This window comes from Juglans regia, chromosome 8 (genome assembly GCF_001411555.2).
Source record: "Juglans regia cultivar Chandler chromosome 8, Walnut 2.0, whole genome shotgun sequence".
Taxonomy (NCBI): domain Eukaryota; kingdom Viridiplantae; phylum Streptophyta; class Magnoliopsida; order Fagales; family Juglandaceae; genus Juglans; species Juglans regia.
The window spans coordinates 3,919,436-3,990,045 of record NC_049908.1 but is presented as its reverse complement, the minus strand read 5'-3'; the positions used below and the strand labels follow the sequence as shown (position 1 = coordinate 3,990,045).

Genomic DNA, 70,610 nt, shown 5'->3' with positions numbered 1-70,610 from the left:
GAAAAGGCCTCCGAAGCTATTCAGACCGAGACTATGGCTATTTGAAGAGATTGAGGGACATGAATCTCCAGTACTAGTACTACCACTTCCACTACTTGAAAAGTACTTCTGCTCAATTGCTCCGAATTTGTCTCTGTCTTGAGTCACATTCAGAATTGCCCTTGAAACGTGTGGGACTAAAGAAGATCCTTGTGGGAAGACCTGAAGAAACACATGAGCAATCGTATAGCATTTTAGAGCGAGAAAACACAAGCTAAGATAAATGAAATTGAAGAAAATCAGTAGCTCGAGATACCAAATTGTTGGTTTTTGTAGTTTGAGGTGGAGTTTATACAAAATAAGTAATAGTTTGGGATTGGAAAATGAAATTATCCGAAAATATATGAATATGATCGTAAGGGTGATTATTTAAGTTAAAAACAAAAATAAAGAAGGGGAAGAGAGAGAGAGAGAGTCACAAAGCCAAATCCATCGGTTTTGTAGGTCGGTCCAACCATTAGGTCTGTGCATAACAGGCTTTGGCCCGCACCGTCCAAAACACCTGATCCGTCCAACCGGTATAAAGACGGGGTTCATCGGGTCAAAGTTGAATATCGGGTTTAGAATTATGAACCCGTCGAAACTGTGAAAGTGAAACCGAAAATTCTCTCTGAATCTCTTCTTCCCACTGCAAAACCCTACCCTCTGTCGCCCTTTTCAGCTTCTCTCCACTTTGTTTCACGCCGAGCACCACCAAGTTCCAACGCCTTGCCACCGGTAATCTCTCTCTCTCTAAGATCTAACTTGTGTCCATGTTTCATTCTGGTAAGTACTTTGGATTTCAACCTACACCATACCTTCCTAAGCATCAACTGCCATAGTTGATAAATTTTATAGAACATTGATAAAATTTACAGAACATTAATAAATTTCAACCTACACCGCACCTCTCATGAAGAAGACTTGAAATCTTGCTTACTTTGCAATGATCCCTTCAATACCAACCTGATGAAATTCCTGTTGTTTTTTATTTTTTATATATGTATGTTTCCTAGCTATGCATGTAAGTAACTCTATTATTGTTCAGAAACTAGAAGAAGATCAGAACCACAAAATCTGACTTCCCAAAATCCTTCCATTCCATAAATGTATATATCCGCAAGAATGAATCACAACAGTACTGACCTTACACTCTCACCGCACAAAAAACATAGAATAGAAATATATGGTAAGCAACGACAGATTTCATGACATATTAGGCCAACCTAAAGAGCTCCCTATTTGGTAGACACGTAACCATCGAGACAAATTAATGGCTGAAACTCTAGACACATGCCGCTTTCTCCAAAAGAAATATGCATGCAAACCCTCCATTTCTGAAAGAAATAGGAATTGGGTGTCTGTCTTGACTCAATGGTAACTTGTCTCTTGATGCAGTTTGTGTCGGGGATATGAAGCTAAACGTTGGATACCATCCTTCTACTTTTAAATTAATCCCACCCATATGAGCAACCCCTTGTTTGTCAAAAAAATACGGCATCCCCATCTTAATTTAATCAGTGGGTAGCCTAAATGCAACATTGTTTATGGGTATATTTTAATTTTAATTATTTTGTTAGATGAATTCAATGCAAGTGACATCCTCCCCTGTTGCTTTTTTCAGTGTTATGCTTGAATGAATATACCTCTAAGATGTACTCAAAGAATTCTTGTGGTTTATGTTCACAAATTAAACTTAAAAAGATATTATCCCTGAAATTTAGCAAGACTAAGTAAAAGTCAATGTCAACATTTGAACACCCGGGTCCAATGGAAATGCAATCATCACCTGCATTAAATTAATCTGCATTATTACATCTAATGCATAATACATGAAGGTCTTGGTGTATATTCCAACAGTCTTGGTGTTCTCAATGTGGATCCCATCAGTTTTGGTGTTCTTATTCGATCAACACATGAGCATTTGACTTAAACACCAAGTAGCTTGAAACATGGTCAGAGAAACTTCATCCAACAACTCATTTTTATTTATTTGAGATCACTAGTTTCTATATATTATAGGAAAATGTTAATTCTTTTGATGGACTCATGAGAAGAATATCTTAATTAGAGAAATTATTTTAGCATCACTAATATATTGATTTTTGTATGTTATATTATATGGCAGATATAGAGAAAGAGATGGGAAGCTGCTATAATTTTTTCGTTGGATGCTCCTTAGTCTTTTATCAGTTGATGTTCATATATTCTAATTTAGATAGTTTTTGTAATAGATGACTTTTGTACTTTTTTTATTTATTAGTTTTTGTACAAATTTAACCTATATGTTAGCCAAACAGTTCTAAAAGGACCTAAGGTGATTAGTGGTATCATGGGCAGTATGGATAACCTCTTTATTCTTGATGAAAGTTTAATTTGTAGTAAGTATTGTTGAAGTGAGGTTGGCATGAATTTAGTCTACAAAAATATGATGTGTTTCAATCGTTGGTGATACACAATAACCACTGTGACATATGGCAGGATGAAAAAAAAAAAAACCACCGACGACCCAACCCGTACGAGTTGGCACACAAACAGTGCCGGGTCAAGTTGGACCGGGTCTAGACCTGGTTAAATGTCATCGGGTTGCAACCCTACCAACCATATTGTACTTGGAGCTGTACTTTGCAAGGAAGAGCTTGATGTAGGGAATTTCATCAAAAATAGCTGCAACCCCACCATTGTTGATTCCTTTAAACAGTGCTTCGTGATACTCCTCAGGGGTGCTGTAGGGAAATTCAAGGCCGAAAATACCTTGTCTCCACGAGACGAAGGGATCCTCAAGGAATTGAACATCCCGTCGACATCTGGAAAAATCAAGCAGATGAAGCTAGTTCGATGGTGTCAACCTCCGGTTGGTCACCATAAACTTAATTCGAATGGTAGCAGTAGAGGTAATCCGGGTGCTGCGGGGGCAGGGGGAGTAATACGTGACTCTTCTGGGAATTTGGGGAGAGCTTTTTCGATTTTTCTAGGACATGGAAATAACTCCTTTGCTAAATTTATGACGGTGTTTCATGGTCTTAAAATAGCAAAAAGAATGGAATTGACTCTTATAGACGTAGAACTTGATTCCAGTATTGTGGTTAACTGGCTGATCAAGAAATCAGAGCTTGGTCTCTGGTACCTCGAAGACTATTAGGATGAGCTAAAGGAGATTATGGAGGGAATGAATTATTAGCATTTTTCATGTGTTTAGACAGGGGAATGCACCAGTTGATAGTTTGACAAGGATGGCTTCAGAAGGCTATACAAATTTCTGGAACTCTTTTGAAGATCTGCCTCTGAGCCTATGTGGACTGCTGAGAATAGACAAGTATGTGTTTGGTTTCAACATGTATGTGGCCAAGATATCACTTTCTTGGTCAAGATGTCAACAGCAGAATGGTCAGTCAATTCGGGAGCGCTACCATCAATAATGGTGAGTTGGACTAGGTTGATCGTGTTACAAATGAAATCCATTCTAAATTTCTAACAACGGTATGATCAAGTTCATTTTCCTTCTTCAAACTTATTTGTTTACCAAGATTGAAAATTTTAGCATCTTGGTGAGTCATCCTATATATATAATTATGGGTCAGAAAAAAAGAAGCGAAATTCAATATTGATCTCCATTTTCTTCGACTTTAAAGAAATTAGATAGAAATAAAATACAAATTATGAGTCAGATTCAAGTAAGTAGTAGTTTTATCACCACAGAAATCAAACCAAAGCCGCAGAGTACTACTTGAGTTGAGTTTTTTGTGTTTGTTTGAGTTTGAAAAGACTTAAGTCTCGTTTGGATGTTGAACTGATTTAAGATGAATTGAGTTCTTTATGAATAGTAGTGAGTTGAGATGGTGGAGTGAGTTTTGTGGGGCCCACCTAAGATGAATTGATATGTGTTTGAATGTTAAGATGAGTTTATATGTATTTATAGGAAGTTGAAAAAGTTGTGGGTCTTGCATGTAAAGAGGTGTTGAGTTAAAAAAGGTTGTGAGTCTCACGTGTAAAGATATTTTGAGTTTAGATGATTTTAGTGATTTGAGATTTGAATGTTTGGATGTTAGACTTAGCTTAAAACTAGACCGAACTGAGTTAATCTCAATTCGTCTAAGTTCCAAACGGGGCCCTAAGTATCTTAATGAATAATTGAATTTGAGCGGTAATCAAATTACAACAACAATGAAGTAAAATATCAAGCACTTGGTTATAATATTATTTAATTATTATATATGTTATATAACCAACATAGTTTATTAATTAAGAAAAGCTTGCATGGGCCCATCTATGGGGGAGGCATCAGAGTTTATTAGCTACAAACTGATACTGTTAGCAGTACGCTTAGAATTATTCCTACGTGTGAATTGATGCAGATAAGGCAAAAACATGAGCTCATGATGCAAATCAAGACAAAAACCTGATCAAAATCAGTTTCTGATTTCTGATTTTGAACTAAAGCAGATGATATTCAGAAACCTGTGTATCGATAGGAGAAGCAAATATCTATTGGTGGCAATATGGCTACTAAAAATTCGTGATCTTCTTGTGGGTGGCTCTCGTCCACCACAGACAATGCTCCTGGTGGTCGAAGCACATCTTCATTACGGTGGTGGGCATAGAGGAAGGGGACAAGGTGCACGTGGCCGTCATTCGCACTTGTGGCCCCTACGTATGATAGAACATCATAAACTAGTTTGTCAAATTTATTTTTTAAACACTACTGCTACGTACAGTCGACAATTGCAAACGGCTTATAGTCGGCTTGTAAAATAATATTTTTTAATTACTACGAGTATTAATTAAAAATAAATGAAGAATAGAAATGCGGGAAGAAAGCTTCCTCTTCAAGCCACTTTTGTCCGAATGTTTTGAGATTGGCCGTGCGGAGAAAGAAACTTGATTTGCTTGTTGAAAGAAAGTGGGAAAAATACTGGGAATCGTTGGTTTGAATATTTTCTTTAGAAATATTCTTCTTCCGATAATCACAGTGTGGGTCTTCGGCATCGTCGTCTCACGGTCCAGGGTCTTCAGCTTCCCCCTGGCGACTGCAGTAAGCGTTTCTCATTCACAATATACGCCTCTGACCTCAACCGTGTTGCTCTAACCTCGAAGAGAGTCCTCGCGAAACTAAAGAGCTCAGAGAGAAACCGGGAGGAAGTCTTTACTGTGTGTGTGGGTGTGACATTAACATGTGCCCTACGAATCAAAAACATAGAATCTCCGGAGAACAATGCTCCCTATCCGGCGAGTCCATAACCACCGCCACTCCCACGGAATGGATATTGGAGTCCATCAGCGGGGGATCATTGCGCAACGTCGACCTCCACACAGGAACCAACGGCTGGGCCTCACCTCCGGGCGACCTTTTCTCCCTCCGCTCCAAGAACTACTTCACAAAACGTACCAAAACCCCCTCCGGCGAGTACCTGCTCTCCCCAGCCGGAATGGATTGGCTGAAGTCGACTACCAAACTCGACAACGTACTCGCCCGTTCAGTACCTGCTCTGTGTCCCACGCTCTCGGCAAGGCCCACGCCCTGGGCAAATCCCTAAAGAGCTTCATTTTCGCCGTCAACCTGCAAGTCCCCGAGAAGGACCACCACAGCGCCGTTTTCTACTTCGCCACAGAGGATCCTATCCCCTCCGGTTCTCTTCTGTACTGGTTCGTTAATGGTGACGACTCGTTCTGGAACCAGTGGTTCAAGATCGTGAACTGGATCGTGAAGGGCCCGTGGATCGTGAAGAAGGCGGTGGAGAATTACGGTGTGTGTCTGTTAGGCAAGGCTCTGACTTGTAATTATCACAGAGGATCTAACTACTTGGAAATCGACGTGGACGAAGCTGTTAGAGTTTTCGAGACGAAGGGGAAGGGGTTCTGCGCATAAGATGAAGGGGCTCTTAGGCTTTGGGTGGAGGGCAAACGACTTCGAGGGAGCAGAGAGGGAGGGAAGTCGGGAGAAGCGAAGAACTTCGCAGAGAGGGAAAGTTATTTTTTCTGAAACACAAGGATGAGGAAACAGTGGCAATTAATTAAACGGGGCGTTTCGGTTTAATTGCCACATCAGCTGCCGCTTGCGCGGCGCTTCCCCCTGGCGACTGCATTAAGCGTTTCTCTTTTTTAAAACAGGTGATCTTACTAATGTTTTTAATACTGTTTCGGTCAAGGTACTGTATATATATATATATATACACATGCAAAATATATTTCAAAATAAAAATAAAATAAGTCATAAACTCAAATAATACTTCTCAAATTTTAAATAAATTTTTTGTAAAAATCTAAACTATAAAATAAAAGTGAGTTTTTATATTTTTACTACTTAAAATTTACTTGTATATTTCTCATGTCTCGTAGTTTGAGGGAGAGTACTGGTCATATTGGGTGTGGGCATCATCACACGAGAAGCATAACGCGTGCCTCACGGGTATGGCATATATGGGACCCATGTGTTGCATATCTCAGATCTAGATTTTGTCAGATAGACCACAACCTGGCTAGAAGCATAACTCTAACTACATTGGCTAGAAGGATAACTCTAACTACACTTTTATGAAAATGTCCTACAGTCTTACTTCAATTATAAAAATGCCATAAGTTATTCAGCTCCTATAAACATACCGGCAAAATGTATATTTTGGCCGAAATTCATAATATTGGTCGGTACTAGCCGAAACAACCTGATACAACTAGTATTTGATCTAAAATGAAACACAATCCTCTCTTGTACCAGCTATTATTTTGGTACAGTATATTTCTACCATACCGGCCGGTACAATATAAAATTCAAAATTTTGGATCTAATTGCCTATCTCTTGTTACCACCGTTGAGACCATGCCTACGGACCACCAATTCAATAGAACAAAACAATCCTATGTTTAGAGAATTGAAGAAGAGAATAAAAGCTTGTCGTGTCTTCCATTGCGTTGTAATTGGCTAGATTGTTAGCAAGCACATTACTTTTTCTTTAGACATGATTGCTTTTAAAAGGAACTTGGATCTTGAAATGTACAATATCTTCACAAATATATTTAGAGTAATTCCAATGGGAGAACAATTTTTATTAATCCATTAATTAACATTATAAGAGAATCGATCACAATAATTAAATCAGAAATAATCAATTTATAGCATAAAGTTAAATCAATTTTTGGAGCAAACAATTCAACAAAAGTGTTAGCACTATCGGTACCCAAATGAAAAAAATATATATATAAACCTATAATAATATAACAATTATGAGAACGTAAAATACCACCACAATCATCATTTTTAAAGTTACACATTTGGAAGCATTGTCAATGTCCAACTTGGTGTTTCCTAGAAGTATGAAAAACAGTTCTTTTTCTTTTTTATTACATAAAAAATAGAGGTAGAAAATGGATTAGAAGCTAAAGAGAATGTCGAAGTGACACACGAATTTGAAAAATAAAGAAAACAGTGGCCCCAAATCTAAAATATTGAACCCCATTTTTTATTCAGGGTTAAGGTTCAAACCTGATTCTTTCATTTGGAGACTAGGCTTTATGCCATCTAGTCCAAAGGACCTTGGCGAACAATCAACAAATCGAGACTTATATTGAATTTTGGAGATAATTAGTTATGATGTAGCACATTTTAAGTAATTTTATATATCTTAAATGTATTATGTAACAAGCGTGACTGAGTTAACAAATCAAAAATAAATAAAAGAATACATTTTTTAAATTAGAAGTATGTCAAAAAAGTTTTTGGGAGAACAAAGGAGTGGTAGCTAATAAACCACAAAACAATCTTAGGGGAAAAACTTCGTCTCTTTACATTTTTCTTTTCATATATTTACATTAAAAGCAAAAAAACCAAGACCTATTTTTAAGGAAAAAAGCTTGATGTAGTCAACTTCGCGGACGCCCTTGCGCACGAAGCATACCTGGCGGGATGATGTGGAAATTGAAACGGAGCGTTTCAAGTGGGTCCTCGTCCATTCTCCTCCTCACTCGCCCCCATCTCCCTTTCCCCCCATCTCCCTTGTCAATCTCGTCCTCCCTCATCCATCTGAGATGGGTTTCTGAACCCTAACCTAGCGTTTCTAAGATGGGTTTCTAAGATGAGTTCTGAGATGGGTTTCGACAATCCCTCCCTCGACCTGCGAAGGCCACCCAGATTTCTGATGTAGTGTAATGTGCCTTATTTTTTAGTGTGAGTTATCAAGAATAAGAGAGAGAAGATCCAAGAATTAGAGAGAGAGAGAATTACAGAAGGGAATGGAGAGAGAAGGAGAATAGAGAGAAAACATGAGGAAAATTCTGTTGAATCATTTCATGCCCTTTTACTTCTTTGTTTTTGCTTTTATAGCTGACAATTAATAGAATTGCACCGTTTCGTGCCTTCTATACTAACACCATAATAGAATACACTAACACAACGACATCGTTCCATTACACTTCATTAATCCCAAAACGACAAACAAGAATACTCATTCACTATGACCTGTCGTATTGCCCAACCTTTAACTAACAAAACTAACTTTCCATCCTTATTTATGTTGCTGCATGTGACTCTTCCACGATCCTTCAACACTGTTAACTACTGCTGCACACAATCCCATCGATGTTGCTCAATCTCTGGACCCTTACATGTAGTTATCTCTACTTCTATCCTCTTTTTGGTGCATATATATTCTCGGTGCTCCTAAGAATCTGGTAGTTTCACCGATTTATTTTATTTTATATTTCAAATTATTAAGCAATATTTTTCATGTTGTAGAATACGATATTATAGGATCTGGTTTTGCTTTTCCATTCATTCATTCATGTAATATGAAGCCATAGTTGGGCTTTGCCAAGATTGCTGTCAATGAAGATTTTATTTATATAATAAAAAAATGTAATATGAAGCCGTAGCTTTATCAAACCTGATAGCCCATCGAGAATCTTTTCTCTTCTGGCTTTAGTCTTGTGATAGTTATACTTTCGTTATGATTCTTCATTTAAATTCATCAACAGAATGTCAGAAATTCACATGGACTGTTTCAAGAGTTTAAAAGATATTAGTCCTTGTTCCCCTGTATTTTGTGGAGGCCTTATCAACATAAATTCTAGAACTTTTTGTTGTCAAATGGATTTTGAATTCATATGATTAGTGGCTCTATTAAGTTCATACAGAAACATGATACAGGTCTAGAAAGTTATGAAACCCTTACTGAATACGATAGTGATTAAGATTGGCTTGTGTCAGTTGGATCCCCTGGAATGCATTGGTGAAACGATAATTCTTGCTGTGATTTGTTGTGAGCTTTGTGGACCTGTATCATGCCGTGATTGGCTTGTGTCAGTTGGATCCTCTGTGATTTGTTGCATTCTTACTGTGATAGTGATTAATGTTTGTGGCATTACAAATTTTCAGAGAACATAAGGCACCCTCTGGAATGCATTGCCGAAACATTCTTTTTTGAAAGTTGTCCTTTTTTATACACGTTAGAGCTTTTGGATGTACTTCAACTCCTATTACTCCTTGTTTTCTGTTATCAAGCATCTGCACAAGCACACACTTTCCCTTTCTTATGGTAGAACATATTCTCATTACTCTGACGTGATGTTTCATGGGTTTGCACAATATCTTAACATACTCCTTCGTGCATAATCAGAAATTACCATACTGCAACTATTTCAAATGGGCATATAGTTGTGAAAACAAAGAAAAATAATTGATAAAGATAGAAGCTAACTTGTATTGGAAGGAGGAAGGGCTTCTAAAAAGAGAGGAAGAAATTGTGAAGAGGGAGTTGGTAGTCCACAACAAAGAAGTTGAAACTAAAAGGCAACAAGCAAACATCCGGCGTAAACGCATTGTGCTTCGTGTCTATTGGGTCATTACCATATTAATAACCATGTACTTGATACAATCAAAATGAAGACCCGCTTAATGAGAATTTTGTACATTGTGTGTTAGGGACTATTTGGAATGTTGTTGTGTATTATGGAACTAATTGAAATGTTATTGAGTATTATGAGAATGTGCCACTGGATGTAGGTTGATTTAAATGCAACATCTTTATTGTATGTTGTCCTCCATTCTCAAACACTTTAGAGAGTCTGTCTTAATGTAAAGCTACACACAATATAAATAATGATTGGAAGGCACATAAAGAAACTGAAAAAGTTCCCATTAGTAGAATCACAAAAAAGAAACTGAAAAATCTTATATAACAAAATATTTATCATCTTGTTTACAATCACTTACTCACAAATGGCAATCACTTACTCACATATTGTTTACAATCACAATTCGTAGAAACTTGTTCTTTCAACAAATGTGAAAAATCCAAAATACACTTGATACATCTCAAAATCATAAACCAAAATCCCCAAGATCCGGCTGTGTTCCATCCCCATTATCCGATTGCATTCCATCCACCCCAAGATGCATCCATGAAGATAATATAACATAATTTAATAGTTATCCACTAGATTTAAGTTCATGCCAATACCAAAATATCAAATAGAGTTGAAACAAAAAGGAATCATTAAGTATACTTTCTTAAGTGAGTCGCAATCACTGGTTTGCCAAACTGGGTTCCACTAGACTAAAAAACTTCGGGGATGTTTACACGCAGCTAATACAAAAAAAATAGATGAAAGTAACCCGATTACACAGAATATTTTTATCAATTCCAAATAATAATGAATATTTTTAGCCATCCCATGAAGCCCCTGTATTTTTTCACTGCTCAAGCTTGAGCTTCACAACCCTTCCATCTGCCTCCAAAATCTTTAGCACTCAATACAAAATCAATTAAACAAGGATCAAGCATCAAATCAATTAAATATTAAGAGCTCATTTATACATTGCAGTAATTAGAATAAGGAACTCAAAATTCTTATTCTGCATCCACAAAACACTGTTATTCTTATGAGTTACTTCATTTTATTTTTTGTTTTTTTCCAATAGCTTCTTGTTTTCTTGTTTCTCCACAATATGATTGTGTCTCAAATATCATTCTCATTGAAGAAGCTGCAGGAGGGTACGATATTATAGAAGTTACAAAGTGAGAGGCATACATAAAGGGATTTCATCATCATTGCCTTGCTTTCCGGAACTGTAATAGGTAATGAGTATATGTTTTGAGTGTCTTCCTAAGGACAAGCAAATCAACTAATACTTGGGTTCTAACAAGTCACAAAAATCTATAGATCCAAAATAATTTTAGAAAGCAAGTCCACAAGAGTCTGGAAGGGAAAAAAATCTAAAGAATTGTTGTACGAATATGTAGTTTTTGGAACTGATTACACTTTCCCTATGACTGATGGCGTATCTATTTTCACAATTTCACAATCTTATCAATTTTACAACATAAATGCTTGGAATCACTATTTGTCGGCAACTATCATTCTGGAGACTGAGTCAAACACAGAAAAAATGATCAAAACATAACAATAAGGAATTGTAAAATAATAGCCAGTGTGGAACTATATGCAGTTTTGAACTCACTACCACCTTGGTCTTTTGGGGGCAGATGGAAGGGCTGTGAAGCTCAAGCTTCAGTCGTGAAAAAATATAGATGAAAGGGGTAAATTTTGTAATCTAAAAATTTGAAGTGAATGTTTCTTCTAACACATGGGCTTTCATGAAAATGGAGGAAATGTAACCACTTATCACAGAGGACGCTGACGATTGGGTGGAACACAACCGGATGTAACACAGGGCGGAGGAGTGCAGCGCAGCCGAGGAAAAATGGTTGAGAGAGAGACGTCGGTCGCAGAGGAGCAATGGCCTGTGAAATGAGGTGCTAAAATGGCAGAGACGACGTTCAAGCTGGAGACCCAAATCTGGGAATGGGAATGGAGACGACGTGCTTGGGGGGGGGGGAGACGATGGTCAAGGCTTTATTCACGCAAAATGGTGAAAGAAATGGCTCTTCCTCCTTTTTTTTTTTTTTTTAATAATAATATAAAAATCCATGCCAGCAGGCGTGCGCAAAGGAGTTCACGAAATTATCTGTACATAGAAGAACTGGATTTTTAATTCGGTACGCCCTCATCCAAACATGTAATATCACTATGCCGAGATGGAAAACTCGTAGAAGGAGGACTCTCATCCATGTAGCTTACAACGTCGAAATTCCTGGAGTGGTTCAATTCTGTTACGTCAGGACTTGATACAGCATGTACCCTAGATGTATGTCTCTCAATATTGGGATGTGAAGAGGGATCTTCTTTCTGGTCAAAATACTTGGCCATTTCAATCAACTTGGACGAAAAGGAGCTTTCAGGATGTGTGGTACTCAAAGCAGGCCAATGTGTGCGAAGGAACTTCAACACATAAACCGATAGTGAGAACAAGGATACAACTCCAGTGATGATGAAGAGGCCTCCAAAGCTGTACAGACCGAGACTAGGGCTATTTGAAGAGATTGAGGCACTTGAATCTTCACAAGAACTAGTACTTCCACTACTTGAAATGTACTTCTGCTCAAGTGCTCCGAATTTGTCTCTGTCTTGAGTCACATTAAGGATTGCCCTCGAAATGTGTGGGACTAAAGAAGATCCTTGTGGGAAGGCCTGAAGAAACACATGAGCAATCCTACAACATTTTAGAATGAGGAAAAAAAAAACAAGCCAAGATAAATTGAAGAAAATCAGTAATTTGAGATACCAAATTGTTGGTTTTTGTAGTTTGAGGTTGAATTTATACAAAATAAGTTATAGTTTTGAAATCTATGCTGTAAGTTAAAATATAAATAAAAGGGGGAGAGGCAGAGAAAGAGAAAGAGACTCACAAAACCAAATCCATCAGTTTTGTAGGTCGGTCCAACCATAGTGTACTTGGAGCAGTACTTTGCAAGGAAGAGCTTGATGTAGGGAATTTCATCAAAAATAGCTGCAACCCCACCATTGTTGATTCCTTTAAACAGTGCTTCGTGATACTCCTCAGGGGTGCTGTAAGGCTTCAACTGGGACTCACTGAAATTCAATTGTTTTATTAGAAGTCCTTTCACAAAGGAATTATTTTGATATCCAACAAAATAATCGTTCCTTTTTATCTCTTTTATATCAACAAACGTAGGCTGCAATCTCTGTACTGTCAACATCGAGGCCAAACTTGCAGTATAACTTTGTGTGAGGATGAGCACCACGAAAAACCAAATGATCATCACGAGTCTTGACCAATTGCTTACCATTCTCTCCCCTGGATCCATTATAATGACGTCAATAACCCAATCAGATATGTTAGACTTTTTTTTTTTTTTTTTTTTGGGGGGGGGAAGAGGAAATGAAATCTTTTTATGGGGTTGGAGGATATTTACTGTGAGCAAAGACCAGTGTTGAGAAGGAGAACCAGAAAATCATGCCAATTTGTTGATCTGGCGGGCCCCTGAACTCACTGTTTATTCGGTGTTCAAGAACCCAAATCACCAAACCTGTAAAGACAAATGCTGCACCTGTTGCTAACCACAGATCCAAGCTTAGTGGCTTTAAGAAAATCCAAAAGTTGTTCTTTTCTTCATCTTTCACCAGAACCACCATTGACACGCCCGATTCTGAGTAAGGCAAAGTGAAATCAACATATAAGGAGCGATCAGCAACAATTGTTGTATCTCCCACCACAGCATCATACTTCTGCATTTAGAGAAAAATATGCATGGTTGCTAATCCATGAGATTGAAAATAAAAGCAACAAAAACTTTGTTGAAGTGCTTTACCGAGTTCTTAATCATAACCTTGGGAGAAATATTCTCCCTCTCACATGACGATGATATCCCCACCATTCATGCGGGGAAAGTGAGTATATTGCTTTCAATGTATTGAAAAAAAATAAGTTTTTATAAGTTAACACAAATACTTAGGCCCAAAAGTCACCTGAAGTTTGATTTGGTAAATAAGGTCATCGTATGTTCCAGCACTCTGCCTATCTTTATTCATGAAGGGAATAAACGCATAAGGAAGGGGGAATGGTAATGCCTTGAGTACAGCAATAAACACATCATGGGAGAACCCTGATATGATAGGCTTATCAGTACGAGGATCCCATTCCACTTTCAGAAATTCTTCAAAACCTGTTCTCACTGGAACCCCAATCCTCAACTTTGCAGGCTCGTTTGTTGTGTCTCCTGGCCAGATTGGTTGCTTGAGTCCGACCTTTGAAATTGAGTATTCTACTTCACCAATGCCATTCAATTCTTGTGAAAGTCCTGTCTGTTCTGTCCAGTATCCAATAATTCTCTCTGTTTTTCCAATCACATTGAGTATTTCAAAGGCTGAATGTTGCAACTGTCCTTTAATCAATTGAAATTTCCCGCTCAGGCCTTGAAACTCAGTAGTTAGAAGCGTATGAAGTAGTGTTTGACCCGTTTCAGAAATGCCTAGAGCTGCAAGATCCACGTTACTTTTGCTAGCATTTTTCTTTAAGAATCCAGAATGCATTATGCCAGCCTTCTCTACTGCCATAGCCAAAGCCCAAGCTGTGTCATATGCCCATAATCCAAAGAGGTTTAATCCAGTAATCTTAACGTTTGGTTTGCTTGAGGTTGAATTTCTTTTCCATCTTCTTCTGAAGTCTTCCAACTGTTTTGATCTGGGTATGTATGGTCGCAATCCCAGCACACCTTGCATCGACTCCTTCACCTTTGGGCCCAAAGGATCAACCAAAGCTGATAGGCCAGCTGTGATAATCCATGCATACCCTTCCCTCATCATTCCTGCATTATTTGCAAGTACAAAGAGCTTCGAGCCAAGTGAAGCAGTCGTGTGCACAAGGAATATCCTAGCATTAGTTTCATTCAACTTTTTAATCTCCTTAGCGATTTCATCATTACTGGAAGATGGAGGGATTACACTTTTGTTAGGCACTCGAGTTCCAAACTCTTCAAAAGCATCCATCAAGTATGGAATTAAACCATTTCCATAATCTGTGTCTTCACAAATAAGGACAATTTCCCTCCAACCGTAGGCCTTAACAATGGCTGCTATGGCTTTCACCTCAGCGAAATCATCTAGCGCCGTGCGTATGAAAAAGGGGTTTTGAGCAGGGGAAAGAGAGGGGCTTGTGACTGAGAAGGAAATGATGGGAACCTGAGCTTTTCGTCCAAGTTCAATAACGAACTTAGCTTGTGCTGACGTTTGAGGTCCTATGATGGCGTGCACTTCTTCATTCTTCATTAAATCCAGTGCTGGATTTCAGTAAATAGTGAATGATTAATTAGAAGATAGAAAATTTCACTGAAGATGTTCAATAAGTACAACAGCAATGAGGATATATATTAATCTTTATCATGTTGACCATGCATTAAGAATTGATGGTACAGATGGCACAAAACTAAGACCAATTCTGAAATTGAACTAAACCAGATGGTATTGTGGAAGTTTGTGTGTTAGTTCGGTGAGGAGTAAATTCTAATGGGGGCGTCCATGAAGTTTGGTGGAATAAAGAAATCAAAGAGACAAAGGAGGTGTAGAATGATGCAAGCCGTGAATGTCATGGAAAAAGAGCATGCCTCCCTAGATAATATCCTGTTTTAGAGAGCTTTTTATTGATTGAAGTTGAACGCGCTTTAGGCGTAACTACATAAGATTACATTTTCCTTGCTTTTGGGAAAAGTTCCTTTCGTCATCTAGAAAGAGACATTCACAACCTTGTCATGATTTTTTCCACGATATTAATTGTTGAACTTTAATTTAACATACCTGCAGATGCTGCGGCAATGACATCATTCCCAGAATCCAGAGTCAAAAGAGCGAGCCTGGTGTTATAATCATCATTGACAGCGTAAAAATCGGAGAGTGCCATGGACATGCAACGCTCTGCAACTCCTCCCACCGGGGAGTTCAAATCAAGAACCACGCCCACTGGTACGACCTCCTTTGCCATCGAGTGCTCGCCATGGAGGTTAACGAGCAAGAGAAAGGCGACGAAAGAGAGGGGGAGTTTCTGGTACGCCATTGTCGACCGAGCTAAAGGCTTTCTACTGATTGCATAAATAAATGGTTTGATGCGCGCCGTAGTTATGGACAGATGAAAATGCTGTGGCTAGAAGTCCTCTTTTGCAAGCAATCATGCGACTATGCGAGCCACAGCCTAGCTGAGCGTTGACTGGCAAAACGACTTCCCCCGCTAGAATGCAAACTGAACGTCGGTTGGATTCGCTACACGTATTGATTGTTTTTGTTTTTTTTTTTTTATTATTGAAGGAATTGAATTTCAACCAGAACTAGACCAAACCTCCCCCGTATAATACCAATATTGATTTTAATGGCACTAGATCCTTGGGATCAGAGCCACGTGGAACAATTAATATCCGAATAATACTACCTTTATCAATGAGTTTTATCAATAATTTTTATCGCTATACTTTTTTTATTTTTTTTTTATTTTTTTTATTTAATGATTAAGTAAATATTTTTTAATAATATTATGAATTTTTTTATTTTCTAAAAAATATTTAAATGTATTAAAAAAATACATAAAAAAATACAAAAAAAATAAAAATCACAAAATCTAGTGCCGCTCTTAATATCCTTTGTATTGTTATTATTGGGATCAGACCCACGTGGGAACAATTAATATCCTTTGCGATGTTATTATTTGTAATGTTTAAAAGTGGTCCAAAATAACTTTGTCCAACGGAAACATCAGGCCGCATGACCAAAGACTTCTTTATTCATAGATCTTTACGGGAAGTTTTTCAGTGCAATCTTGAATTCGGTTTGAGAACGCTATAGCTATAGCCAGGTTTCCAGCCCTTTCTCTCCAAATCTCCGATTAAAACAACTCCAGACTCAGATTTAGCGTAAGGGGGTGGGAGCTTCGGCTCCTCCTCATCTCTTCTCCTTCTGTTCCTTTTTCCTCCTGTCGTTTGTTGTTTTTTTGGTTAGTTTTTGTGTTTTTCAGGCCAAATAAAGGAGGTTTGTCGTTCGGGTCTCTCCGTCCGTCTCCTGTCAACACGCCCCCCTCCGGGACGATGCCCAGCCGCCGATTTTCAAGACCACCGATTCCGGCATCCATCGGAGTGGAGCGTAGCCTGCACGCGCGGGAGTAAGTTGACGGATCGCGTCTGCGCGTGTTCATCACGCCCCACCGGAGAGCCTTTTTCCGACGCCACGCTCGGCTCCTCTGGACTCCTCGACTCCGGGACTTCCAAGATTGACTGCTGACTTTCCTCCCAGAGTGACCAGTGAGATGCACGTGCCACTGCCGACTTTATGTACACTGTTCACTCGTTTTGTTGTCCAGTTTTTGTTTTTCTATTTTGTCGTTCAGTTTGTTTGTTTTTTACCCGAGTGTGATGTTGAGCTTTGGATCGGACACAATCCGGAGCAAGAGCTGTTCGAGAGAGGCGGACGATGTTACGGCCGGTGGTCGTACGACCAGTGCTCGTGCGTAGGTGCTACCTACGCAATGGAGGCTGTGTGTTTGTGCGTGAAGCTGGATGCTCGTGTCGTCGAGATTCGACTTGCCGATGCTTGCGGTAGGCGTGACGTCCGGGTTCACGCCATTGCTTGTGGATTTGTAGTTTGGCTATGTGTTTTTATTTGTAGTTTATTTGTTGTTATTTTAGTTAGTATTATAATAGAAATATGCTGTTGGATTTAATATCCATAGCAGTGTACCGTACTCTTCCTCCTTGCGAGGACAGAGGGGGTCGTGTAGTTCTGTTCTTACAGAACGCTTTCTCTATTTGGAGAGAGTTCTTAGAAGTTAAGACAATGTCCGCCACAAAGGAATTTGTGTGTGGGGAAGCCCCAGAGCTGATGCGTAGTTTGACTTGTAGTTTGGAGTTTCCATGTATAAGTCACATTTGTAACTTCGTTCTATTAATGAAACGAGTTTGTTTCCATCAAAAAAAAAAAAAAAGTGGTCCAAAATATATTGGGGTCCTACTTTAAAAATATTACTAAGAGTCCAAACTATTATTAAGAATAATAATTTTATTTCAAATAATATAAGATGTTACACTTATTATCAATACAAAGTCTCTAATTTAGTCCTAGACATGAAGTTGTATGAAAGTTTAAAGGGTGTACCATAAAGGATCCCTTGGTTTGTAACGGTCGTATATTTTAATTAGGATTCTACTTTTTGAGCTTAAAAGACTCTTATATATGTATATATGTATGTGTATTCTATTAACTGAACATTAATTAGATCATGTTCTTGTTATGTTTTCTGGTACAAAATATGTAGACAAAAAAGGAGAAGTCACATTTATGAGGCTGTGCTTGGTTTCAACAAAGTATGTGGCCCTTATCACTTTATTCGTCAACTAGTATGTGAATTGGACAGAGTCGCGTCAACCAAAAAAAAAAAAAGAAAAAAGAAAAAATGAATTGGACTAAGTCGTGTTAAAAACGAAGTCCATTCTACATTTCAAACAACGGCACGGTCATGTTCATTTTACCTCCTTTAATCACGGACACGTGTACGAGAAAATGTTCTTCACGCTTTAGATTATCGAGATCGAGAATTTAGCATCTTGCTGATTCACCCTATATAATTATGGGTCAGAGATAATAAGAAAAGCGAAACTAATTCAGTAAATTTTAGAAAAGTTAATTTTTTTTTTTTTTTACTTCAAGTAATCCTGTCTATTTATTTTTTAAATAGTAACATAAAATAATATGTTAATTACTTAATTCATATGGTACATTACAGATGATATATCAACATAGTTTATTAATTGACCAAACACAAATGTTAATCAAATTTAAGGTGAATTGAATACAAAGAAATATGCTTAGAAATTACATAATTTTGGATTAGAAGCTAAAGAGAAGGCCGAAGTGAACACACCAAATCTGAAAAATAAGAAAAAGTAGAGGCATAAAATCTAAAATATTGAACCTGATTTTTTATACAGGAACGAGGTTCGAACCTGATTCTTTCATTTGGAAATAAGGCCTTATGCCATTTAGTCCAAAGGATCTTAACGGACCATCAATAAATTGAGACTTATAATGAAGAGAAATATTTTAGTCACAAATAAATTATATAAAAATAATCTCACAAACTGATATGTCTTGATGTGGTTCGTCAGATTATAAAGTTACTTTTATTGTAAGGTAGATCTAACGGATTAGATGAAGTCATATCAGTTTGTGAGATTACTTTTGTGTATTTCATTTGTAGATATAGCAGTATTCTATAATGAATTTTGGAGATAAATTAGTTATAATGTAGCACATTTTAAATAATTTTATATATCTTAAATGTATTATGTAACAAGCACGACTGAGTTAACAAAATCAAAAATAAATAAAAGAATACATTTTTCAAATTATAAGTATGCAAAAAAGTTTTTAGCAAACCAAGAGTGGTAGCTAATTGACTACAAAACAATCATAGGGAAAAACTTCGTCTCTTTTTACATTTTTTTTTTTCATATATTTAACATTAAAACCAAAAAATCAAGACCTATTTTTAATTAGGTACGTCCTCATGCAAAGATGTAATATCACTACGTCGAGAAGGAAAACTCGTAGAAGGAGGACTTTCATCCCTGTTGCTTACAACGTCAAAATTCCTTGAGTGATTCTGACGTAGTGGAAACGTACAAAGGATAAGAAAATTCAAAAAGAGCTGTGTCTTCCCAAACAACGAGTCACAAGTTTTATTGATAAAACTCTGCAATGCTTACAATATTCAAAGATGATAACTGACTATCCATCCAATATTCAACCCCTTTATACAGAAGAAACTCAACTAAAGAAACTTATTTGGAAAGGAAAGATACTGCTAGCACAATAACAATTAAGGAAACTTTATTAAAAGGAAATAAGATCTACAATAATCCTTTTAGAAAGCTGTCAAAGACCTCTTCTGTTCACGGCTACATTTCCTGGTTCATTTTTGGTAAGTCGCATGCTACCCCAATCTCGTCTGCTGCATCAGATTCTTCCCCACTCGGAAGGAAGCTCGACCTCTTACTATGGTTAGGATAGAGTGCTTCATCTAGTGGATGGTACTCGAAAATGTCTGCTACGTTGAAAGTAGAGGAGATTGGCATGTGATCGGGGAGGTCAACGACATAAGCATTATCATTTATTCTCTTCATAATTTGGCATGGTCCGAACTTCTTATTCTGCAGCTTGTTGTAAGTTCTAGTTGGGAAACGCTGCTTTCGTAAATGCACCATTACCAAATCCCCTTCTTGAAAAATTTTCACTCGCCTGTGCTTGTCCACCGCTTGCTTATAATGTGAGTTGGCCTTTTCTGAATTGATGTGAACATTCGAGTGGACTTGCTGGATTCTTTCTGCCAAATTTTTTGCTACAATACTAACTCCAGGAAGTTTGGGAAATGGAATTAAGTCTAGAGTATGATTTGGTGGCCGAGTGTAGACAACTTCAAATGGTGTTTTTCCAATTGATTGGTCGATCATATTGTTGAAAGCAAACTCCATTTGTGGAAGGCATATATCCCACTGCTTTGGTTTGTCCTCGGAAATGCACCGGACCATATTGACCAACGTGTGGTTTGTTACCTCTGTTTGCCCATTTGTTTGTGGATGGCAAGTGCTACTATAGTTGAGGTTGGTTTCAAACTTCTTCCAGAGGGTAATCCAAAAATGGCTGAGAAACTTAACATCCCTGTCTGATGTAATTGACTTCGAAATTCCATGAAGTCGCACAACTTCCTTAAAGAAGAGGTGGGCGACGTTAGAAGCATCAGCTGTACATGGTATAAAATAAGCCATCTTCGAAAATCGGTCGAACACAACACAGATAGAGTCCACCCCACGTTGGGTTCGCGGAAGGCCAAGTACAAAGTCCATACTCACATCTTCCTATATATTTTCCAGCACTGGTAAGGGGGTGTAAAGTCCAGTGTTTTGAGTTTGCCCCTTTCCCACTTGACAAAATGGGACATTTTTTAACAAACCGGCTAACGTCCCTCTTCAAATATTGTGTCCAATAATATTGCTCGACAACCAAAGCAATAGTCTTGTCTCACCCCACATGACCTCCCAGACCTCCACCATGTAACTCACATATCAGATGTTCACGTAGAGAAATCCGTGGGATACACAGTTGGTTGCCATGAAATAGATAGTCATCTTGAATATGGAAATCTGCCGTAGGCAGCTTGAGTTTGCACTTCTTCCAAGTCTGGGCAAAGTCATCATCGTCAACATAGAGATATTTGAGCTGTTCAAAGCCAGTAATTTCAGTTCGTAGGGTGGCCAAAAGTTCCCCCCGTCGGCTAAGGGCATCTGCAACCTTGTTGTGCTGACCTGACTTATACTTAAGGACCATAGTGAATTTTTGTATGAAGGTAATCCACCTGGCATGCATTTGGTTCATGTGGGTTTGAGTATTAATGAACTTTAGCGCTTGGTGGTCACTATACAGCACGAACTCGCGTTGGACCAAATAGTGCTCCCAATGCTTTAAAGCCCAGATTATCGCGTAGAATTCCAACTCGTAGACAGTCCACTTGCGGCTTGCTTCGTTTAATTTTTAAGGACAAGCCGAATGGCGTGACCAGCCACTCGTAAAGACCTTCCTTTGTCTTCAAAGTTGTTTTCCACTCATTGTCGAGTCGAATTCATATTTCATGATAGCCACTCCTCAAATCAAGTTTCGAAAAAATTCTTGAGCATTCAAGCATCTCTAGCATGTCATTTAATCACGGTATAGGAAATCTATATTTACTATGATTTTGTTGATGATGCAACTGTCCACGCACATCCTCCAACTACCATCCTTTTTTGGAGTGAGCAAGGTTGGAACGGCATAGGGACTCATCCTCTCACTAATCAGCCCCTTGCAAAGGATGTCCTCGACTTGAGCTTGAAGAATTTTGTGCTCATTAGGACTCATTCGGTAATGTGGCAAGTTGGGGAGAATGGCGCCTGGTACCAAGTCAATGCAGTGTTGTATGTCTCGCATGAGGGTAGACAAGCCGGCAATTCATGAGGAGCAATGTCTGAAAATTCTTCAAGTAGTTGTTGAACATGGGGAGGAAATTCGGGAACGACCTCTTCAGTCCTCCCTTTCACCACCAATGTTAAAATGTTTCTACTTTTTTGCATCCATCAGGAATTGATCTTTGGTTACCAAAAGAAAATTATTCTTTTTCTCAAGCACTGCTACTTCGTTGGACTTCTCTCTCGTGGGCAATAACACCACCTTCTTTTCATGCCACCAAAACGAATAAGTGTTGTCGTGATCCTTATACGTGGCATCCACATCAAATTGTCACGGCCTTCTGAGCAACATGTGACACGTGTCCATCTCCACCACGTCGCAGTCTACTACATCATTATAAAATTTGACAATTGAAATGGAACTTGGCAAGTAGTGGTTACCTTAGTCTTGGCACCCCTCTTTATCCAACTGATCTTATATGGCATGTGATGCTTCTCTGTGCTCAGTTGTAATGTAGAGACCAACACCTTTGACACAATATTTTCACAACTCCCACTGTCGATAATCAAATTGCAAACCTTTTGATTCATGGTGCAGCAGGTTTTGAAAATAACGTGCCTCTAGGTATGATCCTCAAGCTTCAGTGTTAGGAGGAGCCTCTAAATAACGCAATTCACTAGGTCCCCCTCGTCACCTTCAACGAGTTTGTCTTCTTCACCTAACTCATCTTCATCCTCCTTGGTCGAATCCTCACCATCCACCATGTTAACGGCTCTTTGAGCAAGACATTCGTTGGAGCAATGTCCAGGTTGATTGCAGTGAAAACACTTGCCGTTGATAGGCTTGCTATAAGGATTTTGGTTCCCTACTCCCAATTGGAGTGGCGCTGGATTTGGGAATCTGATGAATGCTTTGCATCCTTTTGTCACGATTGGAGGAAGGGATGTGTGCTAGATTCAATTGAGTTGGTGGTTCAGTTCCTCTGTTTGCCGTTGCATAGCTTGGTGACTTGGTAGGGGGCGGGCAAGTTGTAACTCAATTTTCATAGCCAAGTTAACTACTTCCGATAGGGTCCATACAATGTGCAAGGTGACCTTGTCCTGGATGGCAACGCATAGTCTCCCAATGTACCTCGCAACTTGCTGCCTCTCAATCTCTAAGAGATTGTTCCGAGAATTCAATCGATAAAATTCTTCGGTATATTCCTTGATAATCTTGGCACCCTACTTGCAATTATGGTATTGTTGGTATAAGAGTTGTTCATAGTCTGGTGGAAGGAATTGTTCCCTCATCAACCTCTTCATTTTCGACCATACATGGACAAGTTGCTTGCCTTGGCGTCTTTGGTTGTTCTGCGTTTGTTCCCACCAAGCCGATGCTCCACCCCATAGCTTGTAGGCTACTAACTTCACTTGTTGATTTTCTCGTATTTGCATGTAGTCGAAGAAGTTTTCCACTTCCGATAGCCAATTAAGAAAACTCTCAACATGAAGATGACCGTTGAAACATGGCAAATCAATTTTGATATTGAAATTGGTATTGCCATCATGACCCATTTGATTTCCTCCTCCCACCAAGTCTTCGAATTCTTCATCACTGGAGGAGTCGTCTCCACCATGGTTTAGTGGTGGTTGCCTGGGTTCCCTTCCTCTACCTGGATGAGCCCTATCTCCTTGCCTTCGGTTTTGGTCCCCATTGCCCTCCACATGGACATTGGTGATTGACCTTTGAATTTCTTGTAACATGTGTTCAATCTCCTCAAACCGCTACTGGTTTTGTTGGTTCTGGGTTTGGATAGAGTTCCAAAGGGCTTACACACTAAGGTCCTCATTCATGTGTTGGTTGCCTTCGTTTCTTGCCATTGAGCTAGGCGAAAACTTGCTCCGATGCCAATTGATGTGGCAGAAACATACAAAGAATAATAAAATTCAAGAAGACTTGTGTTTTCCCAAACAACGAGTCACAAGTTTTATTGATAAAACTCTGCAATGCTTACAATATTCAAAAATGATAATTGACTATCCATCCCATATTTGGCCCCCTTATACAGAAGAAACAAACTTATTTGGAAGGGAAAGATACTACTAGCACAATAACAATTAAGGAAACTTTATTAAAAGGAAATAAAATCTGCAATGATCCTTTTAGAAAGCTGTCAAAGACCTCCTTTGTTCACGGCTACATTTCCTTGTTCATTTTTAGCAAGTCGCATGCTGCCCCAATCTCGCCTGTTGCATCAGATTCTATATATTATGAGGAAATTCTATTACCTCAGGACTTGATATAGCATGTACCACATATCAAGGCAGATCACTCAAAAGATAATCACCGAGATGCCTAGCCTAAAATCATACGGATATTCTCACCAAGAATAGTGCTACTGATTTCTATAATAATGTAAATAGATAGTGCAACAAGATTCTAGCAAAACAGTTGTAAATCCTTCTATATTTAGATTGCTATAATTCCTTAATTTGAGCATGTACTCTGTATAAATTAAATTCTCAACACATCAATAGAATTGAGGAAAATTTCTATTGAAACATCTTTCTACATTTCTCTACATGGTATCAAGAGACCACCACTCAAACGAGACTATGATCCCTTCTTCCGACATGTCTTCTTCCCAAAATCCAAACAATCAACCTCTTTCCCCCATCGAAACACCACTGGTTGCTCTCAACATCACAACCTAAATCAATGAAAAATTAACCCCCTCCACCATTCCACAATGGCGTGCCCAATTTAAAGCTTTTCTCATTGGGTACGACCTACTGGACTATGTCACTGGTCTTTCGATGTGTCATCATCTGATGGCACTCCCCCATCTACCCTAAAGATAACCCATTGGGTTCAACAAGACAAGTTAATTCTCAGTGCCATCCTTGCCTCAACCTCCACCACCATCACTCCCTCAAAACTACCGCTAAAACATTCCACGAGACCTGGAAAAAATTAAATCATATGTATACTAGCATATCTTGAATGAGGGCTATGCAACTCAAGGAAGAAATTACCTTGATTCAAAAGGGAAATCGCTCGATTCCGGAGTATCTCCATGCCGTAAAGGCGTTGGCTGATGAGATAGTTCTAATCGACCATCCTATATCCGACGATGATCTAACCCTTTACATTCTTAATGGTTTGGGTTATGATTTCAGGGAAATAGCTGTGCCAATCCATGCGAGGGAGAGATCCTTGACCTTTGAAGAGTTTCATAATCTTCTGGTTGGCCATGACAGCTATCTCTAGCGGCTAGAGTCTGCCACTCAACAACTTGTGGTGTCAGCGAACTACACGAACCACAAGAACACTTCTGGAAATTCTTCCTAGAAGAATCAAGGCAAGCCCTTTGGTTTCTGGCGTAATTAGGGCCAAAATAAAGACCCACGATCTCACAACAAATCATCGGGCCAGCCCAATAACACTTAAAGAAGATATCAGCCGAAATGCCAATTTTGTGACCAAATTGGTCACACGATCAAGTCATGTCCCCAACTGAATTCTCATGTCGTCACTGCCAATTGCACCTCTACTTCTAATGTCACAGACAATAAATGGCTCATGGACTACGCTGCGTCCCATAATATCACTGGAGATCTCAACAATTTATCAATTTACTCAGAATATGATGGAACCGATGAAGTCGTGCTTGGTGATGGTTCAGGTTTGGCTATCTCACATATAAGATCCCTAACTCTAAAATCACCAAAAAAGACTTTCATTCTCAAAGATACACTGTGTCCCAAGCCTTTCAAAAAATCTTATATTGGTGCATCATTTTACATCTCAAAATAATGTGATTATTAAGTTTCACCCTTCTTATTTTCTTGTAAAGGACAAGATCTCAGGGGTAACCCTAGTAAGAGGTGCATGTGAAAATGGTGTCTACATCTTTCCGGAAACACTGATGGCATCTTCCTTCCCAATGGTTGCTAATGTGCATGAAAGAAACTCTCTTGACGGATGGCACAAATGTCTTGGTCATCTGTCCTCCAAAATTGTTCACAATGTTGTTCGTAATTTTTCACTTCCAGTCACAACAAATAAAGAGTCCTTTTTATGTCCCTCATGTTTTATCAATAAAGCTCATCAACAACCATTTGGTTCTAATAGTCTCTCGAGCAATGCACCCCTTGAACTCATTTATATTGATGTTTGGGGTCCTGCTCATTGTGTTGGTTTAAATGGCTCTTGATATTATCTTCTTTTTATTGACCATTACACCAAATACATGTGGTTTTATTCTATGGAAGCAAAATCCGGCGTCGCAACAATTTTTTCCCAATTCAAAACTCTTGTTGAAAACCGATTCCAATGTAAAATTAAAGCCATATACTTGGACAATGGGGGTGAATATGTGAGTTTAAAATCTTTTTTCTCTTTCATGGCATAACTCATTTAACTACTGCTCCACACACACCACAACAAAATGGTGTCTCGAAACGACGTCACCGTCATCTAGTGGAAATCAGTCTCACATTGCTTCATGATGCCAATTTACCTCTCACCTATTGGCCACATGCTTTTCAAATGATCACTTATCTTATAAACCCATCAACCCACACCATTGCTCCAAAATATATCCCCATACTAGGCTCTCTTTGGCCAACAACCAAATTATCTCAAATTGAGAAAATTTGATTGTTTGTGTTACCCTCTCACCAAACCATACAACAAACACAAAATGGAGCCCAAATCCACACCCTGCATTTTTTTGGGCTATTCCCTCACTCAAAATGCTTACCGATGTCTTGATCCAAACACACAGCGTGTTTATATCTCACGGCATGTTTTATTTGACGAGGCCTAAAGCTCATTGACTGAAACTCATTCCTCTTTAAGTCTCACCCTCACCCAAGTATCTCGCAGGTTCCACATTCAGTCCCAGTTGTTGTGCCGCCGGTGATGCTCTCTTCATCACTAGTGCCTTCGGCTAATGCTCCCACCATGGTCACTACAACTCCAAGTACTCCTTGTGTCACTACTTCCTTTGATTTACCAGCTCAATTGAATTTGGATTCTCATGTTGAAAACTCAGCACCTACAAACCCTAATTTCCCCAATATGTTGCCGAACCTAAATCAAACCTCCACTCCCTCCGTCCATCCTGACCTAGGCGATAGCTCTACCCACCCTTTTGAACCTGAACCACAAAATCCCTTATGGAGTCCACACCCATCCACCTCTCCAACCCATCATATGACCACTCAATCTATGAACCAAATCTTCAAACCAAAACAATTGCACACTGTCACCAAACATCCCCCACCCGAGACCATTGACCTTCATTTTGTTCGAGATCTGGTTCAACGACTCGCACTTCAAGTCAGACATGTCCACACACAAGACCAGCTTGTTGATTTATTGACAAAACCTCTCTCAAGACAGTGGACAGAAGTACTCACAAACAAAATTGCCCTTAAGAAAATTGCCATTACTGATGGCAGCTCAATTTTGAGGGGGTGTATCAAGGTAGATCACTCAAAAGATAATCACCCAAATGCCTAGCCTAAAATCATGCGGATATTCTCACCAAGAATAGTGCTACTGATTTCTATAATAATGTAAATATATAGTGCAACAGGATTCTGGCAAAACAGTTGTAAATCCTTCTATATTTAGATTGTTGTAATTCCTTAATTTTAGCATGTACTTTGTATAAATTAGATTCTCAACACATCAATAGAATTGGGGAAATTTTCCATTGAAACATCTTTCTACATTTCTCTACACCCTAGATGTATGTCTTTCAATATTGGGATGTGAAGAGGGATCTTCTTTCTGGTCAAAATACTTGGCCATTTCAATCAACTTGGATGAAAAGGAGCTTTCAGGATGTGTGGTACTCAAAGTAGGCCAATGCATGCGAAGGAACTTCAACACATAAACCGATAGTGAGAACAAGGACACAACTCCGGTGATGATGAAGATGCCACCGAAGCTATACATGTCGAGACTAGGGCTATTTGAAGAGATTGAGGCACTTGAATCTTCACAAGAACTAGTATTTCCACTACTTGAAAAGTGCCTCCGCTCAATTGCTCCGAATTTGTCTCTGTCTTGAATCACATTAAGGATTGCCCTCGAAATGTGTGGGACTAAAGAAGATCCTTGTGGGAAGGCCTGAAGAAACACATGAGCAATCCTACAGCATTTTAGAATGAGAAAAAGAGAAGCGAAGATAAATTAAAGAAAATCAGTAATTTGAGATACCATATTGTTGGTTTTTGTAGTTTGAGGTGGAATCTATACAAAATAAATAATAGTTTTGAAATCTATGCTGTAAGTTAAAATATAAATAAAAGGGGGAGAGGCAGAGAGAGAGAAAGAGACTCACAAAGCCAAATCCATCGGTTTTGTAGGTCGGTCCAACCATAGTGTACTTGGAGCTATACTTTGCAAGGAAGAGCTTGATGTAGGGAATTTCATCAAAAATAGCTGCAACCCCACCATTGTTGATTCCTATAAACAGTGCTTCGTGATACTCCTCAGGGGTGCTGTAAGGCTTCAACTGTGACTCATTGAAATTCAACTGTTTTATTAGAAGTCCTTTCACAAAGGAATGATTTTGATATCCAACAAAATAACCGTTCCTTTTTATCTCTTTTACATCAAAAAAAGTAGGCTGCAATCTCTGTATTGTCAACATGGAGGCCAAACTTGCAGTATAACTTTGTGTGAGGATGAGCACCACGAAAAACCAAATGATCATCACGAATCTTGACCAGTTGTTTACCATTCTCTCCCCTGGATCCATTATAATGATGTCAATATACACAATTAAATATGTTAAACTTTTTTTTTGGGGGGGGGGGGGGGACGAGGAAAGGAAATCTTGTTATGGGGCTGAAGGATATTTACTGTGAGCAAAGACCAGTGTTGAGAAGGAGAACCAGAAAATCATGCCAAGTTGTTGATCTAGCGGGCCTCTGAACTCACTGTTTACTCGGTGTTCAAGAACCCAAATCACCAAACCTGTAAAGACAAATGCTGCACCTGTTGTTAACCACAGATCCAAGCTTAGTGGCTTTAAGAAAATCCAAAAGTTGTTCTTCTCTTCATCTTTCACCAGAACCACCATTGACACGCCCGATTCTGAGTAAGGCAAAGTGAAATCAACATATAAGGATCGATCAGCAACAATTGTTGTATCTCCCACCACAGCATCATACTTCTGCATTTAGAGAAAAATATGCATGGTTGTTAATCCATGAGATTGAAAAGAAAAACAACGAAAACTTTGTTGAAGTGCTTTACCGAGTTCTTAATCATAACCTTGGGAGAAATATTCTCCCTCTCACATGACGATGATATCCCCACCATTCATGCTGGGAAGGGAGTATATTGCTTTCAATGTATTGAAAAAAATAAGTTTTTATAAGTTAACACAAATACTTAGGCCCAAAAATCACCTGAAGCTTGATTTGGTAAATAAGTTCATCGTATGTTCCAGCACTCTGCCTATCTTTATTCATGAAGGGAATAAACTCATAAGGAAGGGGGAATGGTAATGCCTCGAGTACAGCAAGAAACACATCGTGGGAGAACCCTGATATGATAGGCTTATCAGTACGAGGATCCCATTCCACTTTCAGAAATTCATCAAAACCTTTTGTCACTGGAACCCCAATCCTCAACTTTGCAGGCTCGTTTGTTGTGTCTCCTGGCCAGATTGGTTGCTTGAGTCCGACCTTTGAAATTGAGTATGCTACTTCATCAATGTCATCCAATTCTTGTGAAAGCCCTGTCTGTTCTGTCCAGTATCCAATAATTCTCTGTGTTTTTCCAATCAAATTGAGTATTTCAAAGGCTGAAGGTTCCAACTGTCCTTTAATCAAATGAAATTTCCCGCTCAAGCCTTGAAACTCAGTAGTTAGAATCGTATCAAGTAGTGTTTGACCCGTTTCAGAGATGCCTAGAGCTGCAAGATCCACGTTACTTTTGCTAGCATTTTTCTTTAAGAATCCAGAATGCATTATGCCAGCCTTCTCTACTGCCATAGCCAAAGCCCAAGCTGTATCGTATGCCCTTAATCCAAAGAGGTTTAATCCAGTAATCTTAACGTTTGGTTTGCTTGAGGTTAAATTTCTTTTCCATCTTCTTTTGAAGTCTTCCAACTGTTTTGATCTGGGTATGTATGGTCGCAATCCCAGCACACCTTGCATCGACTCCTTCACCTTTGGGTCCAAACGATCAACCAAAGCTGATAGCCCTGTTGTGATAATCCATGCATACCCTTCCCTCATCATTCCTGCATTATTTGCAAGTACAAAGAGCTTCGAGCCAAGTGAAGCAGTCATGTGCACAAGGAATATCCTAGCATTAGTTTCATTCAAATTTTTAATCTCCTTAGCTATTTTATTGTTATTGGAAGATGGAGGGATTACACTTTTGTAAGGCACTCGAGTTCCAAACTCTTCAAAAGCATCCATCAAGTATGGAATTAAACCATTTCCATAATCTGTGTCTTCACAAATAAGGACAATTTCCCTCCAACCGTAGGCCTTAACAATGGCTGCTATGGCTTTCACCTCAGCGGAATCATCTTGTGACGTGCGTATGAAAAAGGGGTTTTGAGCAGGGGAAAGAGAGGGGCTTGTGACTGAGAAGGAAATGATGGGAACCTGAGCTTTTCGTCCAAGTTCAATAACGAACTTAGCTTGTGCTGACGTTTGAGGTCCTATGATGGCGTGCACTTCTTCATTCTTCATTAAATCCAGTGCTGGATTTCAGTAAATTGTGAATGATTAATTAGAAGATAGAAAATTTCACTGAAGATGCTCAATAAGTACAACAGCAATGAGGATATATATTAATCTTTATCATGTTGACCATGCATTAAGAATTGATGGTACAGATGGCACAAAACTAAGACCAATTCTGAAATTGAACTAAACCAGATGGTATTGTGGAAGTTTGTGTGTTAGTTCGGTGAGGAGTAAATTCTAATGGGGGGCGTCCATGAAGTTTGGTGGAATAAAGAAATCAAAGAGACAAAGGAGGTGTAGAATGATGCAAGCCGTGAATGTCATGGAAAAAGAGCATGTCTCCCTAGATAATATCCCGTTTTAGAGAGCTTTTTATTGATTGAAGTTGAACGCTTTAGGCATAAATACATAAGATTTCATTTTCCTTGCTTTTGGGAAAAGTTCTTTTCGTCATCTAGAAAGAGACATTCACGATTTTATCATGATTTTTTCCACGATATTAATTGTGGAACTTTAATTTAACATACCTGCAGATGCTACGGCAATGACTTCATTCCCAGAATCCATAGTCAAAAGAGCGAGCCTGGTGTTATAATCATCATTGACAGCGTAAAAATCGGAGAGTGCCATGGACATGCAACGCTTTGCAACTCCTCCCACCGTGGAGTTCAAATCAAGAACCACGCCCACTGGTACGACCTCCTTTGCCATCGAGTGCTCGCCATGGAGGTTCACGATCAGCAAGAGAAAGGCAACGAAAGAGAGGTGTTTCTGGTAGTACGCCATTGTCGATCGAGCTAAGGCTTTGATTCTGCGCGCCGTAGTTATGGACAGATGAAAATGCTGTCGCTAGAAGTCCTTTTTGCGAGCAATCATGCGAACCACAGCCTAGCTGAGCGTTGACTGGCAAAACGACTTCCCGCGCTAGAATGCAAAATGAACGTCGGTTGGATGAGCTGGCACGTATTTTTGTAACTTATATAAGATTTTATTTTTATTTTTATTATTATTATTGAAGGAATTGAATTTCAACCAGAACTAGACCAAACCTCCCCCGTATAATATCCTTTGTAATGTTATTATTGGGATCAGACCCACGTGCGTAAAAGACTCTTATGTATGTATGTATGTGTATTCTAGATCATGTTCCAGTTATGTTTTCTGGTACAAAATATGAAAACAAGAAGGAAGAGTCACATTTATGAGGCTGTGTTTGGTTTGAACAAAGTATGTGAATTGGACTGAGTCGCGTCAGCCGAAAAAAAAAGAAAAAATGAATTGGACTTAGTCGTGTTAAAAACGAAGTCCATTCTAAATTTCAAACAATGGCACGGTCAAGTTCATTTAGCTGGATTTAGACGGTGAGAATATTTAAGAAGTGTTGAAAATATTTATGAATGGTAATAAAAAAAATAATAAAAAAAGTAATAATATAATATTAAATAATAATAAAAATAGATAAAAAATAAAAAATAATAAAAAAAGTAGGTGAAACGTAGCGTAACATCACATACATGTGTACGAGAAAATGTTCTTCAAGCTTAGCATCTTGCCGATTCACCCTATATAATTATGGGTCGGAGATAAAAAGAAAAGCGAAACTAATTCAGTAAATTTTAGAAAAGTTAATTTATATTTTCACTTCAACTTATTCTGTCTATTTATTTTTTGAATAGTATGTGTTCAATAAAATTTTAAACAGAAAATAATATGTTAATTACTTATTTCATACGTTATATTACAGATGATATATCAACATAGTTTATTAATTGACGAAACGCAAATGTTAATCAAATTTAAGGTGAATTGAATTAGGGTTGTACAGAAAAGGCCTTGGTCCCAATCTGTCCGTCAAAATCGACTTACTAAAGGAGTCTTGGTTTAAGCAATATTATATATTCATATAGAAACATACTGCATTATGGTTATTTAATTTGGGGAAAATGGGAAAGTAAAAAAAATAAATGTGAGGCTAATAATGTAGAAAGTTATGATTGTGAGATTTGAAGAAATTTCTACTTTCACTCGATTGGATGAAGTTAATTATTATGGACATGGTTTGCATTCATATTCAGTAGACCATATCTCTCTTCAAACTAGACCATTCAATTCAGTAGAAAATTGAAGAGGATCTTGATCCTTAATTTTTATTAATAATTACCAATAGAGAATCAAAGAGAATCTTGATCCTTATGTTTTTTTCTCTGAATAAAACGCCACAACATTTCATATCAAACAGAGCAGTGATATTAGGCATTACTGCTCTGTTTTCATTTGGTTCAGTTGAATATTTTGACATTTCCTTATTTCTTTTTTAGTAAAAGTATCTATACTTTGGCTGAAAATGATCTTAAAAAATTAACTTTATTATCACATCTTGTTAGTTAATAATTAGCCATTGGGTTTCACAAGTAGTTACGTGCGCTTATTTGATCAGTGATTTTTCTTTTTTTGTTTTTGAGTTTCTTTAAATCATAAAAATAGAGTAATTTTTAGTTCATATCCTAATATCTTCATTTTTATATGTTAGCTCATATATAGATTACTTTGAAAGTGACACTCATACAAATTTAAGAAATAATGAGATTGCTACTCTTTTAGAAAACTGATCATAAATGACTTCAAATATTAACTTGTCTAGTGATAAAAGTCTCGTCCCTCTTCGTAAAAGGTGGGCAAATAAAGACCCCTCAGCAGTGTGGGATCATTTTACTAAAATAAATGAATGCTATTTAAATGACCCAAAAGCAAAGTATAATTATTGTCACAAGATTTACTCTTGTCATCCCAAAAGACATGGTACATCAAGTATGCTACAGCATCTTGGTACTTGTAAGCAACATCCTTATAGAATCAGACTTATGGATCAACAAACTATAAGTCGTGAAGGGGCTCTTGAGGGAATTGGAGATAGTGATGTCAATAACTCAGAAAATGCACATAAGTTTGATTCAGACAATGTACGAATGGCAATTACTAAAATGATAATTTGTGATGAGCTTCCATTTAGGATAGTAGAAGCCCAGGGATTTAGGAAAATATGTAAATCACTTGAACCAAAGTTCCAAGTGCCATCTCGAACTACTGCAACGAAAGACTGTATTAAACTATTTAAAATGGAGAATGAGAAATTAAGGAAAATATTTAAGACGGTTGGGCGGGTTAGTTTAACCACTGACACATGGACGGGACGTCGATTCAAAATTTAAATTATTATGTGTCTTACTACACACTTTATCGACTGTGAATGCAAACTACACAAAAGAATTCTAAACTTTTGCATGATCCCTAATCACAAAAGAGAAACTATTGGAAAGTATGTAATTTCATGTCTACAAGATTGGGGTATTGAGAAGATCTTTACTGTTACAGTTGACAATGTTTCCTCGAACGATGTTGCCATTGAGTATTTGAGAAAGTTCGTAAGAGGTCATTTGTTGGAAGTGAAGTATATTCACATCAGGTGTTGTGCCCATATTATAAACCTCATTATGAACGATGGGCTAAAAGATTGTGATGATTCAATCACAAGGGTGCGCAATGTCATTAGGTATGTTAGATCATCTCCCGCAAGAATGAATAAATTCAAAAAGTGTATAGAAAATAAGAAAATTGGTTGTACAAAATTGGTATACCTTGATGTTTCCACAAGATAGAATTCGACTTATCTAATGCTAGAAGTTGCAGAAATATTTAAAAAACCATTTTTGCGATTAGAGAAGGATGACGATTCTTATTTTTTTGTTATTGTCGTAGTGTAAACTTGAGCCCTCTAAACTCTAATGATTTGGAGAGAGTTAGAGTATTGATAAAGTTTTTAAAGATTTTTTATGATACTACTGTGAGACTTTCTGGCTCTTTGTATGTCACATCTAATACATATTTCCAAGAGTTTTGTGGTATCCAATCACATTTGTCAAAAATATGTCAAAGTAATGATGCAGTGAAATGTATGGCGGCGAATATGAAGATTAAGTATGACAAATATTGTCATTGGGGATCAATCGAAAAGACTAACTTGATGATATTTATTGCTGTTGTTCTTGATCCAAGATGCAAGTTTAGTCTTTTGCATCTTTTGTTAAAAAAATATATGGTGATAATTTAATCAAAGAAATAATTGCAAAAATGAAACAACTTATGATTGATATTTATGGAGAATATAGTGTTGTGTATAGGAGTTCAAGTGGAGTTTCAAATTCTGAGCCTTCTTCCTCAGTTGATCCTAGTATGATTGATTCTAATTCTCAACAGAATTTTTGGGTTAAGTATGAACAAGAAATAATTTAATTAATTTGATGAACAAATCGGAGATCGATCAGTACTTGGAACATGGTTGTGAGACACGAACTCCAAATTTTAATATTTTAGATTGGTGGAAGATTAATGAAGTAAAAGATCTTATTTTGGCAAGAGTTGCACAGGATGTGATGGTCATTCCCGTTTCTACTGTTTCTTCTGAGTCAGCCTTCAGTATATGGGGTCGGGTGCTTGATCCATTTCGTAGTTCACTATCTCCAAGAACAGTCGAGGCACTTGTTTGTACACAAAATTGGTTAAGGGATCCAATACCCATTGATCTTCGTGCCTCCTTAGATAATATTGAAAGTTTTGAGGCGGAATTGGATAATAAACTTATTTTTTATTTACATATTTATTAAACTTTTTCATAATGTTTATTTTTATATCATTTAATAATTATCATGTATTTTTTTAAAGTTTGTTCCAAAATCAAGTTTTACTTACATTGATGAGGAGTAACTCAACGTTAATGGTCTGCATGATGGTATGCTTTTCATTTTCAATCATTTGTTAGAAAAACTAAACCATTTTGTGTTGACTTGAATTATTTGATGTGCTATTATTGATTTGGTGTTAAGACTTTTTCATAATAGCAGATATAGAGGAAGAGATGGGAAGCTGCTGTAATTTGATCATTGGATGCTCCTTAGTCTTTTGTAATAGTTGATATTCATATTATCTAATTTAGATAGTTTTTGTAATAGATGATTTTTGTACATTTTTTTTATTAGTTTTTGTATAAATTTAACCTATATGTTAGCCATTAAATCTAACACTTCTAAGGAAGGAGGTGATTAGTTGTATCATGGGCAGTATGGATAAAGTCCATCCAAGGGCCTCCTTATTCTTGATGAAAGTTTTTTTTAGTAAGTATTGTTGAAGTGAGGTTGGCATAAACTTTGAGGTCGGCATAAATTTAATCTACAAAAATATGACGTTTCAACCGTTGGTGATACACAATAACCACTGTGGGATGTAGCAGATAGGAGCAGGAGCAGGAGCAGGGAAAAAAAACACCACAGATCCGATCCGCACAATAACAGGTCGGGTCGGACAGGGTTGGCGCACAAACAGTAGTGGGTCAATTGTCATCGCGTTGCAGCCCTAAATTGAATACAAAGAAATATGCTTAGAAATTACATAATTTAAAATTTTAGGCTTAGTTTGTTTTCATAACTCCTCTCATCATTATAACTTTCTCAAATTCTCATATAAAATAAAATAAAAAATTCAACTTGTTTAAATTTTAAAATAAAAATAATATTAAACAAATATATTTTAATAATATTTTATTTAATTTTTAACTTTAATCTCAACTTATCTTATCTCATATTATCTCATCTATAAAAATAAATAAAATCTTAAAAAAAAAAAAACAAACCAACAAACAAATTTACAAAAGGAAAATGCTACATGCCCCGCTGAGGGCTCCCGCTGGGAGCTCCCGCTGGGGTCTGTAGCATTTTTTTATATATATATTTTTAAAATTATTTTTATATAGATATTTTTAATAATTTTAAATATTTTAAAAAATAAAATAAAAATTATAATATTATTTAAAATTATTTTCTTAATTACGAAGTAGAATAAAATTAATATTTAATGATTTGTATTTTACTTTCTGATTAAGGAAGTGTTTTTTTTTTTTTTACTTTCTGATTAAGGAAGTATTTTTTAATGATTTGTTTTTTATTTTCTGATTAAGGAAGTGTTTTTTAATATTTTTTTTTACTTTCTGATTAAGGAAGTGTTTTTTAATGTTTTTTTTTTTACTTTCTGATTAAGGAAGTGTTTTTTAATGATATTTTAAATTTATTTTATTTTTTAAAAATATTTATAAGTGTAAAAAAAATCTATATAAAAAATAAATTAAAAAATTACACATAAAAAAATACATGTTAAGCTCAACGAAAGCCCCCAACGAGGGTTGTAATATGACTATTTTAAATATTTTTAAAAAAAATCATAATATTATTAAAAAATATTTTTTACTTTTAAATTAAAAAAATATTTTTTTAATAATATTTTATGTTTATTTTATTTTTTTAAAATATTAAAAAATATTAAAAATTTTATATAAAAATTATTTAAATAAAATATATATTAAATAATAGTAGAGCTCCAGCTGAAGCACAGCGGGTGCTGTACCACTACCCTTTCCAAAATATTTAATCGGTCGGGTTCTATAATCTATACACTTGTCGAGAGACTCTCAGCTGTCAGGGTAGAGGGGAGGGGAAAAAAAAAAAGCTCTCTGCTTTAGGGTTTTGCACGTCTTCGACTCCATTTCTCTGTGACCCGAGCAACCATCGAATCAGCAGTCATGGCAAGCACCAAAGTTCAGAGGATCATGACCCAACCCATTGTACATTCTTTCGCTCATGTTCCCTTCTTAACATGTTTCTAGGTTTTGCTTACGCTTGATATGTTCTCAGACTTTTCTTCTTCTTTTTAACTAATTTTTGGCTGGTTTCCGGCGACTCGTGCTGCTTCAGAACCTGATTTTCAGGTTTCTTCAGAGTGTAAGCCCTAATTTGTGTTCATTTCTCGAACGATTTTGTCTTCTGCGTTTCTTTGATTTGGTTTTATTTTTTTTCTTGATGGCATTTCGAATTTTGGCTGATTTTGGTTTTTTTTCCCCCTTTCTGGGTTGGAATCTGTACAGAAAGCTCGTATTCAAATATGGCTTTTTGAGCAGCGGGACCTGAGGATTGAGGGCAGAATTATTGTAAGTGTTATATATAAGCTCATATGTTTGTCTTGTAAGCTTAGTGCTCGATATTACGTTGGTTTTGGATTTTTCTTCGATTAGATTTTGTACCCATTTCTTTTGGTGGAAAGATACTGTGAGTGTAGATTAGCAGAAGTTTAATTTTTACCTTAAGTTTTAACGATAGAAAAAAATATTAACGGAAATTTAATTGATTGTTTATTTGTCATTAATGCCCACTTAAGTTTTATGCATGTGCGAGTTTTTCCAAAATTTTCAAGCATCACTAGTTTAAGATTGCATTTCTTAGAAGTCCCTAGAGGTTGGCTCAAGTGGTAAAGGCTTTGATCTTGGTGGTATGCACCTAAAGTTTGAGTCCTCTTGGGTGAAAACAATTTCTATGGGCCATCGGATTGAAAGAACTTTCCATTGAATTACTTGAAGTGCACTTGCAGGAAACTCATTGCTGATGGCCTGTGCACCCCCAGTGCCAATAAAAAAAAAAAAAATCATCGCATTTCTTAGAAAATTATCTATTATATATTGTTTATCTATGCAACCTTTTCACTTTGAATTGAATTAACTTTGGTAATCTCTTTTCTTCAACAAGTATCAACTAGATTCAATTATTTTCAATGATGTGCTCAAAAGAAAATTCTTGGTATGTTGAGAGTCGTTATATAGAGTTTGACTACCTTTAGTAACATTATTTTTTTTAATAAGTAAAAGTTCCTTTAGTAACATTAATAACAATCTCTTTCTCAGTCCACATCTGAGTTGACCAATCTTGGCGTTTGAACCAAGTTTATGGTTGGGATCGTGCGATATTGGCCATTTGGCCATGCGTAAAGAGTTGTGCATATCAAGTTTTAAAGAATGGAGAAATATCTGACTGATGTGGTGCAACAAGGGGGCATGGAAAAGTATGAAACTCTTGAATGGAAACGGAAAGGGACGTCTTGACTTTTGAAATTTGGTTCAAAGGCTGAGATCAACCTAAGTTGTTGGGAGTTCGACTAGGAACACCATTGTGTGGTGACCACCTATGTAATGCCCCAATGGAAGACTCAAACCACATGATTTATACTCCAAAAGGACTAATCAATGATACAATTGGAGCCCCATTGGAATATTATAAAGAGCAAGAACTTCTCATTCCAAGTAATATCACAATTTTCCTCTCTTAAATTCTCGACGTCCTCGTTGGATGTAACGCCCCAATAAAAGACTAAAATCAAATGGCCTATACTACAAAAAGACTAGTCAATGATATAATTGGAGCTCCATTAAAACCTTATAAAGCAAAAACTTCTTCTCAAGCAATGTGTGATCCTATACATTACCAACCCTCATCCTTATCATATGGGGTGTCATAATCTCTCCCCTTAAATTCTCGACGTCCTCGTTGGATGTAACGCCCCAATAGAAGACTAAAACCAAATGGCCTATACTACAAAAAGATTAGTCAATGATACAATTGGAGCTCCATTAAAACCTTATAAAGCAAGAACTTCTTTCCAAGCAATGTGTGATCCTATACACCACCTACCCTCATCTTTATCATATGGGGTGTCACAATCTCCCCTCTTAAATTCTCGACGTCCTCGTCAGGCTAATCCATCGTAGGTGGCACGGCTCAAGTGCCATATTTCTGGTTGGGATAGACTCTGATACCATTTGTAACGCTCCAATGGAAGACCCAAACTACATGGTCTATACTCCAAAACGACTAGTCAATGATATAATTAGAGCCCCATTGAAAACTTATAAAGAGCAAGAATTTTTCATTCTCAAGCAATGTGAGATCTCATACGCCACCTACACTCATCCTTATCATATGGGATGTCACATTGGACCCATCCGTCATAGGTGGCATGACTCAAGTCCCACATTTTTTGTTGGGATAAGCTCTGATTTCATTTGTTATACCCTAATAGAAGACCCAAACCACATGGCCTATACTTCAAAAGGACTAATCAATGATACAATTAAAACTTCATTGGAATTTTATAAAGAGCAAGAACTTCTCCTTCCCAAACAATGTAGGATCTCATACACCACATGTCCTTATCTTTTTCACATGGGGTATCACAATCTTCTGCCTTAAATTATTGACGTCCTCGTTGGGTTAGTCCATTGTAGGTGGCATGGCTCAAGTCTCACATTTCTAGTTAGAATATACTCTGATACTATTTGTAACGCTCCAATGGAAGGTCCAAAACATATAGTCTATACTCCAAAAAGGCAAGTCAATGATACAATTGGTGCCCCTATTGAAACCTTATAAAGAGCAAGAATTTCTCCTTCCTAAGCAATGTGAGATCACATACACCACATACTCGTATCCTTATCATATGAGGTATCACAATCTACCCCCTTAAATTGCCAGTCCATTGTAGATGGCATGGCTCAAGGCTCACATTTCTAGTTGAGATAGGTTCTGATGCCATTTGTAACGCTCTAATGGAAAACCCAAACCACATGGTCTATACTCTGAAATGACTAGTCAATGATACAATTGGAGTTTCCTTAGAATCTTATAAAGAGCAAGAACTTCTCATTCCTAAGTATTGTGAGATCTCATACACCACCTACCTTTATTCTTATTATATGGGATATCACAATGTACTTCCCTTAAATTTTCGACATCCTCATCGGACCCATTCGTCGTAGGTGGCACGGCTCAAATCCAAACTAACTATAGATTAAATAACATGTACAAGAGCAGAGAGAGTACCTCACTAAGCTTGAAGTGATGTTCAACTGGACTCGGTGAGGGAACAACGATTGAGGCTCCATTAAATACGACGTAGCATTGTTACTATACAAAGATTTTACTCCATTTGAAAATAGAGAAATCAAGAGGGAGGGAGGGAGGGAGGGAGGCGGACTTATTATGTGGAGGCGATGTCGTAAGAGGCAAGAGGGTTGGGTGGTGTGGAGGGGGTGACCGCTGCCACATAGTGGCACATCAAGAACAAATGGCGCCTAGAGACTGGAGTCTCTGTTCTAGGACGTAGGGGATGGCTCTCGATGCAAGGGCTCAGTACGACGACCAGGGTGGCGTGAAGGCCTATTGGGGGTAGCCACTGCGAAGTGGCAGTGCAGAGAAGAGGATGAGAGAGAGAGAGAGAGATGGCCAAGCTGAGAGAAGACTGATAGATGGAAACAAAGAGGGAGAGAGACTTAGGGAAACTCATCGGCGTAGTGGTGGAGGGCTTGGCCGATGATGGTGGCATCATGGTGGAGGCTTGGCAAATGGTGGTGGTTGGTGGTTACAAGAAGAGGGAGACTTAGAGGGAGTGGGTGGATTGAAGGGAGAAGCTGAAATAAAATGGAAAGAGAGCCCAAGAGGAAGAAACAGAGGAGAGAGAGGGAGGAAGAGAGAGTTGTGTCGTGGGTAGAGGAGGTTGCTCGTGTTGTGGCTGCGTGAAAACGGGAAAATTTGGGGGAGTTATTGGGGGCTGGGGGAAAATCAGGAGGGAAAAGCAAGAAAGAAAGAAAAAAAGAAAAAACTCCAATGGGCCTGGGCCTTGGGCTAGGGTTTGGGTTTAATAGGCCTGGGTGTTACACTAGCAGTCACTTTTGGTCTTTGATTAGGCTTTCTAAACGTCATTTTAAGGATTTAATCTAAAATTATGTGCTCCTTGGTCTATCAAGTTCCATTAGTTTGATATTTTTGTATGAAACTCCTCTCAACTGTGTATCAGGGATCTTGCTTCCTTATTCACTCGTCTGTCAATTTTTCCTTATCGAAGGACCCTTCATGTACCAGATGTTCTAAGCCCTTCCATTGAAGAGATTGCGAGAGATTTTTTTTTATCCTTGCAAACTGCCCCTCAAGTTACATGCTTGATTGATGCTGCGAGTGTAAATGTCACATTGGCAACCCGTGGAACATAGAAGAATGCAATAGTATCCTATGAATGATATCATCTTTCTTGTGTTTAATAAATCCCATTCTGTTAATATGCTATTCATGTAAGGTGATGCTTGCACTTTCCTTGCCATCTAGGGATGGTACATGATACATGTCATATGTAACATAGCAAGCGTTTCTATCACCTTGTTCGGGTGTTAATTGCTGTTTTTCACAGGGTTTTGATGAGTACATGAATTTGGTTCTGGATGATGCTGAAGAAGTCAATGTCAAGAAGAAGAGTAGAAAATCTCTAGGCCAGTTCTCTTTCTCACGTTTTTTTTTTTAATTTATATTTCATCACCTAAATGTGCATTTTCTAAAGCAGTTCATACCTTTTGTTCAGGGCGGATTCTTCTTAAGGGAGACAACATAACTCTGATGATGAACACGTAAGTTAGGCCAAAACAGACTCTGCCTCTCTCCTCTCTCTCTCTCTCTCTGCTTTATTAATCTTGCACCTTTTCTTTTTCAAAATACAGGGGAAAATGATGATTCCAGCATCCTTTTCAATTACATGGAGGTTAGCTGCTTTCAGTTTACTGCTATTTTAGATCCCTGTTGGAGATCATGTTTGATTATGATTAATCAGCTTAGTAATGAACTGTCCTGTCGGAGATCATGTATGATCAATCCACTTACTAATGATTCTAGATCTTTAGGCTAGACTCATGACACTATTTGTTGCTCTCTTACATGGTTTATCCTGCTTTCTGCACAATTGGCAATGCTTCTATCCGCATTTTGATAGACTGGTCCGTGGAATGCCCAAGCATGAAAGTTTAGAAGTCTCATTTTTTTTTTTTTTTGGTCTACGAATCCTATTTAAATGTGTATCATGGGAACCAAAACAGCGGATAAACGGGTTTCAAATTCTCGTGCGCATTTATTTTGAAGAACCCCGAGTGAATGATTAAAGTTGGGTTTGGCTTCAAAAACGCTCTCAATTTATTTCATATCATCTCCTCGTTACAATTTTTATAAATTTTCACATATAATATAATAAATAATTCAATATTTTCAAATTTCAGAATAATAATAATATTAAAAAATAATATTTTATTTAACTTTTAACTTTTATCTCATTTTAACTCACTATCCAAACTTAACTTAAAGGAAGGGAAAAAAAAAAGGCAATAGAAAAGGACATACGCAGGCGGGAATAGATGGTTGGATAGCATTTTATGGTGATTGAAAGTAGTCACCCTGTAGGAAGAGACAGACTGGTGTGAGAAATGTAAGAGCACTGGAAGCCAATGCATTTTTAAAATTTGAAGAAATGTAGATAAAATAATAAGTAACGTTAGATATAAGTTTTAAATAAACAAGATTTATACAAGTCTTTTGTAAAATAATGGATCTCGTTAATAAAGAATAATTTTTTTTATACTTTTTTAATGTGTGGTCTACTTTTTTATAAGGGTTTGTATGAGGTTTGTCTATTTAGAATTTGTGCAAATCATTTCTCTAAAATGATCTATATTAGCGTTTTCAAAATGTAAAGGCCTGAACTATAAGCTATAATAATTTTAAGTATATTTTTAAGTTTGAAGATGTACTATTCATATTCAAAAGTAATATTTTATTAAAAAAATTATCTCAATTGTTTTGCTTTTCAATTTTTATTTTTTACGGTTTTCACTCTCTCCGAAAGTTCTTTTACTTTCATTTTTATGTTCGGTTTTGAAATATGTGAAGGAATAAATATTATTATTAATTAAAATATAGTTAGTGTAATTGTAAAATATAAAAAAAAATTAAAAATAATATTATATTATTATTTTGACTAATCAAATGTGGAGTTATGGTTAAAGAGGTTTTGGATTTGAGAAATGATTTGTAGAAGCTCCAGGCAAAAGTCTTTATAAAAAAATGGACTCCATCTTAAAAAAGTGTAAAAAGACTATTCTTTATTAGTGACCTATTTTTCACAAAATGTTTTTATGGGGCTTATCTATTTGAAGTTTGTATTTAGCATTACTCTTTAGATTTATAAAAAATATTTATTTTTTTTATCAAATTTTAAATATTATTTTGATGAAACAAATGCTAATGCTCGATCCAGTTCAGATGAGGATTGGAGTGGTGGCGGGGCCGAGAATCTCGGCGCGGCGCACCCTTGGTCCAATGCAAAGATTTTTGTATAACATCTGTCCGCTCACGGGAAAGCAAGTGCTCTGACCCCTTTTTGTTCTCTTTTTCAGTCACTACCCCCTACACTTCTGATTACTGACTCATCCTCCACACATATCATATCTGCGTTCCATCGCCCAGACTTAATACTACATAGCAAGCCTTGTATTTTTTTGTCCATCTTTTTTGGTGCTTTTTGCCTTATTTCATAGCTTTTGACCGCTTTTTATTTTTCCCTTTTGTTGGGTTGGAGAGGAATGAACCATCTTGTCTATTGTCATGTGTGTTTGTGTTTGTGTTTGTGTTTGTGTGTGAGAGAGAGAGAGAGAGGTAAACTTGGTTGGTGGAAGCGTTGGATGAGTAATTGGGTGCACCGATATTCACAAGTCGCAGCATTTTAATGTAGTGAGATTTACACACTAAAGGGACATAGATCCGGTAATCAAAGACATAATCGGTGGAATCCTTGAATGAGTCGTTCGAGATTCTGTGTTCCAAGAAACTGATGAACTCGCAATTGGAGAATCCGAAATTTCCTTGTAGGCCGTTGCCTCCACAGACAAGCAATTTTAAGCTATGTTTTTATTTTTGTTTTTTTAAAGAACGTAGTGTCTTGTCTTGGTGCCTTTTCCGCTCCATTCCATCTACTTGGTCACGCTCACCGATCGAAGTTTACTACCGAATTCCTGTATAGAATTCAGCTTTAAGCCACTATTTCATGTTTGAACACACAGACAACTTGCAACTTGCAATTATTTGCACGGGGACCCTACACTTTTGGGGGGTGGGGGTTCTATTTCTTCAACATGAATAGATACACTTTCGATATTGTACTCAAAAGCTTTATATTTCGAACTAGCTCGCCGCCTAGCTGCTAATTAACTGTCGACGAGCTGTTATAAGTACTCACAACCTCAATATTCTTGGAAGATCAGGGCTTATGTGCATACAAAAACTGGTTTGGCAACCTTATCGTATACATGCTGGACCCTTCCTATTTATTATTGGTGCAGTCAGTTTTGTTTGTGTGTGCATTTGAAGCCAAAATGCCTTTTAGGTTGTTGCATTTTTTGAGGGCAAAGCACATGGAAATTTGTGATCATTAATTTGGACCACATCACAATTTCTTCACATGATCTTAAGCAGTTCCAACTTCCAATTAATATTGACTTTTTTGTTTGGTTTGTCTACTATATATTGCCTTTTGAGTAATTAATTAAAGCGAAAAAATGGGTTAAATTCATAAACATCACTCAAGTACATACTCTTATTTACTTATCTTCTGGCTAGTATGTGTACGTGTCTATATATATATATATATATATTAGCTCAAACTTTCTCGATTGAGATGAGTACTACTGTTCTATTAGACTATGATCATCAGAGTAATTCAATAATCAAACAAAAAACAAAGCCTGAGAAAAAAAGGGAAGTGGCAATCCCACTTCAATAAAGTAATAAATTTATTAGTTATCATCATGCTGCATGATCTAGCTAATTCCATCCATATAATCGATACATAGTTTGAATTTTTCTGCATACTTTCTTAGATAATTATATATTCTTCTGGCAATATTTTTTAACATATATGTTTGGATACCTTCCAAATGGCTCCAATAAGTTGTTTCAGAACAAATGGGATTCCCGGTACATGCATTAATTATCTTATCAATACCAGCTAGCTAGCTAGGCAAATAAGGAGTACTAGCTGCTCATCTTGATGCTAACATAAGCAAACTAAAAGAAACCTCAGTACTCAAGCAGATGGGATGGGAAAAAGTTGTTACATATATATATCATATATATATATATATCATGTGCATGCTTGCCTAGCTAGTCATTTCGCTTGCAAATTGCACATTCTTTCAACTTTTGATGCTCAAGTTGCAAGCATATATGGCCATCATGATCATGTTAGGGTTGCCGATATAAACTAAATGGATATAGTACCCTTTAGCCTCTCGTACGTGTTGCATCTTCGCAACTGATCTATGATCAAGGCCTAATTTTCTATATATACTTATTAATTAATTAGCATCATGCATCATGTTCTAGATGATCTATGCATGAAATGAACTAAATTGTATAATAAAAAATGTTTGTTGCAACCGGCTGGTGTAAATGATCCGCAACCGGCACACTTTTTGATAAAAAAGAAGCAGGCTTTTCGTCTACCCACTCTCACCAGCTTCACTCGTAACCCGGACACATGGCCCTCTCCTCAACCATTTTCACTCTCACCAGCACAGCTTTTGTTTCTCTGTGGTTGTTAATCCTGGTTTGCTTTTGGCCGGTTTGTGATTGTCCCCAAGTAATATGTAGGAAATACAGGGATGTGTGTATTTTAAAGGTTTTGTTTTATGGTTTTGAATGATTGCCTTTGTGTTTGTCCTTGCGTTTTAGTTTCAATGGGTATTTGGGAAACTTTGGATGTTCACTGAAGTTAATTTGTTGTTTCGGGGGAGGGATTTGTTCTGGTTCCCTTTTTGTTCTTTTTCTCAGAATTTATATTCTTTTTGGGTGCTGGATTTTTTTACTCGTTTTCTCTGCAATCTAAACCAAGATCCTAGCGGGTAGAATCTGTGCTCTCCCCAGTGCTCCCTCCCTCCCTCCATTGTGTTTCAGAAACCCACTTTGATCTACCCCCACAACACTGTCTTGAGTATTCGCAGCTTCCACTGAGACTAAAAACTAATCAATGATAAAGTTTTCATGTCGTCTGTTCGGAGTCATCTAGGTTTTGGGAGCTGCTTCTGTGAAAGAAAATAAAAGAAGCTTAGAAGAGAAGGAGAAACAAGGTGCGATGGAATAGAGTGGAAACGAAGTCTATTGGGTTTTTTATTTTTATAAATGTCTGATGTGGCATAAAAGTAAATTGGCAATTACACCGCGGTTGTACGTAGAAAAACTGTTTTATAATATATTGTATATTCAGACCCAAAGCTTGATGGGTTCGTTGGATCTATATATGATTGCCTTTTCACCAAAAGCCTACAGAATGAGATGAGAGGAAAGAAGGGTAGTTTTTGGTTTCTATAGGCCACTCATGAAGACAAGTACTTCACATTACTTATTATGAGTACTTACAGAGACCTTATAACATCAACAATAATGTCAAATGTGCCATAAATTACCATAGAATTACAATATATAATTGGGCAATGCAAAAGAAGTTGTAACCTATGAAGAGGAAGGGAGATACGTTTAACTAACTAATTAATCAAGAGAGTGGAATTTGATTTGGAATATTTAACTTTTTTTTGTTCATTTTTTTTACTCCAACTAATTAATTGGATAAAATTAAACACACTGCATCTTCCTCCTGATCTTCTACTACTACTGTTGGTTCAGTACTTAAGGTAGATATATAGAGTGGGTGGAGTCGTATGGGAAGGGATCTCCAAAATGTACGTCTGGCCAGCTTGACGTGTACGCGGGGCCGGGGCCGTACTGGTGGAAGCTGACGAGGAATGCGCCTTCCTAGCTGAATGGGACCCTTCGGGCATTACTAATCAATCAATTTGGGAAGAAAGAGAGAGAGAGGGGGTTCAGAACTTGAGAATGATGGAGCTTTGCTTGCATGGGACCCTCTCCCCACCTCCATTACCTGGACTGGTTAATACTAATTCACAAGGATGAATTTGCACGAAGGGATACATACGGATATTGTAGCTGTACTATGTTTTTCGATTGGCTTCCATGCTTATGATTTCCTCGTCACCTTTGCAACATTATTAATATTGCGGGGATCAATGTGCATGCCCCAGTTGCCAATGCACACATGAAGTAGTACTAGTCTACTTGGATGCACGTAAAGGGTGGCAGGCAACTTAAAGCATATTATACAAGTGGTGGGTCCATTTTTTTAATATGTCCTGCTAATACACTACTGGGTCCCACAGTCCACCATTTTTTGTTAATTTACAATTGTGACGTACACTACCACTTTTAATTCCAATTAATCTTACTCTTTCATGTTTGAACACCCATCAATATCTAATTCCTACCTAGCTAGCCAGCTAGGTAATGATTGATAATAGAAATTAGTCTCCATGATCGGTTTAGTGGATGATTTGTGTTTTTTCTATTGGTCTCTGAATATTGTAATATGGATTAGTTATAAATTAAGACTTGATCCCATGAGTAACCCAGTGCATGTTGTCAGTTGTGTGCCCTCGCCATCTTGCCCAAGAAAACAGAGCACACTATCAGTATTATATAAGTTGAAAATTAATATTTTTTATCCACTTAATTTACATGTCTCTTGTTCTAAATATTAAAATTTAAACAAAAATTATAAATGATATTAAGGTATGCAAATTCCGTATACTCTTTTTTATAATACAGATAAAAAATTATTTTTTTAATGATAAACTCATATTTTTTTAAAAATATATATAAAAATTAAACATTCTAAAATTATATCTAACGTTAATACCATAAGAGGAATTCTAAACACAATCTTAGAGATTGCTGGCGTTTGAATGCAATATTGGATCTGGTTTATCCAAAGACAAAAAATTATAGGGAACTACCTACCTTGTCATTATTATTGATGAAATCATGTTGATGGAACATTCATAATTACACATATAGTCATCATATAGCATATCCCAATTAATTTATATCATTTCACAAAGTAATGATGGAAGGAGAGAAAGCATGCATTATATTAACCCTCCTGTGGCTGAGTCGACCTTTATTCTACTGATCTCAACAACTCTGTTATTTATCGATCCTAAGTCGAGTCTTGTAAGTACATATAACTTGGAGTCAAAACATATCCCATTAACCAACTCCGTACCCCCACAACTACCCCAAACACACCATTTTCTCCTTAAGCTTCGTTTAAGCCTGTTGCGTTTGATCTTACTGAGTTGTTTTTAGATATTATGTGAATAATAATAAAAATAAATTAATTATAAAATATTAAATAGTAATAAATAATAATAAAAAGTAAGAAAAAAATATTAATAAAATAATAAATAGTAATAAAGTATTATAATAAGATTTCGTTTAGATGTTGAACTGAGTTGAGATTGAGTTGTTTATGAATAATAGTGAGTTGAGATGGTGGAATTAATTTTGTAGGGCCAACATAAAATGAGTATTTATATATTAAAATGAGTTTAGATATATTTATGAGAAGTTGAAAAAGATTATGAATCTCACGTATAAAGAGATATTGGGTTGAAAAATGTTGTAAGTCTCACATATAAAAAAGTTTTGAGTTTAAATAAATTTAGTAATTTGAGAAGAGTAATGCTAGATATAAAGTCTAAATAGACAAATCTCATACAAACATTTTGTAAAATAATAGATCTCACTAATAAATAATAATTTTTTTTATACTTTTTTAAGATAGGGTTTACTTTTTTCAAAGGCTTATATGAAATTTATTTATTTTAAATTTGTACAGATCATTTCAAATTTTAGAATTAGATTTTTAAATGTTAAACTTGACTTAAAATTAATGTGAATTGAAATTATCTAAATTCAATCAAAGTTCCGAAGAATAAATGACTTCATGTAAGAGTGGGCCCCAGGTTTGAAGCAGTGATGATTTCCCAGATGGCCTATCACATTTCTATTTGTATGGTAGGAAAATGTCAGATGTACGATCTAGCACTCGGAATCAGATGTTCTTAAAACATAGTTCTTTTTCTTCTTTAGTTTTAATCTTTTTTTCTCCTATTCTTTTTCTATATGCCAGTACTAAGAGCATTCTCATTAGTTTGGCCAAATGAGAAAATTATCTAAAATTTAGATAATTTGTATAAAAAAACTCTACATTAGATTAACTATCTTTAAAATAATTTATATTTTTACTACAGTCATTGGCCAAATATAGAGAACCATAATTGGTTCTCCAAATATTAAAATATTAATTTTTCACTTCAAGCAAACAAATTAAATTAATTAGAATATAATTAACATTTAACATTTAGAATATAATTATTATTAACATTTGATAATACTTTTTTAATATTAATTTAATTAGAATATAATTATTATTAACATTTAATAATACTTTTAATATTAATTTAATTAAAATATAATTATTATTAATATTTAATAAAACTTTTTTGATATTAATTTAATTAAAATATAATTATTATTAACATTTAATAATACTTTTTTTAATATTAATTTAACTAGAATATAATTATTATTAACATTTAATAAAACTTTTTTTAATATTAATTTAACTAGAATATAATTATTATTAACATTTAATAATACTTTTTTTAATATTAATTTAACTAGAATATAATTATTATTAACATTTAATTGGTAGAACTATAAAATGTGATAAAAATAAATTTAATTAATTAATTATTAAAATAATAATATTTTAGTATTATATAGAATGTGAATGGCTAATCCAATGTGGAGATTAAATTTAAATGAAATAGGCAAATATAAAAAAGTATGATATTGGTTAAATTTTGAAGATGCATTTATCCAATCTAATGAGAATGCTCTAACCTGCCCTGAGTGCCTTTTGCTGTTCATTTAGATGTCCCCTTTAGCTAGCGGGTCCCACACACCGGCCCCACTTCATGCAAAATGACGACATTAATCACCAAAAACAAATCCACCCCTCAAACCAAACAAAAACCATTCTGTTTCATCTCTTTCCTTTCCCTTCTTCATCTCTATAAATACCTTTCCCCCCAATCTCCCAGTTCTTACCCCATCACCGTCTCCTCCTCCTCCTCCCCTCCACCGCGTACGTATTTTCCAACCCACTCACCCGTCAATCTTCAATGGCATCCAACCAGATCTTTAACGTAACCGCCAAGTCTCCCTCGGCTGCGCAGCCGCACTCGCCGTGGCATTCCCCGGTTCCCTACTTGTTTGGTGGGTTGGCAGCCATGTTGGGTCTCATTGCTTTTGCTCTGCTAATCCTTGCATGCTCCTATTGGAGACTTTCCGGGTACCTCGAGGGAGACGGCGCCGCAGAGAGAGACCTCGAGGCAGGCGAGGGGAAGAGTGATGATGATACCCAGAAACCCCCACCTGTGTTTGAAGAGAAAATATTGGTGATTATGGCTGGTGAAGTGAAGCCAACGTTCTTGGCTACGCCCATGTCCAGTCGATCGTCTTCTTTCGGGGATAGTAGTTGCAGTAGTTGTGGTAGCGAAAAGAGCGAGAAGGCGGTGGAAATGTCCGAGAAGGCTAAACAGCAAGATGGTGGCGGTCATGATGTTCAAGAACCACAGAGTGAGAACAGCGAGGTCCATCACGAGACTTCAGCTGTCCAGACCCATTGATTTCTTTCTTTTTGCATCCTGTACTGGGTTTGGATAATAGATGTGTTTAGTACTTGTGGGAGCTCATGAGTTTGCAAGTTTTTGTTCGGGGTCATTGTCGGAGTACTGTCTCTGTAAGAGCTTGCATGTTAGATCGGTGTGGGTTATTCTTGGGCATGTACTTCCTTTTTCTACCCCTTCTTTTCTCTTCGGGAAATGTAAATTTATTTGAGATTAGAATGGAAGCAGCACCTCTTCTTCACAAATTTAATATCTCTGAATTTTGTTTACGTGAGGGTTTTATTCCTGATCTGAAGTCTATTTTTGAGAAAAACCCAGAAACCAGGCCATATAGAAATCATCATGGTGCCTGAAATTTGACCCTAACCGGAGTCTGGTGGCCGGGAAAGCTCAGAAGGAACAGCTAAGGCACGTGGGGGGCTGGGATCGTGTATTGAAAAAGGGAGAAGCACGTGTAACGGTGCAGCAAAGGCAGTACTGTAGCTGAGCCTGATGCGGCGAGGCGAAGCTGCACAGGATGATCGCAGCTGTTGACAAGCATTTAATAATCTGCTGATCAAATTTTCATGTTATCGGTGACTATTTTTAATGTTTCGGATTGCTCTGTCGCGACTCTTGTGAGTTAATGCCATTCTCTGTTTGTACAGTAGCATTTTCGGCTTGGGACTCAGCTTTGTGTAGTACACAGAATAATCAAATTACAACGTCGTCACTCTTTTTGCTTTGTTTCTCCTAGTCTGTTGCCATGTCAAAGGAATCATTTCCTTTGGTTTTTGGCCTTCTTGGCCTATTTTTGTTGCCATATCTTTCTCTCTCTTTATTATTATTATTTTTTAATAGAAAGTAAATGCTGCTTCTATCTGTTTTGGAAGTGGTACACCGCAATGCGCATTTCTATATATTTTCAGTTGCATATATAGATGATGGCACACACATCGTGATGATACATACAGCCACCACAAAATGTCTCTGCATGATCGGATATGAAATATAATATATATATATAGTTGGACCTCAAATATATTCATTTATGTTGAAAATGATGTTATACATTAACAATGATTGGAAATGACGCTCGTTATGCTTCAAATAGTGAGCCGCCACCCAATAAGTACTTGGTGATTTGATGAATTAGTCCTTATTTACGGCTCTATATATATATATGGAAAATGATACTTGTAGTTGTGAGTGTATAAGTACCGTATAGTCACTTTGAAAAAAGTGAATAAATATGAAATTCACATGAAAATAAATTAATTTTTTAATTGTAGACTTCACTCTTTTTCAAAATAATTGTATGACGTTTACATATTTTATGACTACATATAACATTACTCTATATACATATATAGCATCTTGATCAACAGTCAATGCTAGCTTAAGGAGATATCATGGCGGAAATTATTGTGATTGATAGGGCACGATTACCAATAGTATATAATTTACACGTAGGATTATTTGTAGTACCTCAAGTTTACTTGTTTTTGCATGACTAGTCAACATATATAATTATATGGTGATTGAGTAATATTAATGCTCAGCCTTACAAAATCAAAAAGAACAAATCAGAACGGAGGCCGAAGAACTTACATTAATACTTGGGCAATATGAACGAACACGGAACAGCTATTGCATACATGATATTCATGATGTCCCAACAAAAGGGAAAAAAAAGAGAGAGAAAAAATACGGATTAAAATAAAATAAAAACCAGAATGCAATCATGAGATCGTGTATGCTCTACAAATCACTCAAGCGTTTAGTAGCAGTAGAGAATCTCTTGAAAATAAGAATCAATCCCTTAAAAGAATAACAAAAAATAGTTAAGAGAGAGAGAGAGAGACGCGGCATGCAGAGATTGCTATTTGCTTTTCTTTATATTATCTCCAGATAAATTATTTAAATTTTGTAAGAGCGCATATAAATATATATATTTATATATATTATATGAGAAATATATCCACACAAGATATTTTACAATATATTTTATAAAATAATAATATTTTTATAAAATAATATTACTTTTATAAGATAGATTATAAATATATTCCTTTTAAGATATTGTTGTGTAAAGTAATGTGAAAAGTAAATTATTTATCATTTATATATATATATATATATATTTTAGAAGACACAAGTCAAGCTATTGGTTGCATTGCAAAGAGTCATTAATTATTCTTCCACATTTATTATATTTTTGTTATGTTTTTCTTTTACTTTTCTTACAATTTACCAGTTAGCAATAGGACAGCTAGGACAATTCTATTAGTTGTTTATGATTCCTATCAGTATATATATCATTCTTTTATCACAGACGTAAAATACATTGAGCGTAATATACCAGAGGAAAAGGTTTCTTCTCCATTGACACAGTTCTCTGTTTTTATTCTTCTTGTTTTTACTTTCTTACATGGTATCACAGAGCTATTGAGACATGGTATTCATGGAGAACCTTAAACCATCGTCCCCACCACCTTCTCCCAAAACTCATTCAGACCTTAACACAAACACCTTCATCCACTATTCAAATCTCAGCGACCCAGCCAACCCCTTCCACCTCTACCATGGTGACAGCCCTGCCATCACCCTTGTTTCAGATCTACTCATCACAAACAACTACGAAACTTGGTCTCGTGCTATGCGCAGGGCTCTCCGTGCAAAAAACAAACTTGGGTTCATCACTAGTTCTCTTCTGAAACCAACAAACCCATCTGATCATTTACTTGAACCATGGGAGCGTTGTAACGATATGATAGTATCATGGATTCAAAACTCAGTCAGCCCTTCTATTAAATCCAACGTTGTGTTTGTGGGTGACGCCAAGGAAATATGGATGGATCTTCACAATCGGTTTTCTCAGCAAAATGGCCCTCGGTTCTTTTAACTCCAAAAAGCTCTCGCAAGTCTTCTTCAAGATCATGATTCCATGAGTGTGTACTATGGAAAATTAAAAACTCTGTGGGATGAGCTTTCAATCTATGACCCATTACCTATTTGTAATTATGGCACAATGAAAGTCCTCTTGGACACATACCAACACACTTATGTTATTCATTCCTGATGGAACTACACAAATCTTACTCCCCTTATCATGTTATTGGACCCCTTACCACCTCTTACAAAAGTCTTTTCCCTTATACAACAACAAGAATGTCGTCACCTTATGACCACCAACATTCCCTCTTCTGAATCCATGGCTTTAGCAACCAGAAAACCTTATCCCACCTCAAAACCCACATCTAAGCCTAACTCTCATTCGAAAAGAGAAAAACATTTTTGTACCTATTGCAAGATCAATGGCCACTCTATGGAAAATTGTTTTAAGCTTGGTAATGTTGAGGTACCTGTTTGTACCCATTGCAATATGTATGGTCATACAATTGAACGATGCTACCAACTGCTAGGCTACCCCCTAGGCCACAAGTTTTACTCCAAACCTTAGACCTCTGGTGTTTTTGCTAATCAAGCTACTCTCTCTATTAATTCTAACCTGGATAGTGTTAGTGGCGAAAGGGTGGGCCTAACCAAGCTGTAGTACCAGCAACTTATAGCTTTGTTCCAACCCAAAGATACTTATATTGCTACTACTACTCTAAACTTGAGCATCAACTCTCTCTCCATCCTCTCTGCTTCCACCTTCCTCTTCTAAGATGTCTTGTAGTTCATTTTGTTTATCTTCACACTCACACAATTCATTTTTCAATTGGATTCTAAACACGGGTGCTATAGACCAGTTTCATACTCGATCACTCTTCCAAATGGCAACTCAGCACCTATTACTAATATTGGTAATATCAAATTAACCGACACAATCACTTTGAGTAATGTGCTATGCATACCATCTTTTTCTTTTAATTTGATTTCAGTAACCAAATTGGCTACGTCTCACAATTGTTGCTTTCTTTTCTTCTCAAAATATTGTTTTATTCATGACTTACATTATTGGATAACGATTGGGAAGAGTGAGCTAAGGAATGGCCTCTACCATCTACTATGCACAACAGTTCCTCCTTCAGCTTTAACCATTTTCCTTTCACAGCATTATCATCAAGATATTCAAGTTCTTAACATTACTAATCTTGTTACACATACTGTACATGATTCTGACCTTTGGCATTATCGCCTTGATCACTTGTTTTTATCTCGATTACAATTGATCTCTGATCCTATTGTAAAGACCATATTTCAAATATTAATGACAAGCCTTGCACTATTTGTCCTTTGGCTAATTTTCATTGTCTTCCATTCTCAGACAGCTTTCATGCTGCCTTTCGGATATTTGAGTTGATACATTGTGATCTTTGGGGCCCTAGTTCTACTATTGCTCATGATGGTTCTAAATTTTTCTTAACAATCATGGATGATTTTTCAAGAGCAACTTGGTTATATTTACTTAGAACTAAAGCTGAAGCTAGAAAGTGTATTGAATCTTTCTACAACTTAGTTGAATCTTAGTTTGGTGTCAAAATTCAAGTTCTAAGAAGTGATAATGGTGTTAAATTTCAAATGAATGATTTCTTTAATAAAAATGGCATCATTCATCACAAAACTTGTGTTGAAACCCCTCAACAAAATGGTATTGTTGAGAGGAAACGCCAACATTTATTAAACATAGCTCGTGCTCTCAGATTTCAGGTTGCTCTACCTTTAGAATTTTGGAATGAATGTATTTTAAGAGCCACTTACATCATTAACAAAATTCCAACTCCACTTTTGGCAAATAAAACCCCATATGAGCTTCTCTTTAATACTAAACCAACTTATACTCATATGAGAGTTTTTAGATCATTGTATTTTGCAACAACCAATTCTAGTGGTAGGAAGAAATTTGACCCTAGAGGTCACCAATGTATTTTCCTTGGTTATCCTTTTAGAACTAAGAGATATAAACTTTTAGATCTTCAAACTCACTCTATTTTCATATCACGAGATGTTGTCTTCCATGAGCATACTTTCCCATTCCAAAGACCTTCATACATCCCTTCTCAACTTCCTCAATCTGCAGCTATTTTCAATTCTCACTTCCATGCTCCTTGTTGTTTTCCCACTAATCTTCCTCCTCCAACCTCTCAATCCACTGTTGGTACTTCTTTTGACGACTTTGCCAGCTCTATTTTACCACTCAACAACAATTCCTCATCTCTTTCCCCGTGCCTTTCCATTGACACAACTCATGACCAGTTTTCACTTACCCCCCTTCGAAGGTCCACTAGACTTAGGAGAGCACCAAAAGACTTACAAGATTTTCATTGCCAACAGGTGTTGCTTAACTCACCTCACCAATCGAGTTCCAAGGTTCCTGTTGTTTCTCATGGTAAGTCTTTTCCTTTATCTAATTTAATCTCTTATCAAAAGTTCACTCCATCTTTTCAAGCTTCCTCAATTTCAATCCATATCTTATAAGCAAGCTTTAAAAGACCCTGGTTGGTGCCAAGTTATGAAAGCTGAAATTGCAGCTTTGGAACAAAACCATACCTGGACAGTCACTAATCTACCTGTAGGGAAATAAGCAATAAATTGTAAGTATGTTTACAAAGTAAAATTTAAATCTGATGGTACTATAGAGAGATTAAAAGCTCGTTTAATAGCTAAGGGATACACCCAACTTGAAGGTATTGATTATGCCAAAATATTTTCACCAGTTGCAAAACTTGTCACCATGAGGTGCTTGTTACTGTTTCAGTAGTTAAATGATAGTTTTTGCATTAATTTGATGTAAACAATGATTTTCTCAATGGTGACTTAACCAAGGAAATTTATATAAAAAAACCACCTGGGTATGACAAAGGAAAACCCAACCAAGTTTTTGTGGAAAGCTGCCAATAATATCATCCCAACCAAGAGGAATCTGTTTAACAAAAAAATTGGTGAAAATTCACTATGTCCAATATGTGGAAGAGATGAGGAGACCGTAATTCATATACTTTGGAGCTGCCCATCTTCAGTAGATGTGTGGGCAGAGCCTAGCAGTTCAGTACATAAGTGTGCAACAGAGGAAGTGGGTTTTCTGGAACTATGGTCTAAGCTGATGAACAGATTACAGAAAGGGGAGATGAAATGGGTTGCTACCATAATGCGTAGAATCTGGTTGAGAAGAAATAAGGTGGTTTTTTATAACCAATTCTATAGCCCAAGCAAACTTATACAAATGGCTGGTGAGGGGCTGGAAGATTATAAATCAGCACTGGTAAGCCAAGAGGGATTTGCTACTGTTGTTGATATTGATGATCACAATGTAATGCAGAATAAATGGAAAAAACCAGATGCTTTTAAGGTAAAGGCTGATTGGGATGCTGCACTTGACATGGAGGCTAAGAGAATGGGTATGGGAGTTGTCATTAGAGATGAGGAAGGGGAAGTACTTGTGTCTGTTTGTGATGTCAGAAACCATGTTGATCACCCTGCTCTAGCAGAAAGCTGGGCATTATGGAAAGCATTAGAAATCTGTAATGAGCTAGCCCTTTTAAGGTTGACTTTCGAAGGAGATGCATCAGTTGTCATCAAATTGATAAATAGAGAGGAGAAAGATCAATCATGGATGGGGCATATTACTAAAGATATCAAGCAGGTTTTTAAAGCCAAAAGGGACTGAAATGTAAGGTTTGTGTCAAGAGTTGGGAATCAAGTGGCCCATCTGTTAGCTAAATATGCACTGGAGGTAGGTGAGGAAAAAATATGGATTGAGGAGGGGCCTTTTGTAATTTGCAATGCAGTTTTGTATGACAAAATTTGTAATATCCAGAATGATTAGTAATACAATGAAGGTTTGAATTCAAAAAAAAAAAAAATAACCCAACCAAGTTTGTAAGTTGCACAAAAGTCCTTATGGACTTAAACAAGCTTCTAGGCAGTGGTACTCCAAATTCTATTTCTCTCTCATTGAATTTGGTTTCATCCAATCTAAAACTGACTATAATTTGTTCACTAAACATGATAAGACCTCTTACATTGTTTTATTGGTTTATGTGGATGACATTGCAGTTGTTAGTACTTGTCAAAACTCCATTGATTCACTCAAATTTTTTTTTGAATCACAAGTTCAAAATTAAAGACTTTGGCTGTTTAAGATATTTTTTAGGCTTGAAAATTGCTCGATCCTCTCAAGGTATACATATATGTCAAAGGATGTATACAATATATTTTATAAAATAATATTACTTTTATAAGGTAGAGAATAAAAATATTCCTTTTAAGATATTATTGTGTAAAATAGTGTGAAAAGTAAAGTATTTATCATTTATATATATATAGAAAAATGATATATTCACAATACATTATACAATCATGTTTTAAAATAAAAAATAGTTTAATAAAATACTTTATAAAATAATATCACTTTATAAAAATATTATCACTTTAACATATATGTTATAAAATATATCATAAAATATATTATGTGAGTATTATTATTATTATTTATATATATATATATTTATATATGCCACGACATGAAAGAACCAACTTTTTACCTTCTCTGGAAGGACGAGCCCATGCATTATTTTCTTCTCCTTTTTATGACCAATTATGGAATGGCAAGTGTACTGATCCGTGATTTCCTTCCTTGCATATGCGGCCCCAAATCCATCCGCTTCTCGGCATTCGAGGTTTTCGTCCCAAAGGAAGAAGATAAAGAGATGCTCTTTCTTTATTATGATTTTTTTTTTTTTTAAATTACTCTTTCTTTAATTGCTTTAGGTTTTTTTTTTTTTTTTTTTTTTGATAACTTTAATTGGTTTAGGTTTATGTCTACTTTTTTGTCGATTCGTCCCTCCAAGTTCTTTTGTTTTAGTTAGGACTCATAAACCCCATATACACGGCTATGTACATTGGTTCACAACTCTCTCTCTCTCTCTCTATAACTATTTATTATATTGCGTAAATTAAGAGGGATTTATTTATATTATTATCAAATGAGTTCTTCTACTTATTATTTTTATACCATACACCTATTAAAAAATTAAAAATAAAAAATAAATTTATAGTATAAAAATAATGAATAAAATCTTTCTTTCAAAGTGCTAGTTGAGCTGAGACAGATTAAAGTCCAATATTTCAAGATGCATGGTCAAAAATTTACCAACTTTTGTCAGCTTCCATAGAATAAACTGTACCCGATTGGATCGCATTCGGCCACTCTCTTTATTCAATAGAAAGTTTTGAAGACTACGACGTGTGTGTGTATATATAGGTTTCAATTCGAGATTTAAAAAGTGTTTCGAATAATTTTTTTTTAATTTAATAATTAAAAAATATTTTTTATAATATTATGAATATTTTTTATTTTTTTAAAAATATTTATGAAGATTAAAAAAATACATAAAAAAATAAAATATACCTAGTTCGGGTCACTTTTTCAATGACTCTATCAGAACTCGTGTATATATATATATATATAATAATGCTAGTTACAATATTTCAATAAATAATTCTTATACATATTTTTTTTTTAAATATGGGTCCCATTCAACAAGAATTTTTTTTTTTAACATTTTTTCATGTTAGGATCCATTTCTTTATAAAGGGCCAATGCTATACTTGCCTATTGGGACTTGAATAAATCATTTGTATATTGGGATGTCTAATCCAATAGACTTGTCTCTTGGGATCCCATGATAGGGTTATTAGCTTCTTACAACCTATTTATTACTTATAGTGTATTTGAAGTTTTTTATTTTTTTTATTATTTTTAAGTATTTTTTTAATATTTTTTATCATTAAAAAATATATAATTTTACTAATAGTCACTTTTTTAACTATTAAGTAAATTAAAAAATTTTAAAAAAATCAAATGCAAAAAGAGTACTAAAAGAGTAGTAGGAGATTTGTGACCCTATCATTATCAGTACACACACATATATATAAATATATATATATATGGTTTTTTATTTTTTGATTCCTGAAATGGACCGCGTGTATCACTAAGATCAATTAGTTTGGGTTGCCAACAGAACAGAAAGTTGTACTTCATCCACTGAGCTCAGCACCAGCATTATTTACTCTCAACACTGATGCATGCTTGGTTTCGAGATCATCCACGCCAAAGATTGGGCTCTGTGGAGAAAGCACTCAGTGGGCCGATAACCTCACATCTTGGACCTTGGTCCATCAGAAAGATTGGGCTGTAGACTTTTTGTTGATTGGTTCATTGGATTCGTGGCTTTCTGGGCGTCTAACGTATATTTTCCTTGTGGGCTACGAGCCCGCATCCATTACGCTGTTAAAAGTGTTTCACAATTTCCTGGCTAGGAACACCAGACGGTTGAATCTGGTGGCTTTCTTATTTTTTTGGGGGACAAAATCCTTCACAAGTTGTACGTATTCTAATTTGAAGATTTAAGTGTGAGAGAGAGATAAATTAAATGGATCCTAAACTATTTAATACTTATTTAATGCTACTTGAAATATTTAAATTGACAGAAATAAATATTATAGAACTCATTTGATATATTTTTTTTTTAGAAATTCTACTATGTCATCCGAGTTATACAGCTCATTTTGTCTCATTGGCTAAAAGAATAAAGGGAACAAACGTCATTTTTTAAAATATTTTTTTAATAAACCACATGGCGCATCATATGGTGACGCCATATCAATAGAACAAATCGAACGACATACTAGGGTTACAATAGTAATACTATTTTTCTTTTTCTCACTTACAACCTTCTTTTTCTCCAAGAGCATCGAGAGCATTGGCAATGGACTAGCCAAATGCCAATGCAGATCTAAACTTTAGCTAGATATGAGAAAAAGCTTCCACATTAGACTAGCCAAAAGTCTAAAACTTAAGACTTGAGCTATAGTAAATCTTAAGTCCTCTCCAAACATGACTAGCTATTATTCACAATAGAAAGTAATATTTTATTATTTCTTCACTTCCCTCTCTCTTTGAATGGTAAAACATGCATGATATGCACATTATTTATTCTACTAATTGCGAATATTGATAGAATAGATACATTATTTTTACAAAGCATGAAGATTTAGGAAATATATGAATTGTATTTGTAAAAAATATATATATAATATTATATTATTATTTTAACTTTAAGATAGCTAGTCCAATATAGACTCATTTAGTCAAAAATTAATATTATAGCTAAAAATTAACATTCTAGCTAAATTCTAGACTCTAGGCCATTGCCAATGCTCTGAGTATTGGACTAGCTAAATGTCAATCAAGTCTAAGTTTTGACTAAATTTTTCTAAAATTAGTTGCATTAGACTGGTCAAATCACTTCAAGTCAAATTATGAGCTGTGTAGTAAATGAAAAACCAAAGTCATATTTGATAAGTTATTATTCACCAACCAAAAGAATATTTTATTAAAAAATATGCATTTTTTCTTTCATTCTTCTTCCATTATTCTTCATGTTAAATAATTTATTTGAACATTAAAAATTAAATTATTAATTAATATATAGAGTGTATTTGTAAAATATAAAAAAATTAAAATATATAATATTATATTATTATTTTGATTTTAAAATTACTAATAAAATATGAATTAACCTCTTCAGAACATCCTGATCATTGACTTGACCAATTGAGAAAGTTGGTTAAAACTTACATAATTAATATAAAAAAACATACCACATTAAATTAGACAAGTCTAAAATAATTTAGATTCTTTTTATAATAATTGATCAAAGATAGAGAACTATAATTAATTTACTAAATATATATATTGGTTATGTTCTCACAAATACATACATAATGGCGGCATTCCGAATCCTTATGTTTCTCATTGCAGTGCCATTTATTAATAGAAGAGCGAACGACTGATACTTATCAGGGGGACAAAAAAAACTAAAGGGAAAGAAAACACCGTTAAAAATAATGCATATTAATATATAGTACTGACGTCAATTAACGTACGTACGAACGTACTATAAGCCACAAAATTAATGCTTCAATTGAAAATAATATTAATTATTTGTCTCCACATGATGTACGTACGACAATTGTTTTGTATTTGTCCCCCTTTTCTTTTATTAATTAGTGAAATTTATATATAAAGATTACTCAGCTCCACAGTTTATTGGACCCGAATTAATTAACACGTATCGATCTTTGATTCTTTCACTACTTTGGATTAATGTCTATTTGCTATTCGATGGAATCAATTAGAGGCAGTACTAGTCGTGTACATGACTTTCTTCAATTAATTAATTCCTTTCAAAATAATTAATTAATTAATTAATTAACCCATGTATATATATATGCATGCAATTCGTCCACCTGGAGCTAAACCGTCGATTTCGGTTGTTAAAGCTTTTCAGGGAATTGAATGAGTCAGTGATAATGACTCAATCAATTAAGATGATTTTGGGGTACCAAAAATTATTACGAAGTGCCTATATTAGATCATGACCACTTGAAATATTCTACATATATCTCACAGAAAACAAAAAAAAAAAATAATAATAATCTTTTATATATATAATTATTAGGTGCTTAACTCTTATATTCAAGTCAAATAAAATGCCAGGTGGCGGGGTTTAGTCGTATTATATATATATATATATATAATAATAATATTATCTATAGTCTCTAAATAAAAATTGTATTATAAATCTCATTAATTTTATCTTTAAATTTTTTTAAAATTATAATTATGTCCTTATTAAAATGAAATTTTTTTCTATTTAATGAAGGACTTGCACATACAATCTTTAAATAGAGATTACAAATAAAAATTTTATATATATATATATAGTTATAAGGAAATTGTAATATTTCGTATCGGGTAATAAATTAAAAATGCTTAAGATCAAACTCGTGTAATTTGAATTATATAATTGATAATTGGGTGGTCTTTTAAGTGAACAAATCAACTAATTAATTTGGGATGAAAATATCCTAATTATCATGGCCTATGAGACATGCATTATATTCACGAAGGGAATGAATTAATGTGACCAAGTAGTACTGTTCATGAAACTTGTGAATTAAGGAGTAATTAAAAGTGGCTTCCATGCGCGCAGTACTCTACCGTACGTACCTCAAGATCAATACAAAAATATATTATTATATTTAATTTCCAAAAAAAAAAAAAAAGTGCCGGAGATCAAATAAATAATTCCGGCACTTCTTATATATAATTATTTGTTTGAAGCTTGATCATCATGAACGTATTAATTGGATACAGCATTTAGTTCCCAACACTAGGGAATTATCGATCATCTTTGTCGCATAATCATTAATCTACTCGAATTAGTACTTCAACCCAAATGATCATGATCGATGGTGGAAAAAGAGCCATTTTCTACATGACTTCTAACGACGGACCATTCCACAAGTACTACTACTCACTCAAAAACTATATATATAGTTAATGGATAATATTATGTATAGTCGTAAAATGTGTAAGTGTTGTATAATCATTTAAAAAAAAAATAAAATCTATTATTAAAAAATTAATTTATTTTTATATAGATCTCATATTTATTTATTTTTTTTAAAATAATTACATGATACTAACATAACCATTATTTCTCATTTAGATAGAGCTAAAGAATATGCTTTATTATTCCACATAAATTTCGTAATTAAATTACTGTTTTTCCTACTACTTTCTTTTAGTTGACATCCTCCCATTTATTATATATATTAATTATATATGGCCCGTTCAAGTTTCTACATATTAGCTAGGTACAAGCCGGCCATGGACGGCCGGCGTTACGAGTGCAATGACCAGAATAACAACTACTTTGGTTTAAAAGGGCATGCAATTCCATTAATGAAGAAGCTCGACTGAGTTTCGGAAAACTATGGGGTTGTCTCCGAGTTGCTGTTGTTCAGAGAACACCGATGAAGGGTATGTGCTAAAATCAACGTTTTTTTTTTTTTTTTTTCCATATTTCAGATCAGCTCTATATAAATTCGGATTCATCCTGAAGTTATGGTTTTCTTTTCCCCCTTTTTTTCGTGGTGGGAATTAATGGAACTTTTATAGGGTAACCGCAGTTTCTGGAGGCAACAATTCATGGAGAATATTCACTTACAAGGAGTTGCATGCAGCAACTAACGGATTCAGCGAGGACAACAAGCTTGGAGAAGGAGGGTTTGGAAGCGTGTATAGGGGAAAAACCTCCGATGGTCTTCAGGTAATTATCACCTTATAAGCTCATCATGTGTCTGCCAAAGTTCTGTTTGTGGTACTGATAAATCATGTTCGATCAACGATATCATGTACAGATAGCTGTGAAAAAATTGAAGGCAATGACTTCGAAAGCCGAGATGGAATTTGCAGTGGAAGTTGAAGTTCTTGGGAGGGTTCGGCACAAGAATTTGTTGGGTCTCAGGGGCTACTGCGCAGGAACAGATCAAAGGCTCATTGTCTATGACTACATGCCAAACCTCAGCCTGCTCTCTCACTTGCACGGCCAATATGCTGGCGAAGTGCAACTGGATTGGAAGAAGAGAATGAAGATTGCAATTGGATCTGCAGAAGGCGTCATGTAAGTTGAACATTTCTTCTTGACACTCATAAAAAACTGCGTTTAATTTGTTACCTTTTAAGTTACAAAATTTGATCGATTCTAACATAGCTTCATCTTGTTGTAATGTTTGTAAGGTACTTGCACCATGAAGTAACACCCCACATTATTCATAGAGACATAAAGGCCAGTAATGTGCTTTTGGACTCAGATTTCCAGCCATTAGTTGCTGATTTTGGGTTTGCGAAGCTTATTCCAGAGGGTGTAAGCCACCTGACTACCCGTGTTAAGGGCACTTTGGGATACCTAGCACCCGAATATGCCATGTGGGGAAAGGTTTCCGAGAGCTGTGATGTGTACAGTTTTGGAATTCTTCTGCTAGAGATTGTTACAGGAAGAAAACCAATAGAAAAGCATCCGGGAGGAATTAAGAAGACAATAACCGAATGGGCCGAGCCATTCATAACCAATGGGAAATTCAAGGATCTTGTTGATCCAAAGCTTCGAGGGAATTTTGATGAATACCAGCTGAAACAAGCCATCAGTGTTGCTGCCATCTGTGTGCAGAGTGAGCCTGAAAAGCGACCTAACATGAAGGAAGTGGTCAGCATTCTGAAAGGGTTTGAGCCAAAAGGCAAGGTTGTGCCCATGAGAATTACAAGTGTCAAATACAAGGAAGAGTTTATGGCACTTGACCAAACTAGTGATGATGAAGGTGGTGCTACTCCTGATGATTATGGGGTTTTTAGTGCTTTGGAGGAGCAGAAAATGGAAGATCCTTATAAGCACCGTGGAGATCGGAGACTAACCAGAAACGTGCAATGAACGAGTTGTATTTGATCTCTTGATTTGTCAATTTAAAGATGCATATTTCTTTTTCCATGGTAGGCGAAATAGGGTGGGAAAAAATTACAAGTGATTGAATGAGAAAGAAAACAGTGAATGTTTTGATTTATGCATTTGAAGTTGAGAAATGTCTAGTACTAAACAACATCAATGAAGATGATACACGTGAAAAGAACAACGTACAGTTATATTATCATGTCCCAAACAACATTAAATTAATCATAAATATTATTTATTCATATACTGTGTCTATGATCTCCCTCTCATTTTCGAGAAAAGCTAGCTCCAAAACTCTTCCTCATGTACTCTGAGGCCGGCCGTAAGTCTCGTGTCTAGATCACTTATCTTAAAAGCTGATGGGTCCACTATCGGTTACCCGAAACAGGTTGGGTCCTACTATACCCAATAATCCAATGAGATCCAACAATCTTGGCTGTAATTAATTAAGGCAAAACAAAACTCAAGCTATGCTCCATCCGTTGAAAGTTATCATATCGCATAATAGAAGGAACCACTAAAGAATTCAGAATGATTTGATTTAGCTAACGTTAAGCATAGAACACAATTGTATGGCATGCATGTTTCTTGGATTTCATGTTCTGTTACAAACTCGGGAAAGTATGATGTTCTAAATGTTACTTCCGGCTGAATGCTAATAATGTATATTAATTGTATTTCAAGGTTTTATTTGCAACAATGCAATTGTGGAAAATGTATTTTCGCATCTTGATATGGATTCTATGCGTTTCAAGTAAAATGGATAATATCTATTTAGCATAAAACATGAGATATTTTGGTCATTTCATTTGTCTAGCATGATGTAAATTAATGATTAAAATATCCCATATATGAGAAATACTTTAACCACAAACAGATTATATAAAAGTTATAAACTCATTAACTAACATGACTTGATGTGGTACGTACGTTAGATTATAAAGTTATTTTTATTGTAAAGTAGATCTAATTACAAAATCAAATCACATCAGTTTGTAAGTTTATTTTCGTAGAATCTCTTTATAACTGTAATACTTCTCCTCGTATATTAAACTAAATATCATGTGAAATAGAGAGATCTTATTCACAGTGGGGTCTTTGCATCTCTAGAATTTCTTACATCAATAATGGATGTAGTGTGTAGTCGAAGACAAACCAATGAACTATATGTGTCCCATTGTTTGTCCGAATGATAAACATGATGGGCAGGCACTTATATGGAACCCTCTCTCTCCCTATCTTTATCCATGAAGAAATGTGAGAAACGGTAGTGTCCTCTCAAAGTTTCATTCACGATAAAGTAAGGAGCTCTTCTTGAGTGGCAATTATCCCCTCCAACCAAATGGAACAGAGTAGAACTTGAAAAAAAAAACACTTTTTAATTAGTATGAGGGAAGGGAAGCCCTTCTTTTGGCTTATAGAGCAAGACAAATCAAATACATGGCCACCATCCTTGCTTATACGCCAAAGCACCCAACCATAACAATTAATTGTAAAGAGGAAGAGAGAGAGAGACTGATGAATTCTGCTGCCAGCACTGTGAAAGGATTAGTCATGCTTCTTAAACAAGAATGAGTCACTAAAACCAGAGCTGAGGTGGCCTCACTTTCCAGCAGACCTTAATCATGTTGTTTTCAACATCTACATATTCTTGAGCTGATTGTCCGTGCTTCCTCGGTGGACAAGAATCATAAAAGCAAAATAACTGAAATTCCCTCTGTCGACAAGAATCATAAAAGCAAAATAACTGAAACTCCCTGCACGAATTCAGCTGCATTCAAAACCCTGTCGGCCAATTTGCAGTAGACAATGATCCCTCCAAGTCCAGCCCCTGCTAAAATACTCATAGGCCTCTCATTTGATGCCGAGGAAAGCAAAGAGGCTCTCTCATGGGCAATCGGAGTTGTAGCCCGTCCAGATGACAGCATTGTTGCCGTACACGTTCTTGGTTAGTTTGTTTAGCTTTACTTAAAACTTTGATTTTAAGTACTCATAGCCCTCATTGGTGTTTATTATGGTTGGGTCGAGCTAATTGGTTTCTGTGTTTGCCATGATTTGGCATTCTAAGCTGTTAAATTTAATTTGAACGACAGTTGGGAAGGAGAAGAAGAATGAGGTAGTGAAGAAAAAGCAATCAAAATTCCGCCAGGCAAAAGCCTATGTCATATCTGTGCTTGGAGAATTCGCCAAGACCTGCCAATCTAAGCAGGTACGTACTGTATATATCTCAATATTCAAAAATATGTTGAATCCTTCTCCTTCTAAAGGTAAAGTTGAGATTTTTTCCATTTGCCATTTTCAGATAAACTTGGAAGCTAGAGTGGTGTTCAGCTCTAGTGTCGGAAAAGGTTTGATTGAGGAAGTGAAATCCATTTCAGCTGACCTTCTCCTCCTTCGTGGCTCAAGAAAACGAACAAATAGGTTTCCTGAGAACCTTAACTCTCCTCAGATATGATTTGGGCGTTGATAAAATTTATTTTCCTTCCTAACTTTCTTTTACCTTTTTCCCACTTAGATTTTCGCATGAAACTACAGGGTATTGCTTTGAGCATGCCCCGGAAAGTTGTACAGTGATTTCAGTTGGAAAGTGGGGCAGAGCACAACAATATTCAGGTTCGGATTCTCTCATTTCTAAAGGCATTTCTTTTCTCCAAAAAAAAAAAAAAATCGGGTGGAAAGTGAACTTCTTGTATTCTAACAAGTCCGTTTTAGTAGAAACAGATCAATCGAGCTCAGGGTGGTCAAATGGGAGTATTGACAGTGACAGGGAAGCCTCCCCTCTTCAAACGCCTACCGTCTCGGACACAAAGAAAGACAAAAATTCACCAAAATCTGTACTTGATGAACTTGGGCAAGAATCAAACAGCGCAGCAGATGATAGCTTTAGCTCTGGAGAGACGAGAATTTCTGAATCCCCTCCTCTGGCTTCAAATTTCAGAAGCCAATCCAAGACAAGGAAGCAGCCGTCTCCATGCAGACTTTTTTCCGCAATCTTTGGCTCTCCATTAAGGAAAACGAAAGGCAGTTTGTCCGACAAAGAAAGGCAGCAGCCTCTGCTGAAGTGCTTCAGCTATGAGGAAATCTCCAATGCCACAAGCAACTTCCATCCAGGTAAAATTGCAGGCAAACTTTTTTTGCTCTAGAACTGAAAGGCCTTGAAAGCTTCGAATGATTTTGATATGCCTTTGTGTTGCTCCAAAACATCAGACAATATTGTCGGCCGAGGGGGCTACTCAGAGGTATACAGAGGTGATCTTTCTGGTGGAAAAACCATTGCGGTGAAGAGATTGGCCAAGGACAACAAAGATGCTAACAAGGAGAGAGAGTTTCTGATGGAATTGGGTATAATTGGACACGTCTCCCATCCTAATACTGCAAGCTTAGTTGGCTACTGCTTCGAAAAAGGATTCTACCTGATATTAGACTTCTCCCAGAATGGAAATTTGTCATCTGCATTGCATGGTGAGGAAGATTTCCACCTCTCTTGAATTTCACAAAAGCAACATTGTTTTATTTAGGATTTTTTAGATTGTTCTAACTTTTTGGACAATGATCAGGCAAAACATGCAGATCACTTGAGTGGCCAATCAGATACAAGATTGCCATTGGTGTAGCAAGGGGTCTGCATTATCTCCATAAATGTTGTAAACACAGAATAATACATCGTGACATAAAGGCCTCAAACGTCCTTCTTGGGCCAGATTATGAACCACAGGTGAAGGGAAAAAAGCCACTCCTTGCAATCTTTTTTTCGAATGATCGTTGGTTTTTCTGACAGTTTTTAGTTCAAATCATGCTTTTTTTCTCTTCTGCAGATCACAGATTTTGGGCTTGCAAAGTGGCTTCCAAACAAATGGACACACCGGGCTGTCACTCCAATAGAGGGGACATTTGGATACCTAGCACCTGAGTATTTCATGCATGGAATCGTGGATGAAAAGATCGATGTTTTTGCGTTTGGGGTTCTTCTTCTGGAAATCGTAACTGGCCGGAGGCCTGTGGATTCATCAAAGCAAAACCTTGTGCTATGGGTATTAAAACTTTCATGCATCCATGTCCGAAAAAATATTTTTTTCAAAAAGTTTTATGTGATAAAACGATGCTCATATATATATGCAGGCCAAGCCTCTTATGGAATCGGGAAACCTTCGCCAACTAGCTGATCCGAAACTGGAAGGCAAATATGATTTGGAAGAGTTGCATAGAATAGTACTGACGGCTTCTCTCTGTGTGAGACAATCCTCAATATGGCGTCCATCAATGAGCGAGGTTCATAAATATCAATTAAGATTAAACTCTGTTTTTATAACCGAATTAGATGGTTAAACGCAGAGAGCAACACAACATTAAACGTTTAAATGCAATCCATTCTTTCCGAAAAGTATATATGGCCGGCAACATTAAGAATTTGCATTCACTTCAGTAAAAGAATTGGAGAGTATATCTACTCCATAAATACACAATGACTTCTTCTAAATACGTTCAAGTGATCGATTAATACAAAGAGAATTCCATCTGATTAAAGCTATTGTTTAATCTCCTAGGTATTGGAGCTTCTAAGCAGTGGCCAAGACTCCAAGTTTGCAAAGAGTAGGAGGATTCCCAAGTTCACCTCAGATGAGTTGGACGATTATTCTATGGCCTTTGGATATGAGGTTCCAACAGAAATTTGCCTGGAGGATTATTTGTGAGCATGGATGCAGGTCCCATTTTCATTTCCCTTGTCGCTTTCTCATGGTTTTCCAGTTTCTTGTGACAGAATGAACTGTAGTTGACTGATTAGTAGATCAAAACTTGCTTTTTTATTTTTCCTGACTTCGTATTTTCAAGTCCTGGATTAATCCCACATCCTTGCTTTAAAGTTATATATAGTGGAACAGCAGCAAGCAAGAAGTTATATATTTAGAATCTGCATGTAGAAATCAGAGCTGTATCGTCAAAGAGAGTTTTGTAAGAAAAATTGAAGTTTGCAGCTTTTTTATATGGCAAATGTACCATGACATTTGGGTCTAGAAAAAGATGACACACAGGCTATAGACTTGAATTCAGAGTACTTGGCTCGTCTCATATGAAAGATCATGCTCAAAGATCAATTGAATCTGGAAATTCACTTGCACATGAGGCGCTCGCACAACCCTAATAATTCCCAACACCGAAATTCAATGGATGGATTCCTGCCTTTTTAGAGTACTATAAATTTTGGGTAATTTAGAATATTAGGGGTTAGTTTGGATTCAGAGATGAGATGAGATGAAATAATTTTAGACAAAAAATAAAAATTAAAAAAAAAATATATTGTTAGAATATTATTTTTTAATATTATTATTTTGGTATTTGAAAAAGTTAAATTGTTTATTATATTTTGTGTAGAAATTTGAGAAAGTTATAATGATAAGATAAGATAAGATAAAATAATTCATGAATCCAAATGGAGCC

At 36.2% G+C, this 70,610-nt stretch overlaps 7 protein-coding genes across 8 annotated transcripts; 5 read left to right on the top strand and 2 right to left on the bottom strand.

Moving 5' to 3' along the window:
* The first annotated feature begins 5,176 nt into the window (after window positions 1-5,176).
* LOC109004621 (protein ENHANCED DISEASE RESISTANCE 2-like) lies at window positions 5,177-5,884 on the top strand. Its single transcript, XM_018983246.2, has 2 exons — window positions 5,177-5,495; window positions 5,528-5,884. The coding sequence occupies exons 1-2, from the start codon at window positions 5,190-5,192 to the stop codon at window positions 5,882-5,884; spliced, it is 663 nt and encodes a 220-aa protein (XP_018838791.1). The 5' UTR covers window positions 5,177-5,189.
* Window positions 5,885-11,038: 5,154 nt separating this feature from the next.
* On the bottom strand, window positions 11,039-15,986 carry LOC109004626 (glutamate receptor 2.8-like). The gene is made up of 5 exons (XM_035693148.1): window positions 15,661-15,986; window positions 13,837-15,146; window positions 13,284-13,596; window positions 12,756-13,165; window positions 11,039-12,537 (listed from the first exon to the last, which is right to left on the bottom strand). Exons 1-5 carry the CDS (start codon window positions 15,914-15,916, stop codon window positions 11,998-12,000), a joined length of 2,829 nt encoding a protein of 942 aa, XP_035549041.1. The 5' UTR covers window positions 15,917-15,986; the 3' UTR covers window positions 11,039-11,997.
* An 11,822-nt stretch (window positions 15,987-27,808) lies between these two features.
* On the bottom strand, window positions 27,809-31,337 carry LOC118349283 (glutamate receptor 2.2-like). The gene is made up of 5 exons (XM_035693335.1): window positions 31,079-31,337; window positions 29,256-30,565; window positions 28,705-29,017; window positions 28,181-28,590; window positions 27,809-27,988 (listed from the first exon to the last, which is right to left on the bottom strand). Exons 1-5 carry the CDS (start codon window positions 31,335-31,337, stop codon window positions 27,914-27,916), a joined length of 2,367 nt encoding a protein of 788 aa, XP_035549228.1. The 3' UTR covers window positions 27,809-27,913.
* A 5,682-nt stretch (window positions 31,338-37,019) lies between these two features.
* Window positions 37,020-42,286, top strand: LOC108991152 (small nuclear ribonucleoprotein E-like). The gene is made up of 6 exons (XM_018965306.2): window positions 37,020-37,218; window positions 37,349-37,375; window positions 37,519-37,581; window positions 41,661-41,739; window positions 41,829-41,874; window positions 41,965-42,286. The coding sequence occupies exons 1-6, from the start codon at window positions 37,177-37,179 to the stop codon at window positions 41,972-41,974; spliced, it is 267 nt and encodes an 88-aa protein (XP_018820851.1). The 5' UTR covers window positions 37,020-37,176; the 3' UTR covers window positions 41,975-42,286.
* A 7,996-nt stretch (window positions 42,287-50,282) lies between these two features.
* Window positions 50,283-51,620, top strand: LOC108991151 (protein GLUTAMINE DUMPER 2-like). The gene has a single exon (XM_018965305.2). It carries the CDS (start codon window positions 50,386-50,388, stop codon window positions 50,890-50,892), a length of 507 nt encoding a protein of 168 aa, XP_018820850.1. The 5' UTR covers window positions 50,283-50,385; the 3' UTR covers window positions 50,893-51,620.
* Window positions 51,621-63,527: 11,907 nt separating this feature from the next.
* On the top strand, window positions 63,528-65,323 carry LOC108991150 (PTI1-like tyrosine-protein kinase At3g15890). 2 transcript variants are annotated; one of them, XM_018965303.2, is made up of 4 exons: window positions 63,528-63,709; window positions 63,848-63,998; window positions 64,090-64,352; window positions 64,469-65,323. In XM_018965303.2, exons 1-4 carry the CDS (start codon window positions 63,663-63,665, stop codon window positions 65,154-65,156), a joined length of 1,149 nt encoding a protein of 382 aa, XP_018820848.2. In that variant the 5' UTR covers window positions 63,528-63,662; the 3' UTR covers window positions 65,157-65,323. The 2 variants fall into 2 exon arrangements, with proteins under 2 accessions (XP_018820848.2, XP_018820849.2); XM_018965304.2 differs by having other exon boundaries at window positions 63,563-63,709; window positions 63,859-63,998.
* Window positions 65,324-66,885: 1,562 nt separating this feature from the next.
* Window positions 66,886-70,164, top strand: LOC108991141 (probable receptor-like serine/threonine-protein kinase At5g57670). Its single transcript, XM_018965289.2, has 10 exons — window positions 66,886-67,122; window positions 67,268-67,383; window positions 67,477-67,595; window positions 67,690-67,787; window positions 67,896-68,285; window positions 68,382-68,636; window positions 68,732-68,889; window positions 68,990-69,205; window positions 69,294-69,443; window positions 69,719-70,164. The coding sequence occupies exons 1-10, from the start codon at window positions 66,984-66,986 to the stop codon at window positions 69,863-69,865; spliced, it is 1,788 nt and encodes a 595-aa protein (XP_018820834.1). The 5' UTR covers window positions 66,886-66,983; the 3' UTR covers window positions 69,866-70,164.
* Window positions 70,165-70,610: the final 446 nt, after the last annotated feature.

What these genes read in the sequence shown, in the direction of transcription:
- LOC108991152 (XM_018965306.2), top strand. Translation starts at nt 37,177, where the DNA reads ATGGCAAGCACCAAAGTTCAGAGGATCATGACCCAACCCATT. An exon ending in TTTTCAGGTTTCTTCAGAGT is followed by an intron (nt 37,376 to 37,518) that starts GTAAGCCCTAAT and finishes GAATCTGTACAG; the next exon opens with AAAGCTCGTATTCAAATATG. An exon ending in GGATTGAGGGCAGAATTATT is followed by an intron (nt 37,582 to 41,660) that starts GTAAGTGTTATA and finishes TGTTTTTCACAG; the next exon opens with GGTTTTGATGAGTACATGAA.
- LOC109004621 (XM_018983246.2), top strand. Translation starts at nt 5,190, where the DNA reads ATGTGCCCTACGAATCAAAAACATAGAATCTCCGGAGAACAATGCTCC. An exon ending in ACAACGTACTCGCCCGTTCA is followed by an intron (nt 5,496 to 5,527) that starts GTACCTGCTCTG and finishes GCTCTCGGCAAG; the next exon opens with GCCCACGCCCTGGGCAAATC.
- LOC109004626 (XM_035693148.1), bottom strand. Translation starts at nt 15,916, where the DNA reads ATGGCGTACCAGAAACTCCCCCTCTCTTTCGTCGCCTTTCTCTTGCTC. An exon ending in TTTACCAAATCAAACTTCAG is followed by an intron (nt 13,597 to 13,836) that starts GTGACTTTTGGG and finishes CTCTAAATGCAG; the next exon opens with AAGTATGATGCTGTGGTGGG. An exon ending in AAACTGATGGATTTGGTTTT is followed by an intron (nt 12,538 to 12,755) that starts GTGAGTCTCTTT and finishes GTGTTTCTTCAG; the next exon opens with GCCTTCCCACAAGGATCTTC.
- LOC118349283 (XM_035693335.1), bottom strand. Translation starts at nt 31,337, where the DNA reads ATGGCGTACTACCAGAAACACCTCTCTTTCGTTGCCTTTCTCTTGCTG. An exon ending in TTTACCAAATCAAGCTTCAG is followed by an intron (nt 29,018 to 29,255) that starts GTGATTTTTGGG and finishes CTCTAAATGCAG; the next exon opens with AAGTATGATGCTGTGGTGGG. An exon ending in AACACTGGTCTTTGCTCACA is followed by an intron (nt 28,591 to 28,704) that starts GTAAATATCCTT and finishes TAATGGATCCAG; the next exon opens with GGGAGAGAATGGTAAACAAC.
- LOC108991151 (XM_018965305.2), top strand. Translation starts at nt 50,386, where the DNA reads ATGGCATCCAACCAGATCTTTAACGTAACCGCCAAGTCTCCCTCGGCT.
- LOC108991141 (XM_018965289.2), top strand. Translation starts at nt 66,984, where the DNA reads ATGATCCCTCCAAGTCCAGCCCCTGCTAAAATACTCATAGGCCTCTCA. An exon ending in TGTTGCCGTACACGTTCTTG is followed by an intron (nt 67,123 to 67,267) that starts GTTAGTTTGTTT and finishes TTTGAACGACAG; the next exon opens with TTGGGAAGGAGAAGAAGAAT. An exon ending in CAGAGCACAACAATATTCAG is followed by an intron (nt 67,788 to 67,895) that starts GTTCGGATTCTC and finishes TAGTAGAAACAG; the next exon opens with ATCAATCGAGCTCAGGGTGG.
- LOC108991150 (XM_018965303.2), top strand. Translation starts at nt 63,663, where the DNA reads ATGGGGTTGTCTCCGAGTTGCTGTTGTTCAGAGAACACCGATGAAGG. An exon ending in AAACCTCCGATGGTCTTCAG is followed by an intron (nt 63,999 to 64,089) that starts GTAATTATCACC and finishes TATCATGTACAG; the next exon opens with ATAGCTGTGAAAAAATTGAA. An exon ending in GGATCTGCAGAAGGCGTCAT is followed by an intron (nt 64,353 to 64,468) that starts GTAAGTTGAACA and finishes AATGTTTGTAAG; the next exon opens with GTACTTGCACCATGAAGTAA.